Genomic DNA, 57500 nt, shown 5'->3' on the forward strand with positions numbered 1-57500 from the left:
TTTATGGTTGAGGTAACTGACACTGCACACTTATTTTATATTAATAGTACGGAAGAGTCGTCATCTCCTTCATCTGTTCCTACTTGGTGTCAGAACTGGACACTGAATTTAAACTGAAAATGATCTTCTGTGTTTTTCTGACTCAGAATTATAATTTTTTTCTCCCATTTAACTTAAGTGTAGTATTGAACAATTTAGCCAAACATAAGGATAAATATCGGTTTGATCAGATCCAGATTTAAATTGTATTAAATTATATTAAACTGATTATACCTAATTTGTCATTTCTCATGTATGTTCACATTCACATTGATTATTATAAAGATCCACAAAACACTGAACACTTTCACTCTCTCTAAACACATCAATGCACTTCACATGACTTTATTATCATATTAATGATTATAATATAATTAAGTCCAGTGAGTAATAGACATCAACACTGTGTTGAAGGTCACATGTGTAAATCCACTGTATTGTACATTCCCAGGTTATATGGGGTGAACTCTGCTGCTCTTAACTATTATAACACTATAACTGAAGGTGTGTAACATATAAACTCATGTGTAACACTGGGGACTGGGTGGGTCCTGATCAGTAAAGCAGTGTGTGGAACTAGCACCAGACACTTCCAGGTATATAGTGTGTTTTTGAGAAAGAGGAGGAGGAGGTGTTGGAATAAAGCAGGACGGTGTGTTAGGTAAGCTGCTGTCTCCTCACGGACTTACCTCTGGAACAGAAGCTTGATGATCCCCTGAAACACCTTCAGTCAGGTGACAATAATCAGGGGGGGGCAAGGCACGATGGTGTTAACTTTCTCACATGCTGACATTATTAAGGCTGTATGAGGTGAACTGCGACACCGAAATCTGGAACATGTATCACCTCAAACTCTGTAAAAATGCAGAGAGGCGGTTCCTGTTTGTCTGACTATTGTGGTGACAAGGATGATATGGAACAGGAAGCTCCACAAATATCCAACCTTACTCCCTTCCCTTTGGGGGCCATGGTTGATGGTTGAGATGAGAAGGGTGATGGTTGAGATGAGAAGGGGTGCTGGCTCAAATTTAGCCTATTACCCAAAAACACTTAAAATTCAACATAGAAGCCAATACTCACATCTACCTCTGAGCCCAGTTGGAGATTGAAAAAATACACCAGCCGTGAGTGAGAAGAAGCAAGGGTCCAGCTTTATTGTTCCGTTCCACCACACGAGATCCACACCGATGAGAATTCTCAGAAGTGATCTGATACCCTGAGCTTAAGCTCCAGTATTTATACTGTATTTACACAGTAAATATCATTATATCATTATATTACCCTTCTACTGTCCTACATATCTTACTATTCTGTATTTTATAAAGAGTTTTCTATTATTATAAGATATTACCCATATAATATCTCAATACTCCTTTTTATTATTCTTATAAAGTTATAATGTTATGTGTGTGTGTGTGTGTGTGTGTGTGTGTGTGTGTGTGTGTGTGTTTGTGTGTGTTATGTCTACATGCCCGCCCATGACTGTGCGAGAGTGTGTGTGTGTGTGTGTGGCACTCCTCGGCTCTTATACTTCTTTTTGACTCTTCGACTAATAAAGCATAGTGTATTACTCTTAAAGATCTTTAAAGTGTAAATCCAATTTGTCAATATTCGCCTACTACCGCTTCTGTGTGTCTTTTCTTCTTCTCCCCTTTACTGGATACTAGGTCTCCCTCATGTTTATTTTATGACATTTTTATCCACAACAGTTGAAATGAGAGGGTGATGGGTGATGGTTGAGATGAGAGGGTGATGGTTGATGGTTGAGATGAGAAGGGTGATGGTTGATGGTTGAGATGAGAAGGGTGATGGGTGATCATTGAGATGAGAGGATGATGGTTGAGATGAGAAGGGTGATGGTTGACGGTTGAGATGAGAGGGTGATGGGTGAGATGAGAGGGTGATGGGTGATGGTTGAGATGAAAAGGGTGATGGTTGATGGTTGAGATGAGAGGGTGATGGTTGAGATGAGAAGGGTGATGGGTGATGGTTGAGATGAAAAGGGTGATGGTTGATGGTTGAGATGAGAAGGGTGATGGGTGATCATTGAGATGAGAGGATGATGGTTGAGATGAGAAGGGTGATGGTTGACGGTTGAGATGAGAGGGTGATGGGTGAGATGAGAGGGTGATGGGTGATGGTTGAGATGAAAAGGGTGATGGTTGATGGTTGAGATGAGAGGGTGATGGTTGAGATGAGAAGGGTGATGGGTGATGGTTGAGATGAAAAGGGTGATGGTTGATGGTTGAGATGTGTTTAAGCAATGCACCTGACATTTATCTTTAAGTATCGTTACACAGCAGCAGTCACACCACAACAGGATCAGTCATGAGCTAGACATGCTGAAATGCAAGCAACTGGGTCTGGCCTGGTTCATGATAAGTCTGGGAAAAGAGAAGGTGAGGGAAACTCACACCAGAGGCAAAAGCGCCCCCTACTTCCCATCACACTCTTCTTTATATACACCAATGTTTATTATATGACCTACTAGTGGCTAAATGCATGCAGCAAGTTTCCCACAAAAAAATCCAACTCTTGACTGTTTGTCAAACGTTTCTGATGGCAATTAATTTACATTTCCAGCCTTTATGTAACTTTGTAATGCGAGAGCTTCTTCAGCTGCAGTTTCCATGGGCATAGCAGTCTCTTAAATGCCTGTTTAAGCATCAGATCTGTCCCAGTCAACTGTCTCTTCCTGTTTCCTTCGTGATGTATTCCACATGCCAGATAATTATGCAACGCGTCATTTAACACATCCCAAAACTGACAATGCTATGTTCTTTTTAATTCTTTAAACTTCTTTAATTCGGCCATATAAGTGAAAATGGTCTGCAAATAATTATGGTTTAGGTGACAAATGTTCTCGCATCACTTGTAGAAGATCTGCAAAAGTCTTTTTGGCAGGTCAGTGTGTGTCAGTCAAGCTATGCAGTTCCGCCCATGGCACTACAGAGAACAGCAACATGTTTACCTTCCCCTATATCATTCAGGAAGTACTGCTGCAGTCTTTCAATAGGATGTTCTGAATCTCCGTGGAGCTATTAGTGCACTGCAGTGCATCAACGTTCTCAGTTTATCCTCATCGTCACTGTGATGTCTGTGATATGATACTGTGTCCTTGATAATGTCCATGAATGCAACAAGAGATGAGGTGTGTGAACGCTCTTCAGCCCTTCTTGTACTGAACAGGGGCTCTCACTACAAACAGATATCGCCATTAGTCAACAGATTTAAACAATAGAACAAGGATGCCTGCTACAGAAATGTTTTCAGGTTATTCCTGTACCATCTTTTTGACTTAAAGTGTTCACTGTAATGGTTTATTGTGTAATCGTATGAATCGATACTTTCTGTAAGAATATGTTTGAATACTTTGAACATGCATACATACTCGAAATTGTGTATGTCCAATATGGAATATTTGTGTATTTTTCCTGGATCCTCTGCCCTGAAAAACATCTTCCGTATTTCCGCCATGATTTTTATGTGGAAAATCTGGAGAACAGAAAAAAATACAAAAGAAGATGCAGTAGAGAGAGGTTGAGTTTGTATGGTCCATAACACTAATTGGTTTTGACAGGTCTAGGTCAAAGGTCATCAGCAATTATAATTATCTTGGCAGGTCAAAGGTCATCACCAACTGTCATTTTCTTAACAGGTCAAAGGTCATCATCATCAATCATAATTATGTTGAGAGATGGATACCAAAGATAATATTACATATGGTCTACACTTATGTCATTATCTTAACAGATGAAGGTTAAAATGGATCATAGTTTATATAATAAAGGTTTGTAGCAATCTGTTGCACACTCTCACACACTCTCACACACTCTCACACACACACACACACACACACACACACTCTCACACACACTCTCACACACACTCTCACACACTCTCTCACACACACACACACACACACACACACACACACAATGATGAAATAAATAATGAATTTCCGTACACATCCAACCAAAAATATGCACACACCGGGCACACACCGGGCACACGCTCTTTCACATAGAATGTATTCATACATTGTATGGTCATGTGCAACACTCACACACTCACACACTCACACATTTAATTAAGTTGTGGTGATAGGTCCCTGAATTACTTTTTAGTCAAAAGCGTTAAAAAACTCGTTTTCATACAGCAACTCAGCAGCAACAATCTGTGAGAAAGTTCCAAGTTAAGGTTCACTGTCAGCGTTGTGATTTTCTTGAACCCTGTCAGGATACTGAATATTTTGCCCACCTTCAGCGTAGACGTATCAACGACCACCAAAATGTTCAGTGTCCATTTCAAGGCTGTAGTTTTCAAAGCAGTGTATTCCGCTTTCGGTGCACAATAAAGTAAGCAGCAGCACAATGAGAAAATGTTTAATCCAGAGTTAATAGTAAGAACAGAGTGTAATGAGAATGAAAATGATGACAGTGTTAATTACTCTCGGGAGTGTGCTCTTCACATTCTTCACATACCAGAGATCTCTGTTCAGGAAGTAATTCAACAGCTTTAGCAAATAGTTCAGTTGTCCCAGCCACTTTTGCCCAAGAATGTGAAGCATGTTCTTCAGGAACATTTGGACATATAGATGTGATAGATTTGGACAGATAGTTGTGAAAGAGCTGGTTGAGACTGTGGCAGAGAATGTCATATTGTCCAAATGTTGTGGGAAAAAATAGATGTCTTGTAACCAGTAAAAGGAGGGAATCAAACATGTACGTCATGCACAACTTTCCTCTGGTAATGTCCATAGAGTATGTAGCTGAGAAAAGAATGAAAACTGTAGCATATGTTCCCCTCTTACAGATGCCACAGAAATTCATGAACAAGAAAGATATTTTGGATAAGGGTTTGTCAAAACAAGAATATAAACCACATGAATATAGGTGTAGAGATGACTCAAGCTTTAGAGAGTATGCCCTTCTTAGTTGTGATGAATTCAGAACTGATCTGAGCCTGTACATTGACAATTTTTAAGTGGCTAACCCTTTAGGAGCATCTAAAAGAAAGCAGAAGATGTGTGCAGTTCACAGAGTTATTGCAAACTTGCCTGGAAAATACAGATCAGCACTAAACTCCATTCAGCTTGCTCTATTGTGTAACGCTGTAACAGTTAAAGAGTGCGGTTATGACAAAATATTGTACCCACTTCTTTGTGATTTAGCCTCCATCGAACAGCATGGGGTCTACATCGAGCATCTTGGTAAAAGTGTTAAAGGAACAGTGCTCTATGTGTCAGCAGATAACCTTGGTGCTCACTCTCACAGGAGTTTTATGAAAGCTTCATTGTGGATAAGTTTTGCAGATTTTGCATTGCATCCAGGACTGTCGCACAACTCCAAGAGATACAAAATGGTCCATTTCGACTCAGAGAGAGAAAGACACACAACAGGCAGGTGCAAGAATCTTTGCAGGATCCAGATTTGGGTAAAAAGTCAGGTGTGAGAGGACAATGCCCACTCATAGCAAATTTGGAGCATTTTCATGTCATTGGTGGTTATCCCCCTGACATATCGCATGATGTTTTAGAGAAATAAGTTCTGGTGGCAAAAAAAAAAGACTTGGTGGCCAAGAAATACATCACCCTAGATGTTTTCAATGAAGCTATCAATCATTTCCTGACATATTCTCTGACAAATCTCATCAGCCTCAGCCGATTTTAAAAGACTTCTCCACCAAGGGCACACTTGGGGCAAATGGCCTGGAGAACTGTCGTCTAATTAGCCTTCTACTTCTGCTCATTGGCCATTACATCCCAGTGGGTGAAAGCACATGAGAAACTCTCATGGACATTGTAGCATTAATTGTGGAAACTCAGTTTACTGCTGAGTCTTATACATCCTTGACTACAAGGTGGCAGAGCATAGGGACCTTTTGACGTCAACTTTCGCTGATTTTACACTAAGACCAAAACATCAGTACATTGAAAACTACCCTGAACAGATTAGGATACATGTTCCACTTGCTGAAGTCTGGACAATGCTTGTTGAAAGAAAACACAAGTTCTTCAAAAAGCTTGTACGCGATGCCCAGAACTTCCAAGAATGTTGCCATGACACTTGCAGTGAAACACCAGACGGCTCTTAGCCATCAGCTAGGCTACAATTCTTTTTTCAGGCTAGCTGTGGAAATGGCTATGGTTACATTAGTGTGAGTTACCCCCTTCCCAGAGAACACTCAGAGAGCACTTGGTCAGAAAATTCAGAAAAGAATCACACTGACTCCAAAGCCCTGCTCAGTTAAAGATTTGATTAGTCGTCTCAGAAATACTCTGGCACTAGAGTATAACTTTACTTTACAGTTTTGAGATCCAGAGTTTTATAATGAACTTTGTACAATGACAGATTTGTCAGAACTCCCTCACAAACCAACTGTGAAAATCATTCCTGTGATTGAATTGATGCTACTGTCATCAAGTGAAATGCAGATAATCACGCAGAGAAATACTGAGTGATACTCCAAGTACAGCAGATACATTACAGATCTCCAACTCAACCCAGGAAAAGAGAATGCCATGGACTGATGTCTTTTTGGTTCCAATATTCTCTGTCTATGTTGAATATGGGCTTCGTCAAGCAAATGTGATCCATTTGAGTGATGGAACACAACGAAAAGTGACAAAGGAAGTGAAGCATACCATTCTTCAAAAGCTGGCAGAGACCATATACTCCTTCAAAGCATAACCAACTGCTGATGATGTACGAGCCGTTGCTAAGGCATTGGTGGATGCCCAAGAACCAGGATCACCTTCTGATACTGTGGGTGGACAAACAGTCTGAAAGGCAAAATGGGCAATTACAGGTCAAAAATGAGGAACATTGGACACACAATGGTCATGGTTAATGCTGGGAAGAGATGGAGATATTCTACCAGCAGCGAGCCACCTCACAAGAACATTAAGAAACCAAGGAAAGGGGAGGTCAAATACCTCCCTGACCTTCCAGATGGACAGGACGCCTCCAGCCTTGAAATATCCAGAGAGCAACTGGAGGATGAAATGAAGAAAAAAATAATGCATTTTTTATCAACCAGGAGATGGACCTGATACTGTATTTAAGAAGAAAGGAAGTTTTGATTTGACAAGCCTCTTCTAAGTGAGATTTTTCAGTGTTTATAGAAAATCAGGTGAAGTGAAATGCCCATGTTCATATCTTCTGCAACAAAATGAGTATTGAAACATTTGACCGTTTTGACAATTTCCTGATGTAAACAAATGCTTTACACTAAGACTTCAGCCGGGTGTTTGGGAAGAACCTTCAACAAGCATTCTACGGCTCTCTTGATCTTCACTGTCCACACCTGATTTGAATCTTCAGGACAATGAGAGGTCTAAGAGGGCAGATTTTGCTGATCTTCTGCAACAAATCAAGGTTTGTAAATTTAGGATGATGCCAGTGTAAGCTTCATTTTGAAGCCAGCCTATTACCATTACTTCATGACTGTTAAGTAAGACAGACAAAATAATGATTGATGGAAATTTCCTTCCTTTGATGTTGACAAATGATATATTGTTGTCTCTGCCACCACTGCACCTCTGACCTCGCTGACATGAGATGTGTTGGCATGAGAGGGCTTACAGTAATTATTGATGATGACCCAACTGAGTTCTTCAAAACGTGCTTTGTAAGTATTGTTAATATGTTTTCCTGTCATAGATGATGTAAATTGAAGCGGTCATGACATAGTTGACCTCATGACAGCACGTGATTTTGGGGCTGCTCTTCTTGTGAGGCGTGAGGAGTTTGAGTTCTGAAACTTGAATGAACTACTGCATGTCCAAAGGTCAAGCAAAATTTCATTCCTGTCATGACAATTTAAAACTCAAATGCATTCCAGGGTGATCTCTTTCTTTAAGTTAGCATGTCATCTTGAATTTATTATTTAATTAGAACTAAATTAGTAGTTCATGTTATATGCAATTACTCATATTCAAAAACAGATACAAACATAATATTTACATTTTTTTAAACTCCTGCATGTATTTGTGTACATATTTCACAAATCATTATGTATGTACATAACTAACCAAAAACATGTTCAATAAAAGTTCATTGATATTTAAAAGAATATTAGACAGCTAAAATTTGTTTTAGTGATCTCCATATACATGTTCAGGCTTCTGATGATGAGGACTCATACCAACATGTGCCAGTTGGAATCCTCAGTGTAGAAGGTGAAGATGTGGCACAGCATCCCCTGTCCTTCCACCTCCATCCATCCTCTGTGGAAATCATCCTGGAGGGCAATGTTTTGATGGACAATTTAGAGAACCTGCCCCAGGCCATGTGTGTTGTTTATGGGTTCACTTATGCCCTGCATGTTGATTACACCAAGTGCATGAGCAACAAATTCAATTTCACTGAGCAGGTGATGTTATGTTTGGGTAAGAAGGAGTTTAAAAGCAATCTTCTAGCACTAACAAATCAGCTTGTCATGTAAGACAAGAAAACATACATTTGTCTCCAGGTTAGACAAAAACTCCATATGCCTTAATTATAAAAGTAAATTAATAAAAATTAATTCATGAATAAAAGTAAACTATACCCGTTTAGTGTTTGGAGAATGTTTATGTGGTATGTTGATATATTATAAGAATACATACTGTGCCTGTGCAATGTTTGGCAAAGATTTTAAAAACTGTTTAAAGATTTAAAACTGACGTTTGTCTTCGTTGTCATAATTTGGAAAGTGAATTGAAATAAATTGTGACTTCAAATAGATCCTTGTTAGATGTGTTCTTTATCCTTGTTTATAGTGCAGTGCAAAATAAACTTTTTAGAAATGAGTTTCCATAATTGTTTAAGTTCAATCAACTTGTATGGGTTTATAGTGTACATTTATAGAGAAATATTTGATTGTTGTGTTTTAATGAAATGTTAGTGTGATGTGGATGTGATTTTCAACGTGTTATGGCCTGAAACTGCAGATGTGATCTTAAACAAACACACGTGACATCATGTGAATAATATGTGATAAACTAAACATAATCTGATCATTTACATCTGGATTTCTGTTCATCTCCATTATTTATAACGATACTCTAGGTGTTATCGAAATCTGAATATGAATTTAAGCCATTTGAAATCATTTTTATTAACATAACAAACAGAAAAATCATTTCCACTAATTAGTATCTACAGCCCACAGCAGGCAGTGACCCAGCGGTGATGCAGGGACCCAGTATAGGATGAAAAACAATACAATCCTGAGAGTTAATGATCATGCAGCTGGAATAAAAGGACATTTTGATCACAGATAAAGAGGATTATTGTGTAATATTAGCTGCTGTGAGATCAGAGAGGTGTAGAACTTTCTCTTTTCTAAGCTTTGTGTTGCAACGTGAACATCAGTGACATTTTCAGGCGATACAGTTTTGCTCCTGTTAATGTGAAAATCTCTATAATCACTACCTCATTTTATTTACAGTGTGTCTGAGTCATAATATATGCACTTCACTCACTACTGCATCAAGCGTACAATCACATCCACTACTGTACTGAGAATGATTGAACATCTCCCAGATATGTGGACTCTGATTGGTTCACCCTCTGACCCCACAGAACTCCATCAAGTGACTGAATGTTTAGAGTTAACGTTCCACTGCGTGCTAGATAATGTAGCTCCATTCACAACTAAACTCTTTGTAGTTCAGCAGATAAACTAGGAATCACATACATGAAATGTCTCAGTCAGAATTTAGGCCTCATCACTGAGACAGCTCTGTTCTACACCCACTGCTTTTCCCTGTACATGCTACCTCTGGGTAAAATGATCCATTAACATGCTGTTAGCTTCCACTGCTAGGCTGATGATACACAGCTGTATGATTCAGCAAAGCCAGCTCAATAATATAAACTTACTGTAAATTCACCTTCATCAAATTTATCCTGCAGTGGACGTGTGAGTGTGTGTGTGTGTGTGTGTGTGTGTGTGTGTGTGTGTGTGTGTGTGTGTGTGTGTGTGTGTGTGTGTGTGTGATTGTGTGTGTGTGTGTGTGTGATTGTGCTGTATCACATCGTCCCCCTCAGCACCTGCAGTAGGTCCCAGCTGCAGCAGTCACACTCACACAGGTTTTTGTACGACGCTCTAACACTGTGTGAACACATTACCACTATGATAACTCTGACAGTAATAATCTCCAGCATCTTCAGTCTGGACTCCACTGATGGTCAGAGTGAAATCAGATCCAGATCCACTGCCACTGAAACGAGCTGGAATACCTGACTCTAACTTCTTCACATATCTTATCAGGAGTTTAGGAGCTTCTCCAGCTTTCTGCTGATACCAGAATATTCCTTCATCTCCATCACTCCAGCGGTAAACATCAGAGCTGGTTTTACAGCTGATGGTGAGTGTCTCTCCTGGAGAAACAGGTTTCACTGCAGGACTCTGAGTCACAGTCACCTGACCTCTGGATCCTGAAAAAAAGAAGAAGAAGAAATCCGTTCCCTACATTAATAATGATGTTGAGTGTGAAGTTCATCTAGTCGGCCTACTTCACATGGATTTGTCAGCTGAACAGGAGAAGATAAAACATTGTGTTACCTCGTGCGCAGAGGGCCAGTGTGCAGATGAAGACGCTGATCAAACTCATGGTTGCTGTGGGTGAAGTCGCTGAGCAGCAGCTCTCAGTCATGAAGTGTTAAAGTCACAGGGCTATAAACACTCGCAGAGCGCTGAAGCATGAGCTGCTAATGCAAAGTGGAACCTCTCTCTATGGAAACGTGTGAGTGTGTGTGTGTGTGTGTGTGTGTGTGTGTGTGTGTGTGTGTGTGTGTGTGTGTGTGTGTGTGCGCGTATGTGTGTGTGTGTGTGTGTGTGTGTGTGTGTGTGTGTGGTCACTGTAGTGTAACAGAGGGTTTTGTACCGTGACTGTATCACTGTAGAACCAAAGCCTGCTGTGCCCAATGCTCCGAGACTCAAAGGACAAAAGCAGTGTATTATTATCTAGAACAGATTCCATCTCTGCTGTGAATTGAGCTCCACTGAATTCTGACGTGAGTGGGCCAGTGGAATGAAAGTCCTCCACCAAGTTAATGACCTGCTTTTGATTTGTTAGTGGGGTCGTCCTGGTCCTCCACTCTTCACCTTCAGAGCAGATACTGGCAGGAACCTCTTGGACTGCTAACGTCTAACATGGCCGACTGTACATGTGCAATCTTCTCAGAGCCACGTGCTTCAGGAAGGATGCTGATGTTAGCAGAATCTTCTGGTGAGTCCTGAAAATAAACCAGAATTCAGTCAGAAAATAGGAACAAAACCTTTCAGAAATGAACAATCACAACAACAGCACAATATTCCTTACCTCCTCGCTGATGTCCGTATAATTGTCATGGATTACTGCACTTTTATATACAGATGATGCTGTCAGGTTTATAGATCTTATTGATTTCAGTCACACATGTACAAATGTACAAACACATGGAATGAGATTTTAGTGAAACCAGCTGTTTCATGTCTTCAATTAAAGACATTTTAAACGTGAAGAAAATAATTAACGAGCGCAAGTCAACACAAATCCGTAAATGAATATAAATATGACTCGTCACTCAATTAAGAAGAAACGGCAGTGTGTAAAAGAAGGACGCCCGGGTCTGTGCAAACATTCACACACAACTTTACTAAAGGATTGGTAAATGAGGCCCAGTGTGTGTGTCCTCGTCTTTTATTAAAGATTTAAACAATTCTGATTCATTTACCAGATCCAGATGTTCTACATTATTTCAGCATTTAACACACGGGACTATAAAGCAACTTCCGACAAATAAAACCTTTATGTTTCAAACCAGTAAAGTCATAGATTGTTTAGATAGAGACAGGAAGTTACCCACAGCCTTGTAGAACATCCAAGCACTTCTCCCATCAGCCCCTTTCCTACAGTCTGAACCTCCTGAAGATACAGACCTAGATCTCTAGTCTACAGGTTAGAACAGAACTCTTTTCCAGGTGATGAAGATTATGGAGCAGATCGGCTACTTTGCAGACTCTCTGCAGTGTACAGCTGGATTTATGGATCTGCAATGACGTAAGCTTTTCATTATTTTCTTCCTAAGTAGATTGATCTTTTATCAGCCAGGTGCTCTGACAGGAGCTGATCGTCTGCTCTTTTAGCTCAGAATATAATCAGGGGAAAGGAAGCAAGAGCTTTCTAGGCACAGATGTTTTAAACGACACCATAAATACAGTCATTACATCATCACGTAGACCTGCGTCAAACTGCCTTCACATTTATCTTCAGTCAAATGAAGCTTTATGTTCTATTGTGGTGATTTTTCCTTCAGCAGGAACTCGGGTCATGTGTGTTTCAGGTGTTCAATTCAATTCAGTTTTATTTCTATGGGGTAGAAAAGGAGACTGTTTGGTGGTTAAACTTTACAGATGATGAGAAAATGAATATTGAAATAGAGAATAATATAGAAATGAATGTTGAGTCTTATTGAAAGATCCTGCACTACATTGTGTGTTACAGTAGTGTGGAGTAGACACTGCTCCTCTTAGCAGAAGGTGGAAATCATCATATACCATTACACACATCAGCTAATTTTTATCACAGAAGGAACAGCTGATGAAGAGTTTTCTGCTTTTCAGGAATGATTATGTTTTAAACATCAACACGTTTGATGATGTTCAGTGGAGTGCAGCTTTAGCAGCTCTGCAGCTGTTCTCAGATCAGTGTGTGTTTCTGAGTCAGAGCACTTCCTCTACAGCTGAGGGAGGTTTTTGTACGGCGCTATAACACTGTGTGTACGGAAAGCTGCTATACTGCTGACAGTAATAATCTCCTGCATCTTCAGACCGAACTCCAGAGATTTTTAGACTAAACTGTGAACCAGATCCACTGCCACTGAAACGATCTGGAATCCCAGACTGACGAGAAGTTGCAGCATAGATCAGGAGTTTAGGAGCTTCTCCAGGTTTTTGCAGGTACCATGCGAGGTTACTCCCAACACTCTGACTGGATGTACAGGTGAGAGTAACAGATTGTCCTGGAGAAACAGACTGAGATCCTGGAGACTGAGTCAGGACGATTTCCCCAAAGGACTCTAAAGAAAAGGATGCAGAGTTAAAATAATGTATGTATATAAATAATGTAAACAAATGTAGTAATGAGAGTGAGAGTGATGTGATGATGTGTATGAATAATAAAAGTAAAGAGAGAGTCTCACGGTGAGCGAGGAGTCCCAGTGTCCCCAGCAGTAGAATCAGTACCATCATCATTGTGCTGCGTGTCAGTGGCTCTGAAAGGACTGAACACACTCTGATCAGCACTACAGCTCTTAAAGTGTGTGCAGCACTGACACAGCACACATATGCAAACACCACAACTGTGTGTGTGTGTGTGTGTGTGTGTGTGTGTGTGTGTGTGTGTGTGGTCACTGTAGTGTAACAGAGGTTTTTGTACGACGGTTTCATTAGAATGTATCACTGTGGTGATAAATTCATGGATTTATTTTTATTATTCATTTGATTATTGAACAAACTTTAGAAAAGTTGAAAATGAATCATTTTAAATGTTTGTTATGAAGGTTAGTGTGTAAAAAATCAGTATCTTAAATACATTTATTTGTTTGTGTTGATTGTAATGATTATATTTCATCGTTAAAAGTGAGAGAATAAATCCAGATGTTTGTGCTGTTTAAATTCACCTTGAGTTCAGCGTCTAGTGATTCATTTTCATTGAGTATCAACACCAGAATAAATCTGATCAAAGTTCTGCTCGGTCCACGATGTAAAGAGTAACTAGTAAATGTTCTCCTGCTGCTGGAACACGTTTGTGCTGCTGCAGAGTTTCCGGTTTTGTCTCTGTTGGAGTTCAGAACATTTACAGAATACACTCACTGAGTGTTTCAGTGTTGGAATACAGTGTGACTACTGGATGCAGTTACAGTACTGAATAGAACTGGGTGAACACTACATCAGATAGAAGATGGATTATGGTGTGGAGTTAAAGCTGATGGCTTCCACATGTTCTCTTTGTTTGTTAGTGGACGTTAAACCAAATGGACTGATGTTTCTCCAGACAAATTCCTCGTATGTGTGAGCACGCTCGGCAATAAAGCCGATTCTTATTCTGAAACTGCTCCCGAATTGAAGCCCCCCATGTGTCTCTGTTCGTTTAGAGTTAGGTTCTGTTTTTATGTCTATGGGTAGAGTTTATAGATGCTGCTGAAGGTCATCGAAGTGTTCAGATGTTTCTACTGAACTGCAGTAATGTGAATCAGCAGTGATGAGTAAATGTTGTGTAAGCGTGTGTAAATGTGTGTTTATTGTGTGTTTGTGGTCTCCAGCCGGTCCCACGGTGAAGCCCTCCGTGTCTCTGCTCCCTCCCTCCTCTCTGCAGCTGTCTGAGGGATCGGCCTCGCTGCTCTGCCTGCTGTCTGCCTACTCTCCACAGGGGGCGCTGGTGAGCTGGACTGTGGACGGCTCAGAGGTGAAGGACGGGGTTCTGACCAGCGCAGAAGAACCGAAGAAGGACGGGTACACACGCAGCAGCACCCTGACCCTCAGCAAAGCAGTCTGGGAAAAGGGGGAGGAGTTTGTCTGTAAGGTCTCCCATGACAACGTCGATCATCCGGTCACGTTCAGAAAGAGCCAGTGTGAAGTCTAACAGCTCCAAGATAGAATTGAACACTGAGCTGCTTACACATCCATCTACAATAGAGTTTCAATTCTACACAATGCTGACATTTCTGTCTTTACTCTCTTCACTGTCCTGTTGCTCTTCCTGTAGTTTTGCTCTGCTGAAATAAAGCTTCATTTTGGACATTGTGTGTTCTTTTATTAGAGTTAATAGTCATTATCAGTGTGATGAGAGAGTGTGTTTAGCTGTAGATTCAGTGCTGTGTGTTGTGCTTCAGTGAGTTTGGCTGAAGGAAGTTGAACATCTGGTGAAAGTGCTGCTCTATTCTGGGAGAAAGAGGATCACTCGGCCGTCTTCATGTAAATCTCTCTCTCACTTCACTGATCTCTCTCTGTTTGTCAGTTTTTTCTGGTTAAGACTGCTTTTATACAAGTTGGTGGGTTTGTAGGAGGAGGTTAAAGTCACACTTTGCTGCTATGAGCTATATTATTTGGCATGAACCTGTAATGATTCGTGATCATCTATCAATTAAACCATTTATTTAATATATAACTAATGTCTCCATCTTTACCTCTGTAATATTGCTATGATTAGGATCCCACCTGTGTTACTACTAGGTGCTGAATGTCTGACACATCCTTTTATCACATTCAGGACTGACTATTACAGTTTAGTTTTCACTGTCTTACCTGATAAACCTAAAAAAAAAAATAAACAAATAAAAATAAAAAATAAAAACATAACAAAATAGTGTAGCAGATCACTCAGATAAGGTCAATGTCCTGGACCCTTTCTGGAGCAAGAACCTCAGGTGTCTGAGTTTCTGGGAATTCAGGGTCTTGACCTAAACCCTTCTACATTTCCTATTTAATGCTATTAAGAATGAATGAACTGCTGGATTTGGTGGTCGTGTCATTCCAGTTCTTGACTCCTGTCCTTTGTAGCAGATCCTGCAGGAACACCAGGGACTGGCTGTAGCACACAGAGCTGTGGGAGTTTCAGCTCCTCTGTGTTGGCCTCTGTAATGCTCGTTCTACCTTTGAGACACAGATCGACAGGGTTGTTGTGATGAGGCGTGATGAAAAAATTGATAGCAAGGCCACAATAGCACTTTTTTGCATAGGTGTTTTATTGACAGCGCTTTTATTTACAGTCTATTTACAATACAACAAATGTGCACGAAAATATGTACACATGAAGGCGCAAAAAATAGACAAAATAGGGGAAACGGGGAAAATGGAGGAAAACTATACAAAAATATATACACTTCAGCACTTGGCTGGTAAATTCATCCATAGAACGATAAATACACACAGACCACTCACACTGCAACTCCAAACTATAACCCACCCTAAACAAACAGGGCCTGGAATTTTACCCGGAAACTCCACCCACATGGACTCCTCCATGTTCTCCCAGAGGTAAGTATTAAATCAATACCTTTTCGTAAACAACAATATATATAATTACATATAATTTTCAGTATCATAACATATATACCCAGTCACCACTATACATTATATAACATAATATATACAATATTCACTTTTATACAGGAATTAACTTGGATTTTGTATTCCCAACTCCCCAACAAACAAACAACAGTTAAGACAGTCCAATTAACGGCGTGATTGTGCAGGTGCAGTATGGGAATTCAGCAGTATCTGATTTTCTGGATCATTTCTGTGGTTGGCCTTTTGCTTCTGGTAACCTGGACTAAGACGCAACACACACAGACAACTGAAAACACAACACGACGTGCAGCTAAATACAATAAACATTTACTGGTGAATATACAATATCTCACAAAAGTGAGTACACCCCTCACATTTTTGTAAAAATTTGATTATATCTTTTAATGTGACAACACTGAAGAAATGACACTGTGCTACAATGTAAAGTAGTGAGTGTACAGCTTGTGTAACAGTGTAAATTTTCTGTCCCCTCAAAATAACTCAACACACAGACATTAATGTCTAAACCGCTGGCAACAAAAGTGAGTACACCCCTAAGTGAAAATGTATAAATTGGGCCCAAAGTGTCAATATTTTGTGTGGCCGCCATTATTTTCCAGCACTGCCTTAACCCTCTTGGGCATGGAGTTCACCAGAGCTTCACAGGTTCCACTGGAGTCGTCTTCCACTCCTCCATGACGACATCACGGAGCTGGTGGATGTTAGAGACCTTGTGCTCCTCCACCTTCCGTTTGAGGATGCCCCACAGATGCTCAATAGGGTTTAGGTCTGGAGACATGCTTGGCCAGTCCATCACCTTCACCCTCAGCTTCTTTAGCAAGGCAGTGGTCATCTTGGAGGTGTGTTTGGGGTCGTTATCATGCTGGAATACAGTATGCAGTATTCCATTATGCTCTGCTTCAGTATGTCACAGTACACGTTGGCATTCATGGTTCCCTCAATGAACTGTAGCTCCCCAGTGCCGGCAGCACTCATGCAGCCCCAGACCATGACACTCCCACCACCATGCTCGACTGTAGGCAAGACACACTTGTCTTTGTACTCCTCACCTGGTTGCCCCCACACACGCTTGACAACATCTGAACCAAATAAGTTGATCTTGGTCTCATCAGACCACAGGACATGGCTCCAGTAATCCATGTCCTTAGTCTGCTTGTCTTCAGCAAACTGTTTGCGGGCTTTCTTGTGCATCATCTTTGGAAGACGCTTCCTTCTGGGACGACAGCCATGCAGACCAATTTGATGCAGTGTGCGGCGTATGGTCTGAGCACTGACAGGCTGACCCCCACCCCTTCAACCTCTGCAGCAATGCTGGCAGCACTCATACGTCTATTTCCCAAAGACAACATCTGGATATGACGCTGAGCACGTGCACTCAGCTTCTTTGGTCCACCATGGCGAGGCCTGTTCTGAGTGGAACCTGTCCTGTTAAACCTTTGTATGGTCTTGGCCATCGTGCTGCAGCTGAGTGTCAGGGTCTTGGCAATCTTCTTATAGACTAGGCCGTCTTTATGTAGAGCAACAATTCTTTTTTTCTGATCCTCAGAGAGTTCTTTGCCATGAGGAGCCATGTTGAACTTCCAGTGACCAGTATGAGGGAGTGTGAGAGCGATGACACCAAATTTAACACACCTGATCCCCATTCACACCTGAAACCTTGTAACACTAACAAGTCACATGACACCGGGGAGGGAAAATGGCTAACAGGGTCCAATTTAGACATTTTCACTTAGGGGTGTACTCACTTTTGTTGTCAGCGGTTTAGACATTAATGTCTGTGTGTTGAGTTATTTTGAGGGGACAGAAAATTTACAATGTTACACAAGCTGTACACTCACTACTTTACATTGTAGCACAGTGTCATTTCTTCAGTGTTGTCACATGAAAAGATATCATCAAATATTTACACAAATCTGAGGGGTGTACTCACTTTTGTGAGATACTGTATCTGGTGTCTGTGTGTTTTTATTGTGGGATATGGGGGACGTATGCGGTACTCGAATGGATATCTGTGCGGTATATATGTAACTACCAAGTTAATCTGCCCTAGTGTGCACCAAGGGTATGGAAAACCGGAAAACGAGTGGATAGTGGATTATATGTGCATGTAAATGTAGTGCTGCCGAAATCCTGACAGAGCCTCAGTCACAGTTGTTTGGTGTTCCACGCAGTGAATGTCTACTTCATGGGTATGATTTTCTGACCAAATCCAGCTTCTTCAAGTCAGTGCTAGAGATTCTGCTAAGGGAACTGGGCAGAGGGTCAGTATTTTAAAATTGGACAGGTACCGGAGATCAGGTAGAGGAGACAGTAGGGGGATTGAGCTCTGATATACTGTGTGGACACAACAGACTGCAAAAATCTGGCAGCGGTGTTATGCAGTGGAGTGGAGGAGCCAGCAGGATTGAATGGCTCCTTAAACAGTAAAAAGGATATGGTTAAAATGATGTCCTCTGCATGTTCTTGAGGTGGTGCACCATCAGTCACAGGTGAGGAGAAGCAGCAGGTCATGGTTTTTAAGCTCCTTAATGAAGTAATGCTTAGGGTTACACCGTGGCTCTGTGTAGCTCCAGGGTCTGGTCACTTTGGGGTTATTTAAACACTAAGACACATTTCACTCAGGGTCTGGAGCCCAAACGTCCTTTTAGAAAAGCCCCAGTTGATATAATAACATCTGGAGGAGTTTTGCAGTTGAGAGCTTGAAGTGAGTGTAAAACCCCCGAAGAAAAAAAAGTGCTCTAAAGTAGAAATATCATGGGTGGGAAATTACAGGTTTATTAAAACAAGAGTGATGGTAGTGTCCAGGTGATGTTCTGTGGGGAAAAGGTCGCACTCAATGTTTTTCTCAGTTTCTGAGTGTCTGCTGCAGCTCTGAGCGCTCTGAGAGTCTGACTGGAGCCGATATGTTTAAGTCTGAGATGTCAGTCATGTTCATTACCATTTCAGTGACGGGCAGATGGTTACAAGGTTCCATCCCCGTTGAGTTAATTGTCCAGTCCTCAAAGACAAGCCGTAAAAACTTCAGCCGCTGTACTTCCATACAAACTTCTTTAATACAATAAAACTGGTTGGCAAATACTGTACAAGCACAACATACAAGAACATTTAAAGTGCTCTTAACAAATTAATCTTGAATAGCAAAATACACTCCCAATATGGAGATCCTGAAAAATCTGGAATACTTTTAAAGTGCTGTTAAAAAACAAATAAACACTGAATAGAAATGGAACAGAAATCTCCAAATATGGAGAAATACAGAACCCATTTACAGAACCAAAAGAAAAATCCCAGTACTGTATGTAGAACCTCAGAAATACTGTATGGATTAAATTAAAGTTCTCCTAAACAACAAATAGAATTTTCTTTCAATCTGCAAATGCAGAGATCCTCAGTAATATGGAAGATATTTAGGTGCTCTTAAACAACAAATAATCTTTGAAAAGAAAAACCCTGGCATGTTTACCTTGAATACAAAAAAAAAAAAAAATCTTTAAAGATCTAGATCATTATTAATCCATTTTCAGCATCCTCTTGTATGTTGTTTGTACTGTTTTTAGGGAGAAGTTCCCCCTCTGCCTTCATTCCTTCAATCCTTTCTTTCAGTTCCCCCTCATTTACAGACTGACAACGCTTTGTAAAGCTTAGCAAAGTCTCTTTTGGGGGTGCGTTATCAGATAAATCTGAGAAAACCTCTCCGATTGATGCGGTGGATACCACAGTATTTCTGTTGACCTTGTGCTTTTCAAAGGCTTTAGACATTACGCCAATCTTCTTGAAGGTCTTCAGGATGGAAGTGTAACATGGCACTGCATCTATTGCTGTACCAACTGCAAAAGAAAGAAGAAATGTGATCAGTTAGATGGATTGTGAAAGGTAGATTGAACAAATTTTAGTGACGTTAACTCTTCCACATTCTTTTGGAGGGAAAGCATCAGATTTTTATTGACTGTAAGGGTCATGCCAAAACCTTCAGCTTGCACCTCTTGAGGTAGTCCATTATGGATTTTGAGGTGTGCTTAGGATCATTATCCTGTTGTAGAAACCATCCTCTTTCCACCTTCAGACTTTTTTTTACAGACCGTGTGATGTTTGTTTCCAGAATTTGCTGGTATTTACTTGAATCCATTCTTCCTTCTAACAGTGAAATGTTCCCGTTGGCACTGGCTGCAACACAAGCGCAAGGCATGATCGATCTCCCCCGTGCTTAACTGTTGGGGAGGTGTTCTTTTCATGAAATTCTGCACCTTTTTTTCTCTAAACACACCTTTTCTCACTGTGGCCAAAAAGTTCTATTTTACCTTCATCAAGCCACAGGACTTGTTTTCAAAATGCATGAATGAATGAATGAATGAATGAATGCCTTTTATTGTCACTATACACATGTACAGTGAAATTAAGAGCCACTCCTTTTTGTTCCGTGCACACATGTACATTCAATAAACATGATAGAATAAATTAAAATAAAATAAAAAAATATAACTACACGAAATAAGTAAATAATAAATAAGTAAATAAATATACCGGGGGGGTTACTATGAAATGCACAGTTTTGAGACACTATATACCTATACTGTGAAATCAGTACATGTATGTGTTTAGAATGGTAATAGCGTTGGGGGGAAAAAACTATTCTTGAATCTATTAGTCCTTGTTTTGATGCACCTGTAACGTCTCCCTGAGGGCAACAGATTGAACAGATCAAAGCCAGGGTGAGAACTGTCCTTAATGATGGTTTTTCCTATGCTGAGGCAACGGGAAGTATAAATATCCATCAGGGAAGGGAGAGGGCAGCCAATGATCTTCTGTGCTGCTCTTACTACCCTCTGAAGCCTCTCCCTGTCTGCTGCGGTGCAGCTACCGTACCACACCGTCATAGAGTATGTCAGCAAGCTCTCGACGGACGAGCGGTAGAAGATCGGCAGCAGATTGGGGTCCAGATTGTACTTCCTGAGAACCCTCAGGAGGTGGAGCTGCTTTTGAGCCTTCTTGATAACTGCTTTGATGTTGTCTCTCCAGGAGATGTCTGCAGAGATAAGGATGCCAAGAAACCGGACGGTGTGGACCCTCTCCACACACTCACCATTGATGAAGAGGGGGGCCAGCTCCGTGTTGTGTTTTCTGAAGTCCACAATGATCTCCTTGGTTTTCTTGGTGTTTAGAGCCAGATTGTTCTTTGAACACCAGGCTGCCAAGTTTAGCACTTCCTCTCTGTAGGCTGCCTCCTCTCCTTTTGAGATAAATCCGACCACTGTGGTGTCGTCAGCAAACTTGACGATAAGATTATTATTGAGGACTGGACTACAGTCGTATGTGTAGAGACAGTACAGGAGGGGGCTCAGCACACAGCCCTGTGGAGAACCTGTGCTCAACGTGCGAGTGGAGGAGAGGTGGGGTCCGAGTCTCACTGTATGAGACCGGTTGGTGAGAAAGTCCTTTATCCAAGCACACGTGAGGCGGGGGAGGCCAAGGGTAACCAATTTGGTGATGAGAATGTCCGGAATTATTGTATTAAAAGCCGAACTGTAATCCACAAAAAGCATCCGGACGTAGCTCTGTTGCCGCTCTAGATGTCTCAACACGTAGTGGACAGCTACGGCGATAGCATCCTCTGTGGATCTGTTTGCGCGATATGCAAACTGATAAGGATCGAAGTCTGGCGGGAGGTAGTCCTTGATGTGCTGAAGAACCAATCTCTCAAAGCACTTCATGATAACTGGAGTGAGGGCCACAGGACGATAATCATTCAGGCTAGTGGTGGGCGACTTCTTTGGCACTAGGATGATTGTGGCTGATTTTAGGCAGGCTGGGATGACTGCTTGGGCCAGGGAGAGATTGAAGATTCTGGTAAAGATGTGGGCAAGCTGGTGGGCACACGATCTGAGCACCTTACCAGGTACTTCGTCTGGGCCAGCAGCTTTCCTGGGGTTCACTGCCAGAAACATCCATCTAACATCGTGTTCCCTCACAGTAAGTAGAGTGGTGCAGGAACCAGGACGGGATGGAGGCAGGGCTGGACTGGTGCAGGAGCCAGATAAGGGAGGAGGTGAGGCTGGAGCAGATGAGTGCTGTTGTTGTGATGTTTCAAAGCGAGCAAAGCAGCAATTTAGCTCTTCTGCCAGAGTCGCACTCAGGTCTCCTGTTGTCGCATTGCGGCCTCTGTAGTTCGTGATGTCTTGTATGCCCTGCCACACCTCCCGTTTATTTTTACTGGATTTATTTGAACATCAGGAGCTAGAAACACTAACAGGAACTGTACTGGACTATATCAAGTTCTGTATCGGAAATGTGACTGTGGACAAAAACATTCGGGTTTTCCCAAACCAGAAACCTTGGATGACCAAACAGGTCCGCACACTCCTCAGAGCCCGTGACGCTGCCTTCAGGTCTGGTAATAGAGCTCTGTATAGAGCCGCTCGTGCCAAGGAAGCTAAGGCGGACCATAAGAGGAATGCATGCAAAAAAATGCATGCTTGTTAGATGTTCATTTGCAAACTTCTGATGGTGAATTTTGTGATGAGGATGCAGGAAAGGTTTTCTTCTGATGACTCATCCATGAAGGTCGTATTTGTGCAGGTGTCACAGTTTATTACCACTCCAGAGTCTGCTAAATTTTCCTGAAGGTCTTCTACAATCCAAGGGGGGTTTTGATTTGCCTCCTAGCAATCCTATGAGCAGTTCTCTCTGAAAGTTTTCTTGGTCTTCCAACTCAACTTGATCTCCACCGTTCCTTTTAACTGCTATTTCTTAAATGCATTACGAACTGAGATAACAGCTACCTGAAAGCACTTTGCTGTCTTCTTTTAGCATTCTCCTGCTTTGTGGACATCAATCATTTAAATTTTCAGAGTGCTAGACAGCTGCTGACTGTTGGGAAAAGGTTTGAGTGTTTATAAAGCTTTGAAATGTGCATCACCTGGCCTTTCCTCATGATGATTGTGAACAAGCCATAGCTCTTACAAGCTAATTAAGGTCTGAGACTTTGGTCAAAGTTATTTGAGAGTTCAATTCTCTTGGGATGCCCAAACTTTTACATGATGTGCCTTTACTTATTATTATTATTATTATTATTATTATTATTATTATTATTATTATTGTTGTTGTTATTATTATTATAGAGTTGTACAAAAACAAAACAAATACACTAATCTTGCATCAAACGTTGAAAAAAATGTTTCCTCTTTAACTTTATGCCTTTTGGAGATCAGTTCATCTTTTGTTGTGTTTTTTTTTTTATTTTTGTCTTTGCTCTAGTTTGTCTAGGCTCTATTGCTGCTCATGTTTCCCTCACCCACTTCCCTCTTCAATATGATCCTCTGACCTTCTTGTTTTTTTATTACATGTATTATTGAATTAGTTAAAGGTTTAAAGGTCATTCACATTAACATCAGGAGTCTTGTTGCTAAAATTGATCTCCTTAGAGTTTGGGTTACTCATCACAAAACCTAACATCATAACATCTCGGAAACATGGCTACATAATGACATTTCTGATGTTGATATTGAAATTGACAATTATGTTTTGTATAGAGCTGATAGACCATCTAGAGGAGGTGGGGTGTCTACATATGTGGATGTAAATCTTGTCTCTGGATGTGCTGCTGCTACTGTTGACCCAGTTGATTTTGAGTCTTTTTTATCAAAGTTATCTTTCATTAGCCAGCTCAATAATATAAACTTACTGTAAATTCACCTTCATCAAATTTATCCTGCAGTGGACGTGTGAGTGTGTGTGTGTGTGTGTGTGTGTGTGTGTGTGTGTGTGTGTGTGTGTGTGTGTGTGTGTGATTGTGTGTGTGTGTGTGTGTGTGTGGTGTGTGATGGTTGTGTGTGTGTGTGTGATTGTGTGTGTGTGTGTGTGTGATTGTGTGTGTGTGTGTGTGGTGTGTGATTGTGTGTGTGTGTGTGTGTGTGTGTGTGTGTGTGTGTGTGTGATTGTGCTGTATCACATCGTCCCCCTCAGCACCTGCAGTAGGTTCCAGCTGCAGCAGTCACACTCACACAGGTTTTTGTACGACGCTCTAACACTGTGTGATCACATTGCTACCACTGATATCATGATAACTCTGACAGTAATAATCTCCAGCATCTTCAGTCTGGACTCCACTGATGGTCAGAGTGAAATCAGATCCAGATCCACTGCCACTGAAACGATCTGGAATACCTGATTCTCTAGTGCTAGCCCAATAGATCAGGAGTTTAGGAGCTTCTCCAGCTTTCTGCTGATACCAGGACAAATAATGATCTCCACTAAAGTCACTATAAACAGCAGGACTGGTTTTACAGCTGATGGTGAGTGTCTCTCCTGGAGAAACAGGTTTCACTGCAGGACTCTGAGTCACAGTCACCTGACCTCTGGATCCTGAAAAAAAGAAGAAGAAGAAAGACGTTCCCTACATTAATAATGATGTTGAGTGTGAAGTTCATCTAGTCGGCCTACTTCACATGGATTTGTCAGCTGAACAGTAGAAGATAAAACACTGTGTTACCTCGAGCGCAGAGGGCCAGTGTGCAGATGAAGACGCTGATCAAACTCATGGTTGCTGTGGGTGAAGTCGCTGAGCAGCAGCTCTCAGTCATGAAGTGTTAAAGTCACAGGGCTATAAACACTCGCAGAGCACTGAAGCATGAGCTGCTAATGCAAAGTGGAACCTCTCTCTATGGAAACGTGTGTGTGTGTGTGTGTGTGTGTGTGTGTGTGTGTGTGTGTGTGTGGTCACTGTAGTGTAACAGAGGTTTTTGTACGACGGTTTCATTAGAATGTATCACTGTGGTTGACTTTCGGTGGAGGAACCAAACTCATCGTCAGTAAGTCTCTCTTCTTTATTTAAAATTCTATATTTTTATATTCATTGTTAATCAGAATATTGAATAAAGTTTAGACAAACAGAAAATTATTTATTTCATTTGTTTATTTTATATGTTGAACCCTAGTAAGTAATAATTTAGGCATTATAACGAATCACTTATTTATTTATTTATTTATTTATTTATTATAATTTGTACTTAATGATAATGAAAGTTTTTTTAACTCTGACAGTAAAATAAAAATACGCTAAGAGGAAGAATAAATGAGGAGTGAGCTGTTAGCTGAATAAGTACGCAGTGTGTTCCTCAGTAAACGGAGCACTGTTACATTCACAGCTTCTTAAGTTCATATTGTGTGCTGTGAAGGACATGGTATAAAACTTAATCCTGTGTCCGAACAAAGATAAACAGTGTGTAGAAAGGTGGATGTGGTGTGATGTGGTTATTTCCATCACTGGACTGATTTCTCAGACTTTTTGCCAGATATGTGATTTCTAATCGAGTAAATCTTGTTATCAGGAAACTCAAAGGGAAGGTGTGATGTTGTATTTTCCAGCCCTGATTCTGTGGAATATCCGTGTATTTACATCATCAGTGTCTTTATTTTACTGAAGGACTACATGTAAAAGTAGCAGAACAACTTAGGAGGACTGGAATACACTCCCAGAATAAATCTGATCAAAGTCCGAGTCGCTCCACAATATAACGAGTGACTAGTAAATGTTCTCCTGCTGAGTAGTTCTACTGAACTGCAGTAATGTGAATCAGCAGTGATGAGTAAATGTTGTGTAAGCGTGTGTAAATGTGTGTTTATTGTGTGTTTGTGGTCTCCAGCCGGTCCCACGGTGAAGCCCTCCGTGTCTCTGCTCCCTCCCTCCTCTCTGCAGCTGTCTGAGGGATCGGCCTCGCTGCTCTGCCTGCTGTCTGCCTACTCTCCACAGGGGGCGCTGGTGAGCTGGACAGTGGACGGCTCAGAGGTGAAGGACGGGGTTCTGACCAGCGCAGAAGAACAGAAGAAGGACGGGTACACACGCAGCAGCACCCTGACCCTCAGCAAAGCGCTCTGGGAAAAGGGGGAGGAGTTTGTCTGTAAGGTCTCCCATGACAACGTCGATCATCCGGTCACGTTCAGAAAGAGCCAGTGTGAAGTCTAACAGCTCCAAGATAGAATTGAACACTGAGCTGCTTACACATCCATCTACAATAGAGTTTCAATTCTACACAATGCTGACATTTCTGTCTTTACTCTCTTCACTGTCCTGTTGCTCTTCCTGTAGTTTTGCTCTGCTGAAATAAAGCTTCATTTTGGACATTGTGTGTTCTTTTATTAGAGTTAATAGTCATTATCAGTGTGATGAGAGAGTGTGTTTAGCTGTAGATTCAGTGCTGTGTGTTGTGCTTCAGTGAGTTTGGCTGAAGGAAGTTGAACATCTGCTGAAAGTGCTGCTCTATTCTGGGAGAAAGAGGATCACTCGGCCGTCTTCATGTAAATCTCTCTCTCACTTCACTGATCTCTCAGTTTTACTGGTTAAAACTGTCTCTGTGTGTTTAGCTGGGTGTGGAGCAGGAAGCTGCTTTCATGTCTTCCTTTACTGCAGGATTTATGGTTGAGGTAACTGACACTGCACACTTATTTTATATTAATAGTACGGAAGAGTCGTCATCTCCTTCATCTGTTCCTACTTGGTGTCAGAACTGGACACTGAATTTAAACTGAAAATGATCTTCTGTGTTTTTCTGACTCAGAATTATAATTTTTTTCTCCCATTTAACTTAAGTGTAGTATTTAACAATTTAGCCAAACATAAGGATAAATATCGGTTTGATCAGATCCAGATTTAAATTGTATTAAATTATATTAAACTGATTATACCTAATTTTTCATTTCTCATGTATGTTTACATTCACATTGATTATTATAAAGATCCACAAAACACTGAACACTTTCACTCTCTCTAAACACATCAATGCAATCAACATGACTTTATTATCATATTAATGATTATAATATAATTAAATCCAGTGAGTAATAGACATCAACACTGTGTTTAAGGTCACATGTGTAAATCCACTGTATTGTACATTCCCAGGTTATATGGGGTGAACTCTGCTGCTCTTAACTATTATAACACTATAACTGAAGGTGTGTAACATATAAACTCATGTGTAACACTGGGGACTGGGTGGGTCCTGATCAGTAAAGCAGTGTGTGGAACTAGCACCAGACACTTCCAGGTATATAGTGTGTTTTTGAGAAAGAGGAGGAGGTGTTGGAATAAAGCAGGACGGTGTGTTATGTAAGATGCTGTCTCCTCACAGACTTACCTCTGGAACAGAAGCTTGATGATCCCCTGAAACACCTTCAATCAGGTGACAATAATCAATGGGGGAAAGTGCAAGGCACGATGGTGTTAACTTTCTCACATGCTGACATTATTAAGGCTGTATGAGGTGAGCTGCGACACCGAAACATGGTACAATGTAACCTGGAACATGTATCTCCTCAAACTCTGTAAAAATGCAGAGAGGCGGTTCCTGTTTGTCTGGCTATTGTGGTGACAAGGATGATATGGAACAGGAAGCTCCAAAAATATCCAACCTTACTCCCTTCCCTTTGGGGGCCATGGGTGATGGTTGAGATGAGAAGGGTGATGGTTGAGATGAGAGGGTGATGGGTGATGGTTGAGATGAGAAGGGTGATGGGTGATGGTTGAGATGAGAAGGGTGATGGGTGATGGTTGAGATGAGAGGGTGATGGGTGATGGTTGAGATGAGAGGGTGATGGGTGATGGTTGAGATGAGAGGGTGATGGGTGATGGTTGAGATGAGAGGGTGATGGTTGATGGTTGAGATGAGAAGGGTGATGGTTGAGGAGATGAGAAGGGTGATGGTTGAGGAGATGAGAGGGTGATGGTTGAGATGAGAGGGTGATGGTTAAGATGAAAGGGTGATGGTTGAGATGAAAGGGTGATGGTTGAGATGAGAAGGGTGATGGTTGAGATGAGAAGGGTGATGGTTGAGATGAGAGGGTGATGGTTGAGATGAGAAGGGTGATGGTTGAGATGAGAAGGGTGATGGGTGATGGTTGATGGTTGAGATGAGAGGGTGATGGGTGATGGTTGAGATGAGAGGGTGATGGGTGATGGTTGATGGTTGAGATGAGAAGGGTGATGGTTGATGGTTGAGATGAGAAGGGTGATGGGTGATGGTTGAGATGAGAGGGTGATGGTTGAGATGAGAGGGTGATGGTTGAGATGAGAGGGTGATGGTTGAGATGAGAGAGTGATGGGTGATGGTTGATGGTTGAGATGAGAAGGGTGATGGTTGATGGTTGAGATTAGAAGGGTGATGGGTGATGGTTGAGATGAGAAGGGTGATGGTTGAGATGAGAGGGTGATGGTTGAGATGAGAGGGTGATGGGTGATGGTTGAGATGAGAAGGGTGATGGGTGATGGTTGATGGTTGAGATGAGAAGGGTGATGGGTGATGGTTGAGATGAAAAGGGTGATGGGTGATGGTTGAGATGTGTTTAAGCAATGCACCTGACATTTATCTTTAAGTATCGTTACACAGCAGCAGTCACACCACAACAGGATCAGTCATGAGCTAGACATGCTGAAATGCAAGCAACTGGGTCTGGCCTGGTTCATGATAAGTCTGGGAAAAGAGAAGGTGAGGGAAACTCACACCAGAGGTAAAAGCTCCCCCTACTTCCCATCACACTCTTCTTTATATACACCAATGTTTATTATATGACCTACTAGTGGCTAAATGCATGCAGCAAGTTTCCCACAAAAAATTCCAACTCTTGACTGTTTGTCAAAAGTTTCTGATGGCAATTAATTTACATTTCCAGCCTTTATGTAACTTTGTAATGCAAGAGCTTCTTCAGCTGCAGTTTCCATGGGCATAGCAGTCTCTTAAATGCCTGTTTAAGCATCAGATCTGTCCCAGTCAACTGTCTCTTCCTGTTTCCTTCGTGATGTATTCCACATGCCAGATAATTATGCAACGCATCATTTAACACATCCCCAAACTGATAATGCTATGTTCTTTTTAATTCTTTAAACTTCTTTAATTCGGCCATATAAGTGAAAATGGTCTGCAAATAATAATGGTTTGGGTGACAAATGTTCTCGCATCACTTGTAGAAGATCTGCAAAAGTCTTTTTGGCAGGTCAGCGTGTGTCAGTCAAGCTATGCAGTTCCGCCCATGGCACTAAAGAGAACAGCAACATGTTTACCTTCCCCTATATCATTCAGGAAGTACTGCTGCAGTCTTTCAATAGGATGTTCTGAATCTCCGTGGAGATATTAGTGCACTGCAGTGCATCAACGTTCTCAGTTTATCCTCATCGTCACTGTGATGTCTGTGATATGATACTGTGTCCTTGATAATGTCCATGAATGCAACAAGAGATGAGGTGTGTGAACGCTCTTCAGCCCTTCTTGTACTGAACAGGGGCTCTCACTACAAACAGATATCACCATTAGTCAACAGATTTAAATAATAGAACAAGGATGCCTGCTACAGAAATGTTTTCAGGTTATTCCTGTACCATCTTTTTGACTTAAAGTGTTCACTGTAATGGTTTATTGTGTAATCGTATGAATCGATACTTTCTGTAAGAATATGTTTGAATTCTTTGAACATGCATACATACTCGAAATTGTGTATGTCCAATATGGAATATTTGTGTATTTTTCCTGGATCCTCTGCCCTGAAAATCATCTTCCGTATTTCTGCCATGATTTTTATGTGGAAAATCTGGAGAACAGAAAAAAACACAAAAGAAGATGCAGTAGAGAGAGGTTGAGTTTGTATGGTCCATAACACTAATTGGTTTTGACAGGTCTAGGTCAAAGGTCATCAGCAATTATAATTATCTTGGCAGGTCAAAGGTCATCACCAACTGTCATTTTCTTAACAGGTCAAAGGTCATCATCATCAATCATAATTATGTTGAGACATGGATACCAAAGATAATATTACATATGGTCTACACTTATGTCATTATCTTAACAGATGAAGGTTAAAAATGGATCATAGTTTATATAATAAAGGTTTGTAGCAATCTGTTGTGTTCACACACACACACACACACACACACACACGCACACACACACGCACACACACACGCACACGCACATAATGCTGAAATAATAAATAATGAATTTCCGTACACATCCAACCAAAAATATGCACACACCATGCACACACCATGCACACACCAGACACACACCAGACACACACCAGACACACACCAGACACACACTCTTTCACATAGAATGTATTCATACATAGTATGGTCATGTGCATCACACACAAACACACACAAACACACACACACACACACACACACACACACACACACACACACACACACACACACACACACACTAAAAACAAAAGTTTAGGCTCAAAAACATGACAACTTTTAATAAAATTAGTTTCAACCAACAAACTGCATTGAGTTAGAGAAATGATCTTTTCCTCTAAAATCAAATGTACTTTCAATTAACACTAAATTAATAATCTGTAAAATAAACACAAGTTTTTAAGTTGCTTACTCATAAAAACTAAAATCCTGTCACGTACTGTAGGTGGGGGCGGAGGCAGTCGCGGGTGACAGGAATCAAGGCAGAAATATCCAAAGGGGACAGAGAAAGTTTGTGGTCGATAAACAGGTGAGGATCAGGCGATCGGTCAAACAAACAAAGGAGGCAAGACAGAGCTCGAAGTCAGGGGCGGAAAAACTGGTCATAACCTAGCTTAGTCAATGTACGAGACACAACTTAGGAAATGACAGAGAAACGAGTCAACTGAACATTACTTCGCAAACTCTCCTATCTTCCACAGTCTCTCTAATACTGTGGTGTGATTGTCCTTGTAATGGCTTGCAGGTGTGTGCTTAGAACTCTGGGGAGGGTGAGCACATGCGTGAGTGGGAGGTGTCATTTGCAGCAGCCATGTTGGGAGTGAGTGTTGCCTCCTGGGAAATTGAGTCTTGGCAGGGCTGAGATATGACAGAACCTCCCCCCAAAAGGCTCACTCCGGGAGCCTAGGATCTCCTGGGCCTCCCCCGGGGTCGTGGACCCGGAAGATTAGGGTGAGTTGCATGAGAATCATTGATGAGCAGCGGATCTAGTATGTCCTGTCTCAGGACCCCGCACTGCTCCTCCGGTCCATAGCCTACCCACTGAACCAAGTATTCAAGTATTCAAAGTAGGCCGGTTGGCCCTCAATTTCCATGGGAACCGGAGGGCTTTCGGAGGGCACCTCTGTAGCTAGAGGTCCGGTGACTACCGGCTTGAGACAGGACACGTGAAATGATGGGGCTACGCAACTTTGTCGGGGTAACTCTAGACGATAGGTAATGTCGTTGATCTGTTTTCTGATCCTAAAGGGCCCAGTGTATTGTGGCGTGAGTTTTCTGCAACCATGAGGCTGCTTTAAGTCTTTGGTTGATAACCAGACCCTATCGCCGGGTTGGTAGCGGGGATGCTCACTGCGGCGGCGGTCAGCAAGGTGTTTGCATGTGGCTGCTGTTTGACTCAGGCGTTGGTGTGTGTCAGACCAGACCTGTTCACTTCTCCTGAACCACTGGTCTACAGCTGGAGATTCCGTGGGAGACGCGTTCCACGGAAACAAAGGGGGCTGGTACCCAAGTACGCACTGAAAAGGTGTGAGTAAGCGTCGCGGAGTGTCGGAGAGAGTTCTGAGCATACTCAGCCCACGGAAGAAATCTGCTCCAATCCTCGGGGTTGGAGACGCAGAACGTTCTGAGAAATCGGCCCGACTCCTGGTTGATCCGTTCTACCTGGCCGTTGGCTTGGGGGTGGTAGCCTGACGTGAGATTCACTGTGATCCCCATCTTCTCCATAAAACAGGACCATACTCTAGAGATGAATTGAGGTCCACGATCGCACACTATCTCCTCCGGAATGCCGAAGTACACATATTGAAATAACATCTCCGCAGTCATAAATGCAGTTGGTAGATTATGTAGGGGAATGAATCTCACCGACTTCGAGAATCGATCCACTGTGACCAGAATGGTTGTATTTCCCTGGGACCTGGGTAGGTCGGTTACAAAGTCGGTTGATATGTGTGACCAGGGGCTTTTTGGTGTGGGTAGTGGCTTGAGTTTTCCACCTAGAAGTCTCCGTGGTACCTTACTTCGTGCACATGAAGAACATGAGGCCACCACATGGTGTATGTACCTCTCCATATTGGGCCACCAGTACTTCTCCCGTAGCAACTGATACGTGCGTTGGGCCCCTGGGTGCCCTGTACGTACTACTGTGTGGACCCAGATAACGAGTTCTTGTTGGTGACATTCAGGAACGAAGAGTCTTCCCCGAGGGCAGTTCTCAGGCACTTGAGACACGGGAACCTTGCCCAGAACTTGATCCAGCTCCCACTCTAGAGCTCCTATGATACATGAGGGGGGAATAATGTATTCCTCGTGGCTGTTCAATACTTCCTTGTGGTCTAGACGAGACAGGGCGTCAGCCTTGGTGTTGAACCGAGACAGTACGACAGGGAGAACTGGAACCTGGTGAAGAACAGCGCCCATCGGGCTTGTCGAGATGATAACCTTTTAGCCTTACGTAGGTATTCGAGGTTCTTGTGGTCCGTGAAGATGACAAAGGGGTGTGTGGTTCCCTCCAACCAGTGCCAGCATTCCTCGAGTGCTAGCTTGATGGCCAAGAGTTCTCGATTCCCCACGTCATAGTTTCTTTCAGCAGAGGATAATTTGCATGAGAAAAAGGCCACCGGGTGGAGCTTGGGCCTTTCTCCAAAATGTTGTGATAGAACGGCTCCTACACCTGTTTCGGAGGCGTCCACCTCCACAATGAACGGTTTGGATGGGTCTGGGTGTTTAATGATGGGAACAGTTGTGAAGGCCTTCTTGAGTTGATCGAATGCAGCCTGGGTAGCGTGGTTCTAGGACAGGCGTTTGGGTTTTCCCTTTAACAAAGACGTCAGTGGATTTACAATGGAACTAAAATTCCGAATAAATCTTCTATAAAAGTTAGCAAAGCCCAGAAATATCTGGAGCTCCTTCACCGTCACGGGTCTGGGCCATTCTACCACTGCTCGGACTTTGCTGTGATCCATGGTAATACCCCCAGGGCTGATGATATAACCCAAAAAGGAGATAGTGTCTCTGTGGAATTCACACTTCTCTGCTTTGATGTATAATTGGTGGTGGAGTAGTCGTTGCAAGACTTGGCACACGTGAGGAATGTGTTCCTCCTTGGGATTGGGATAAATCAGGATATCATCAATATACGTGATAACGTAATGCCCCAGCATTTCTCGTAGGACGTCATTGATCAGACACTGGAAAATGGAGGGAGCATTAGAAAGTCCGTACGGCACAACCAGGTAGTGCTGAACCCCGTCTTCCATTCATCCCCTTCTCGACTCCGGACCAAGTTGTAAGCACTGCGCAGATCTAGCTTAGTAAAAATGGTGGCAGTACGTAGCTGTTCTAAAGCGACGGGGACTAGTGGTAGAGGATAGCGATACCTGCTGCAACATTGGTTTAGGCCTCTATAATCTATGCACGGTCTCAAGCCCCCACCCTTTTTTCCACAAAAAAGAATCCGGCAGATGCTAGCAACGTGGAGGGTCGTATGTAACCCTGGAGTAGGGCTTCCTGAATGTAATCCTCCATCACACGCTGCTCCTTCTGTGTTAGGGGGTAGACCCTTCCTCGGGGTGGCATAGCTCCCGGTAGCAAATCAATAGTGCAGTCATAGGGCCGATGAGGGGGTAAGCCACTCGCCTTTTTCTTACTAAACAGCTCGCTGAGGTACTGGTACTCCATGGGAATGTGGATGGTTGTGGTACAGTTCGGACTTTCTATGGACGTGGTAGCTAACATGAGTACAGGTGCCCGAATGCAATTCTTAATGCAATGAGGGGACCAGTGCGTGATCTCCTTCTGAGTCCAGGAAATGACTGGATTATGGTGCTCTAGCCAGGGAAGGCCCAGGACCACTGGGTGTCGGGTGGAAATCGTGACATAAAAAAACGATACTCTCCTGATGAAGTGCACTGGTTTGGAGGGTGATTGGTTCGGTGCAGTGGGTGATGAGCCCCCTCCCGATGGGAGCCCCATCGATGGCTTGGATCCGGCGTGGAGTATGTAGCGGTCGAACGGATATATTTTATTGCTGGACGGTGGACTGGTCAATGAAATTCCCCGCTGCTCCTGAGTCGATTAGCGCCTCTAGAGTACAAGACAGGTTTGAGTATTCTAATACCACAGTCATGAAAAATGCAGATTGAGATGAGGTCCGGGTTTCTGAACCCACACTCACCTCTGGCTGATGCTGCTTGGCTGCAGTGTTTTCTCTTGTGGCTCCGCGTGGTTTGAGAGGGCATTGTGGGATGAAATGCCCCTCCACGCCACAGAAGAAACATCGAAATTCTCGACGTCTTCGTTCTCTCTCCTCTTTACTAACCCTCGATCGACCTAGCTGCATAGGTTCAGCCCAAGGAGCTTGTACCGCCAGATTCCCCTCACTGTATGTTGGACGGCGACTTTGTAGCAGTCAGTCAAGACGGATGGCTAGGCTGATGAGCAAATCGAGGGTTAGTTGATCATCGCGACAGGCAAGTTCAGTCACGACATCAGGATTTAATCCTCTGCGAAACATGGTTTTTAAAGCGGGTTGGTTCCATCCACTTCTAGCTGCGACAGTGCGAAATTCCAGCGCATAGTCCGCCACGCAGCGTGTCCCTTGTTGCAGAGTTAACAGTTCCTCCCCAGTCTCCCTGTTGTCGGGAGAATGATCGAATGCAATCCGGAATCGCTCAGTCAGCTGATCATATGTAGCGATGGAACCATCTGCCTGCTCCCACTCGGCTGTGGCCCAGAGTAGTGCTCTTCCGGTTAACAACTCCATAAAATGGATGATCTTGTGATTTTCTGTCATATCGGGGTATGTAGAAAAAAACAAGGAGCACTGAAGGAGGAAGCCTCGGCAACGGGTCGGATCTCGATCATATTTTTCCGGTACCGGGGTAGAAGGAAAACGCGGAGATGCTGTAGTAGCGGCTGGTGCGACCTAGTTTAGCTTAGCTACCTGTTCGTTCAGGTTGGCTATTTGTTGCATATGGCCGCTTAGAACCCGGCTGTGGCTTTCAGTGGCTTGTTGCACATGCGGATCATCCGCTGCTTCCATTGTAAACAGCGAAGTAATCTGTCACGTACCGTAGGTGGGGGCGGAGGCAGTCGCGGGTGACAGGAATCAAGGCAGAAATATCCAAAGGGGACAGAGAAAGTTCATGGTCGATAAACAGGCGAGGATCAGGCAATCGGTCAAACAAACAAAGGAGGCAAGGCAGAGCTCGAAGTCAGGGGCGGAAAAACTGGTCAAAAGGTAGCTTAGTCAATGTACGAGAAACGGCTTAGGAAATGACAGAGAAACGAGTCAACTGAACATTACTTCGCAAACTCTCCTCTCTTCCACAGTCTCTCTAATATTGTCCTTGTAATGGCTTGCAGGTGTGTGCTTAGAACTCTGGGGAGGGTGAGCGCATGCGTGAGCGGGAGGTGTTGTTTGCAGCAGCCATGTTGGGAGTGAGTGTTGCCTCCTGGGAAATTGAGTCTTGGCAGGGCTGAGATATGACAAATCCGGTGTAGTTTACAATACACATCTCATACCTAACATCTCTGCACGTTTTATAGACATAAAAGCACTGAATGAAATTATTAATATAGACAAAAAGAAACACTCTGCGTCTACTACTTTTATCTCTCATAGAACTATCCACAGTCCAAAGGCTGCTAATTCTGCTCAAAGAGCAAACTGACTACAATGGAGCTAGAAGGCTATATGTGTGAATGACTAAAGATTAAAAAAATTAAAAATCAATATCAATAAATGAAATTAGATTACACGATGTAGTTTACACGAATAAGCAGAAATGTAATCATGCTTTTCTTTCCTATAGCACAAATGAAAAGCCCTCTCTAGATGAGCAGATTTGTCAAATGAAACTTTTTCATTCTTACCCACTGCTACGGTAAACTAAAGAGTAGATTTCAAATTACACTGCTAAATATGACTAGCATTAGCTACGTGTAGTAGTGCAAAATGGTCCATCAGCTGTATTAGCAGGTGTAGCCTATACACGAGTCCACTGTTGGTCATATCACAATTGAGAATATTCCCAAATTCATTGCTTTAGTAGAATTTATTTGTAAGTGAAATAATACTCACATTGTAATGTCCTTTGTATAGTATGTGTTCAGTCTACAGGTCCTCTAGCACAGTCTTAACTGTCTGAATTTGTCCAGACATGTTAAATTAGTACGGACTTGACATTAATGACTTGAAGTTATCAAGCCTTAATTTCGTTAAGTTTCTACTTTCTTCTAGAACTCAATTAATAGATCTTGTATGGTAGCACTACTTGTACTGTTCTCTACTTGATAGATCGCTTTGCTTGTATTCTCTCATTTGTAAGTCTTTGGATAAAAGCGTCTGTTAAATGAATAAATGTAAATGTAAATGTACTACAACTTAAATTTTGTTTTAAATCAATTAAGGCAGAAATTTCAGTTGAAATTACACACAATATTAAGGTGATGTAATTATCAACATTATTATGTCAACACAACTCATCAAAACAATGTTTACAACTTTAAATATTTAATTAAATAAATAAATTAGAATTTTTATCTTGCATCCACACATTTAATTAAGTTGTGGTGATAGGTCCCTGAATTACTTTTTAGTCAAAAACGTTAAAAAACTCGTTTTCATACAGCAACTCAGCAGCAACAATCTGTGAGAAAGTTCCAAGTTAAGGTTCACTGTCAGCGTTGTGATTTTCTTGAACCCTGTCAGGATACTGAATATTTTGCCCACCTTCAGCGTAGATGTATCAACGACCACCAAAATGTTCAGTGTCCATTTCAAGGCTGTAGTTTTCAAAGCAGTGTATTCCACTTCCGGTGCACAATAAAGTAAGCAGCAGCGAGATCACAATGAGAAAATGTTTAATCCAGAGTTAATAGTAAGAACAGAGTGTAATGAGAATGAAAATGATGACAGTGTTAATTACTCTCGGGAGTGTGCTCTTCACATTCTTCACATACCAGAGATCTCTGTTCAGAAAGTAATTCAACAGCTTTAGCAAATAGTTCAGTTGTCCCAGCCACTTTTGCCCAAGAATGTGAAGGATGTTCTTCAGGAACATTTGGACATATAGATGTGATAGATTTGGACAGATAGTTGTGAAAGAGCTGGTTGAGACTGTGGCAGAGAATGTCATATTGTCCAAATGTTGTGGGAAAAAATAGATGTCCTGTAACCAGTAAAAGTAGGGAATCAAACATGTACATCATGCACAACTTTCCTCTGGTAATGTCCATAGAGTATGTAGAAAAGAATGAAAACAGTAGCATATGTTCCCCTCTTACAGATGCCACAGAAATTCATGAACAAGAAAGATATTTTGGATAAGGGTTTATCAAAACAAGAATATAAACCACATGAATATAGGTGTAGAGATGACTCAAGCTTTAGAGAGTATGCCCTTCTTAGTTGTGATGAATTCAGAACTGATCTGAGCCTGTACATTGACAATTTTTAAGTGGCTAACCCTTTAGGAGCATCTAAAAGAAAGCAGAAGATGTGTGCAGTTCACAGAGTTATTGCAAACTTGCCTGGAAAATACAGATCAGCACTAAACTCCATTCAGCTTGCTCTCTTGTGTAACGCTGCAACAGTTAAAGAGTGCGGTTATGACAAAATATTGCACCCACTTCTTTGTGATTTAGCCTCTATCGAACAGCATGGGGTCTACATCGAGCATCTTGGTAAAAGTGTTAAAGGAACAGTGCTCTATGTGTCAGCAGATAACCGTGGTGCTCACTCTCACAGGAGTTTTATGAAAGCTTCATTGTGGATAAGTTTTGCAGATTTTGCATGGCATCCAGGACTGACGCACAACTCCAAGAGATACAAAATGGTCCATTTCGACTCAGAGAGAGAAAGACACACAACAGGCAGGTGCAAGAATCTTTGCAGGATCCAGATTTGGGTAAAAAGTCAGGTGTGAGAGGACAATGCCCACTCATAGCAAATTTGGAGCATTTTCATGTCATTGGTGGTTATCCCCCTGACATATCGCATGATGTTTTAGAGAAATAAGTTCTGGTGGCAAAAAAAAGACTTGGTGGCCAAGAAATACATCACCCTAGATGTTTTCAATGAAGCTATCAATCATTTCCTGACATATTCTCTGACAAATCTCATCAGCCTCAGCCGATTTTAAAAGACTTCTCCACCAAGGGCACACTTGGGGCAAATGGCCTGGAGAACTGACGTCTAATTAGCCTTCTAAGTTCTTCAAAAAGCTTGTACACGAACTTCTAAAAATGTTGCCATGACTCTTGCAGTGAAACACCAGACGGCTCTTAGCCATCAGCTGGCTACAATTCTTTTTTCAGGCTAGCTGTGGAAATGGCTATGGTTACATTAGTGTTAGTTACCCCCTTCCCAGAGAACACTCAGAGAGCACTTGGTCAGAAAATTCAGAAAAGAATCACACTGACTCCAAAGCCCTGCTCAGTTAAAGATTTGATTAGTCGTCTCAGAAATACTCTGGCACTAGAGTATAACTTTACTTTACAGTTTTGAGATGCAGAGTTTGATAATGAACTTTGTAAAATGACAGATTTGTCAGAACTCCCTCACAAACCAACTGTGAAAATCATTCCTGTGATTGAATTGATGCTACTGTCATCAAGTGAAATGCAGATAATCACGCAGAGAAATACTGAGTGATACTCCAAGTACAGCAGATACATTACAGATCTCCAACTCAACCCAGGAAAAGAGAATGCCATGGACTGATGTCTTTTTGGTTCCAATATTCTCTGTCTATGTTGAATATGGGCTTCGTCAAGCAAATGTGATCCATTTGAGTGATGGAACACAACGAAAAGTGACAAAGGAAGTGAAGCATACCATTCTTCAAAAGCTGGCAGAGACCATATACTCCTTCAAAGCATAACCAACTGCTGATGATGTACGAGCCGTTGCTAAGGCATTTGTGGATGCCCAAGAACCAGGATCACCTTCTGATACTGTGGGTGGACAAACAGTCTGAAAGGCAAAATGAGCAATTACAGGTCAAAAATGAGGAACACTGGACACACAATGGTCATGGTTAATGCTGGGAAGTGATGGAGATATTCTACCAGCAGCGAGCCACCTCACAAGAACATTAAGAAACCAAGGAAAGGGGAGGTCAAATACCTCCATGACCTTCCAGATGGACAGGACGCCTCCAGCCTTGAAATATCCAGAGAGCAACTGGAGGATGAAATGAAGAAAAAATAATGCATTTTTTATCAACCAGGAGATGGACCTGATACTGTATTTAAGAAGAAAGGAAGTTTTGATTTGACAAGCCTCTTCTAAGTGAGATTTTTCAGTGTTTATAGAAAATCAGGTGAAGTGAAATGCCCATGTTCATATCTTCTGCAACAAAATGAGTATTGATACATTTGACAGTTTTGACAATTTCCTGATGTAAACAAATGCTTTACACTAAGACTTCAGCCGGGTGTTTGGGAAGAACCTTCAACAAGCATTCTACGGCTCTCTTGATCTTCACTGTCCACACCTGATTTGAATCTTGAGGTCAAAGAGAGGTCTAAGAGGGCAGATTTTGCTGATCTTCTGCAACAAATCAAGGTTTGTAAATTTAGGATGATGCCAGTGTAAGCTTCATTTTGAAGCCAGCCTATTACCATTACTTCATGACTGTTAAGTAAGACAGACAAAATAATGATTGATGGAAATTTCCTTCCTTTGATGTTGACAAATGATATATTGTTGTCTCTGCCACCACTGCACCTCTGACCTCGCTGACATGAGATGTGTTGGCATGAGAGGGCTTACAGTAATTATTGATGATGACCCAACTGAGTTCTTCAAAACGTGCTTTGTAAGTATTGTTAATATGTTTTCCTGTCATAGATGATGTAAATTGAAGCGGTCATGACATAGTTGACGTCATGACAGCACGTGATTTTGGGGCTGCTCTTCTTGTGAGGCGTGAGGAGTTTGAGTTCTGAAACTTGAATGAACTACTGCATGTCCAAAGGTCAAGCAAAATTTCATTCCTGTCATGACAATTTAAAACTCAAATGCATTCCAGGGTGATCTCTTTCTTTAAGTTAGCATGTCATCTTGAATTTATTATTTAATTAGAACTAAATTAGTAGTTCATGTTATATGCAATTACTCATATTCAAAAACAGATACAAACATAATATTTACAGTTTTTTAAACTCCTGCATGTATTTGTGTACATAATTCACAAATCATTATGTATGTACATAACTAACCAAAAACATGTTCAATAAAAGTTCATTGATATTTAAAAGAATATTAGACAGCTAAAATTTGTTTTAGTGATCTCCATATACATGTTCAGGCTTCTGATGATGAGGACTCATACCAACATGTGCCAGTTGGAATCCTCAGTGTAGAAGGTGAAGATGTGGCACAGCATCCCCTGTCCTTCCACCTCCATCCATCCTCTGTGGAAATCATCCTGGAGGGCAATGTTTTGATGGACAATTTAGAGAACCTGCCCCAGGCCATGTGTGTTGTTTATGGGTTCACTTATGCCCTGCATGTTGATTACACCAAGTGCATGAGCAACAAATTCAATTTCACTGAGCAGGTGATGTTATGTTTGGGTAAGAAGGAGTTTAAAAGCAATCTTCTAGCACTAACAAATCAGCTTGTCATGTAAGACAAGAAAACATACATTTGTCTCCAGGTTAGACAAAAACTCCATATGCCTTAATTATAAAAGTAAATTAATAAAAATTAATTCATGAATAAAAGTAAACTATACCCGTTTAGTGTTTGGAGAATGTTTATGTGGTATGTTAATATATTATAAGAATACATACTGTGCCTGTGCAATGTTTGGCAAAGATTTTAAAAACTGTTTAAAGATTTAAAACTGATGTTTGTCTTCGTTGTCATAATTTGGAAAGTGAATTGAAATAAATTGTGACTTCAAATAGATCCTTGTTAGATGTGATCTTTATCCTTGTTTATAGTGCAGTGCAAAATAAACTTTTTAGAAATGAGTTTCCATAATTGTTTAAGTTCAATCAACTTGTATGGGTTTACAGTGTACATTTATAGAGAAATATTTGACTGTTGTGTTTTAATGAAATGTTAGTGTGATGTGGATGTGATTTTCAACGTGTTATGGCCTGAAACTGCAGATGTGATCTTAAACAAACACACGTGACATCATGTTAATAATATGTGATAAACTAAACATAATCTGATCATTTACATCTGGATTTCTGTTCATCTCCATTATTTATAACGATACTCTAGGTGTTATCAAATAAAAACAATACAATCCTGAGAGTTAATGATCATGCAGCTGGAATAAAAGGACATTTTGATCACAGATAAAGAGGATTATTGTGTAATATTAGCTGCTGTGAGATCAGAGAGGTGTAGAACTTTCTCTTTTCTAAGCTTTGTGTTGCAACGTGAACATCAGTGACATTTTCAGGCGATACAGTTTTGCTCCTGTTAATGTGAAAATCTCTATAATCACTACCTCATTTTATTTACAGTGTGTCTGAGTCATAATATATGCACTTCACTCACTACTGCATCAAGCGTACAATCACATCCACTACTGTACTGAGAATGATTGAACATCTCCCAGATATGTGGACTCTGATTGGTTCACCCTCTGACCCCACAGAACTCCATCAAGTGACTGAATGTTTAGAGTTAACGTTCCACTGCGTGCTAGATAATGTAGCTCCATTCACAACTAAACTCTTTGTAGTTCAGCAGATAAACTAGGAATCACATACATGAAATGTCTCAGTCAGTATTTAGGCCTCATCACAGTACGAGACAGCTCTGTTCTACACCCACTGCTTTTCCCTGTACATGCTACCTCTGGGTAAAATGATCCATTAACATGCTGTTAGCTTCCACTGCTAGGCTGATGATACACAGCTGTATGATTCAGCAAAGCCAGCTCAATAATATAAACTTACTGTAAATTCACCTTCATCAAATTTATCCTGCAGTGGACGTGTGAGTGTGTGTGTGTGTGTGTGTGTGTGTGTGTGTGTGTGTGTGTGTGTGTGTGTGTGTGTGTGTGTCTGTGTGTGATTGTGTGTGTGTGTGTTTGTGATTGTGTGTGTGGTGTGTGTGTGTGTGTGTCTGTGTGTGTGTGTGATTGTGTGTGTGGTGTGTGTGTGTGTGTGTGTGTGTGTGTGTGTGTGATTGTGTGATTGTGTGTGTGTGTGTGTGATTGTGTGTGTGTGTGTGTGTGTGTGTGTGTGTGTGTGTGTGTGTGTGTGTGTGTGTGTGTGTGTGATTGTGTGTGTGTGTGTGTGTGTGTGGTGTGTGTGTGTGTGTGTGTGTGTGTGTGAGTGTGTGATTGTGTGTGTGTGTGTGTGTGTGTGTGTGTGTGTGATTGTGTGTGTGTGTGTGTGTGTGTGTGATTGTGTGTGTGTGTGTGTGTGTGTGTGTGTGTGTGTGTGTGTGTGTGTGTGTGTGTGTGTGTGTGTGATTGTGCTGTATCACATCGTCCCCCTCAGCACCTGCAGTAGGTTCCAGCTGCAGCAGTCACACTCACACAGGTTTTTGTACGATGCTCTAACACTGTGTGAACACCCCGCTACCACTGATATCATGTACACTCTGACAGTAATAATCTCCAGCATCTTCAGTCTGGACTCCACTGATGGTCAGAGTGAAATCAGATCCAGATCCACTGCCACTGAAACGAGCTGGAATACCTGATTCTCTTTCATCAGCATAATAGATCAGGAGTTTAGGAGCTTCTCCAGCTTTCTGCTGATACCAGGACAAATAATAATAAGTGCCACTATAAACAGCAGGACTGGTTTTACAGCTGATGGTGAGTGTCTCTCCTGGAGAAACAGGTTTCACTGCAGGACTCTGAGTCACAGTCACCTGACCTCTGGATCCTGAAAAAAAGAAGAAGAAGAAATCCGTTCCATACATTAATAATGATGTTGAGTGTGAAGTTCATCTAGTCGGCCTACTTCACATGGATTTGTCAACTGAACAGGAGAAGATAAAACACTGTGTTACCTCGAGCGCAGAGAGCCAGTGTGCAGATGAAGACGCTGATCAAACTCATGGTTGCTGTGGGTGAAGTCGCTGAGCAGCAGCTCTCAGTCATGAAGTGTTAAAGTCACAGGGCTATAAACACTCGCAGAGCGCTGAAGCATGAGCTGCTAATGCAAAGTGGAACCTCTCTCTATGGAAACGTGTGTGTGTGTGTGTGTGTGTGTGTGTGTGTGTGTGTGTGTGTGTGTGTGTGTGTGTGTGTGTGTGTGTGGTCACTGTAGTGTAACAGAGGGTTTTGTACCGTGACTGTATCACTGTAGAACCAAAGCCTGCTGTGCCCAATGCTCCGAGACTCAAAGGACAAAAGCAGTGTATTATTATCTAGAACAGATTCCATCTCTGCTGTGAATTGAGCTCCACTGAATTCTGAGGTGAGTGGGCCAGTGGAATGAAAGTCCTCCACCAAGTTAATGACCTGCTTTTGATTTGTTAGTGGGGTCGTCCTGGTTCTCCACTCTTCACCTTCAGAGCAGATACTGGCAGGAACCTCTTGGACTGCTAACATCTAACATGGCCAACATCTAACATGGTACATGTGCAATCTTCTCAGAGCCACGTGCTTCAGGAAGGATGCTGATGTTATAATCAGAATATAATCAGGGGAAAGGAAGCAAGAGCTTTCTAGGCACAGATGTTTTAAACGACACCATAAATACAGTCATTACATCATCACGTAGACCTGCATCAAACTGCCTTCACATTTATCTTCAGTCAAATGAAGCTTTATGTTCTACTGTGGTGATTTTTCCTTCAGCAGGAACTCAGGTCATGTGTGTTTCAGGTGTTCAATTCAATTCAGTTTCATTTCTATGGGGTAGAAAAGGAGACTGTTTGGTGGTTAAACTTTACAGATGATGAGAAAATGAATATTGAAATAGAGAATAATATAGAAATGAATGTTGAGTCTTATTGAAAGATCCTGCACTACATTGTGTGTTACAGTAGTGTGGAGTAGACACTGCTCCTCTTAGCAGAAGGTGGAAATCATCATATACCATTACACACATCAGCTGATTTTTCATCACAGAAGGAACAGCTGATGAAGAGTTTTCTGCTTTTCAGGAATGATTATGTTTTAAACATCAGCACGTTTGATGATGTTCAGTGGAGTGCAGCTTTAGCAGCTCTGCAGCTGTTCTCAGATCAGTGTGTGTTTCTGAGTCACAGCACTTCCTCTACAGCTGAGGGAGGTTTTTGTACGGCGCTATAACACTGTGTGTACGGAGTTGTCTCACTCTGCTGACAGTAATAATCTCCTGCATCTTCAGCCTGAACTCCAGAGATTTCTAGACTAAATTGCAAACCAGATCTACTGCCACTGAAACGATCTGGAACCCCAGTGTACCGTGTAACATCATTATAGATCAGGAGTTTAGGAGCTTCTCCAGGTTTCTGCAGGTACCAGTGGAGGTCATTGCTAACAGTCTGACTGGCTCTACAGGTGAGAGTAACAGATTGTCCTGGAGAAACAGACTGAGATCCTGGAGACTGAGTCAGGACGATTTCCCCAAAGGACTCTAAAGAAAAGGATGCAGAGTTAAAATAATGTAAACAAATGTAGTAATGAGTGTGAGAGTGATGTGATGATGTGTATGAATAATAAAAGTAAAGAGAGAGTCTCACGGTGAGCGAGGAGTCCCAGTGTCCCCAGCAGTAGAATCAGTACCATCATCATTGTGCTGCGTGTCAGTGGCTCTGAAAGGACTGAACACACTCTGATCAGCACTACAGCTCTTAAAGTGTGCAGCACTGACACAGCACACATATGCAAACACCACAACTGTGTGTGTTTGTGTGTGTGTGTGTGTGTGTGTGTGTGTGTGTGTGTGTGTGTGTGTGTGTGTGTGTGTGTGTGTGTGTGGTCACTGTAGTGTAACAGGGGTTTTAGTACGACGGCTTCATTAGAATGTATCACTGTGGTGGACTTTCGGTGGAGGAACCAAACTCATCGTGAAAAGTAAGTCTCTCTTCTTTATTTAAAATGGAATAAATTCATGAATTTATTTTTATTATTCATTTGATTATTGAACAAACTTTAGAAAAGTTGGAAATGAATCATTTTAAATGTTTGTTATGAAGGTTAGTGTGTAAAAAATCAGTATCTTAAATACATTTATTTGTTTGTGTTGATTGTAATGATTATATTTCATCGTTAAAAGTGAGAGAATAAATCCAGATGTTTGTGCTGTTTAAATTCACCTTGAGTTCAGCGTCTAGTGATTCATTTTCATTGAGTATCAACACCAGAATAAATCTGATCAAAGTTCTGCTCGGTCCACAATGTATAGAGTAACTAGTAAATGTTCTCCTGCTGCTGGAACACGTTTGTGCTGCTGCAGAGTTTCCGGTTTTGTCTCTGTTGGAGTTCAGAACATTTACAGAATACACTCACTGAGTGTTTCAGTGTTGGAATACAGTGTGACTACTGGATGCAGTTACAGTACTGAATAGAACTGGGTGAACACTACATCAGAAAGAAGATGGATTATGGTGTGGAGTTAAAGCTGATGGCTTCCACATGTTCTCTTTGTTTGTTAGTGGACTTTAAACCAAATGGACTGATGTTTCTCCAGACAAATTCCTCGTATGTGTGAGCACGCTCGGCAATAAAGCCGATTCTGATTCTGAAACTGCTCCCGAATTGAAGCCCCCCATGTGTCTCTGTTCATGTAGAGTTAGGTTCTGTTTTTATGTCTATGGGTAGAGTTTATAGATGCTGCTGAAGGTCATAGAAGTTTCCAGATGTTTCTACTGAACTGCAGTAATGTGAATCAGCAGTGATGAGTAAATGTTGTGTAAGCGTGTGTAAATGTGTGTTTATTGTGTGTTTGTGGTCTCCAGCCGGTCCCACGGTGAAGCCCTCCGTGTCTCTGCTCCCTCCCTCCTCTCTGCAGCTGTCTGAGGGATCGGCCTCGCTGCTCTGCCTGCTGTCTGCCTACTCTCCACAGGGGGCGCTGGTGAGCTGAACAGTGGACGGCTCAGAGGTGAAGGACGGGGTTCTGACCAGCGCCGAAGAACAGAAGAAGGACGGGTACACACGCAGCAGCACCCTGACCCTCAGCAAAGCACTCTGGGAAAAGGGGGAGGAGTTTGTCTGTAAGGTCTCCCATGACAACGTCGATCATCCGGTCACGTTCAGAAAGAGCCAGTGTGAAGTCTAACAGCTCCAAGATAGAATTGAACACTGAGCTGCTTACACATCCATCTACAATAGAGTTTCAATTCTACACAATGCTGACATTTCTGTCTTTACTCTCTTCACTGTCCTGTTGCTCTTCCTGTAGTTTTGCTCTGCTGAAATAAAGCTTCATTTTGGACATTGTGTGTTCTTTTATTAGAGTTAATAGTCATTATCAGTGTGATGAGAGAGTGTGTTTAGCTGTAGATTCAGTGCTATGTGTTGTGCTTCAGTGAGTTTGGCTGAAGGAAGTTGAACATCTGCTGAAAGTGCTGCTCTATTCTGGGAGAAAGAGGATCACTCGGCCGTCTTCATGTAAATCTCTCTCTCACTTCACTGATCTCTCAGTTTTACTGGTTAAAACTGTCTCTGTGTGTTTAGCTGGGTGTGGAGCAGGAAGCTGCTTTCATGTCTTTCTTTACTGCAGGATTTATGGTTGAGGTAACTGACACTGCACACTTATTTTATATTAATAGTACGGAAGAGTCGTCATCTCCTTCATCTGTTCCTACTTGGTGTCAGAACTGAAAACTAATGACCTTCTGACATCTGCCTTAGAATAATTTCAAATATGTTCGCTTTAGACTTTAGCAATTTAGCTAAATATGAGGATAATTGTTAGGTATAGTAGATCCATATTTAAATTACATAAAACTGACTATACCTAATGCTCATTAGTTTTCTGATCATTTTATTGTCCAGAGGTTAGCACAACGCTATGGGAAGTGCCCTCGTGCGCGACCGGCATCTGAAGCTTGTGTAACATCATGCCTTTTGATAGGCCTGTCGTGATCAGGTGACGTGGCAAGTAAGCACGTCATGTTATATATATACGGCACCTGTGAACCTGTACCGTCAGCCTTATTCTCTTCAGCGAGACTGCATGTTGGTCATTTGTGTAATGCTCGCAAAAAGACGCTTCATTTCCTCTCTATCTTTTCAAAAAAAATCTCTTGACTTTTCTATCCCTTTAAAAAAAGTGAAGAAAAAAAAAGAATGAGGGAGGGAGAATTCAGGAAGTGTGTTACGCCTTTCATCACGGGGGGAGACGGACACACTTTCTGTGTGAAGTGTTTAGGGGTGCAGCATGCCACAACAGCCCTCAAGGGGTCTGAATGTGTGCATTGTGAACGATTTAAAATTAGTCTGGCTAATTCTGGATCTGGCTCTCCACCTGACTTTGGAGCTCACATCGCGACTCCTCCTTTCACTATGGAAAGCCAAAATACCCTCTCTGACTCCGAGGAGCCAGTAGGGGGTGATATTGCACCAAAAACCGAGAGCAGCTCTCAAGCATTTAAAGAGCTGCTTGAGGTGATTACTAGGGCAGTTGAAAAGCTAAATATGGACTGGCCCAGGGAAGAGGAAGTGGCTCGTAGCAGGCTGGATGAGCGCTTCAGTGAAAATAAATCTCCCTCACACCGCAGAAAACTCCCCTTTTTTCCAGAAGTGCATGATGAAATATCACGCTTCTGGGGAACCATACACTATCTGTATTTATAACCCCGCGATGTCTGATTACTCGGCCATCATGAGACATCGGACAGAAACATAGTCAAGACCATGAGTAAACAAAAATCACATTGAACTGATCTTAAATGATTGAATCATAATCATGGAAAATAAGAGAAATATTTCACACTGGTTTGGGTGGCTACCCAGGTAAGTTTGAGTTTAGTTTGAGCAAACTCTGATTTTTCAGTCTCAACAAGGTGGATTGGTTTCTATTCAATTCAATTCAATTCAATGTTATTTGTATAGCGCTTTTTACATAGACATTGTCTCAAAGCAGCTTTACAGAAATATCAACACGGTATACAGATATTAAAGGTGTGAATTTATCCCAACTGAGCAAGCCACTGAGTGGCGACGGTGGCAAGGAAAAACTCCCTAAGATGTTTTAAGAGGAAGAAACCTTGAGAGGAACCCGACTCAGAAGGGAACCCGTCCTCATCTGGGTAACAACAGATATTGTGAAAAAGTTCATTATGGATTTATATGAAGTCTGTATGGTGTTAGGAGCAGCCGTAGTCCCAGCATTCTGGAATTAGAGAAGATTTGAGCTCCATCCAGAGGCAGAAAGGATCTGGATCTCTAGTATCTCCATAAATTCATGTGGGGCTCGGCAAAAGGAGAGAGGGAGAAAGTAGAACAGAATCTAGTCAGGGTAGGCTTGAGTAAACAAATACGTTTTAAGCTTAGACTTAAACACTGAGACTGTGTCTGAGTCCCGAACACTAATAGGAAGACTGTTCCATAACTGTGGGGCTCTATAATAGAAAGCTCTTCCCCCTGCTGTAGCCTTCACTATTCGAGGTACCGTCAGATAGCCTGCATCTTTTGATCTAAGTAGGCGTGGCGGATCATATAAAACCAAAAGGTCGCTTAGATATTGTGGCGCGAGACCATTTAGTGCTTTATAGGTTAATAAGAGTATTTTATAATTAATGCGAGATTTTACTGGGAGCCAATGCAGTATTGATAATATCGGTGTGATGTGGTCGTATCTTCTGGTTCTAGTTAGGACTCTAGCAGCTGCATTCTGGACTAACTGGAGCTTATTTATATTCCTACTGGAACATCCAGACAGTATGGCATTACAGTAATCTAATCTAGAGGTGACGAATGCATGAACTAGTATTTCTGCATCATGTAGTGACAATATGTTTCTTATTTTAGAAATATTTCTGAGATGAAAGAAGGCTATCCTAGTAATATTATCTACATGAGCACCAAATGATAGGCTGGAGTCAATAATCACTCCAAGGTCTTTAACTGCTGCACATCAGAAACAGAAAGACTATCCAGAGTAACCATGTGATCAGAAAGATTACTTCTAGCTACACGTGGGCCTAATAAAAGTATTTCTGTTTTATCAGAATTAAGCAGAAGGAAGTTAATTAACATCCAATGTCTAATGTCCTTTACACAATCCTCAACTTTACTAAGCTTATGTCTGTCCTCTGGCTTCGCTGAAACATACAGCCGTGTATCATCAGCATAACAGTGGAAGCTAATTCCATGTTTACGAATAATTTGACCTAGGGGTAGCATATATAAAGTAAAGAGCAGTGGGCCTAAAACAGAACCCTGTGGAACTCCAAAAGTAACCTCAGTACGCATGGAGAAATCACCATTTACATCTACGAACTGATAACGATCGGTGAGATAAGACCTGAGCCAGGAGAGGACTGTTCCCTTAATACCAACAACATTTTCTAATCTATCAAGGAGAATAGTGTGATCTATAGTATCAAAAGCTGCACTAAGGTCGAGTAACACAAGCAGCGAGACACAACCCTGATCGTAAGTCAGTAGAAGGTCATTTACTACTTTAACTGACGCTGTCTCTGTGCTATGATGAGGTCTAAATCCTGACTGATATATTTCATGAATGTTGTTCCTATCTAAGTACGAGCATAACTGCTTTGCTATAACCTTTTCTAAAATTTTAGAGATGAAGGGGAGATTTGATATTGGTCTATAGTTGGACAATTGAGATGGGTCAAGATCAGGTTTTTTAATCAAGGGTTTAATAACTGCTAATTTAAGTGATTTAGGTACATAGCCACTGCTTAGGGAAGAATTGATTATATTTAGAAGTGGCTCAATTACTACTGGACCAATCTGTTTAAACAAACATGTAGGTACGGGATCTAGTATGCAAGTTGATGAATTGGCTGAAGAGATTAATGTAGCTAGTTCGGTCTTTCTAAGCGGAGCAAAACACTCTAAACATTGATCTGATATTGCTACATTGTCATGTAATGGGTTTGTTACAGTACTGTCCAGTTTTAATTTAATGGCCTGTATTTCACGTCTAATATTTTCAACCTTATCATGAAAAATTTCATGAAATCTTCACTGCTATGTAATGATTGAGTGTTTCTCTCTGTAGTGGTTTTATTCCTAGTTAATTTTGCTACTGTGTTGAAAAGGAATCTAGAATTGTTTTTGTTGTCTCCTATTAAGGTGGAGAAATAGATTTTTCTAGCATCGCCAAGAGATTTCCTATATTTCAGTAGGCTCTCCTTCCATGCTGTTTGGAATATCACCAGTTTGGTTTGACGCCGTTTACGTTCTAATTGTCGAGTTGTCTGTTTTAAGGTTCGCGTTTGATCGTTATACCAGGGTGATCATTTTTTCTCTCTAATTATTTTCCTATTGAGTGGAGCCGCTCTATCTAGCGTGTAGCGGAGTGTTGACTCCAAGCTTTCAGTCGCCTGATCGAGTTCTATGTGATCTGACGGTGATCCAAATCTAATTGATGTTTCTGCGAGGTTATTTATGAAGCTCGGTGCAGTAGCTGATGTGTAGGTACGTTTTACGCGGTAGCGAGACGAGGTGGAAATATTATGATCAATACGTATTATGAACGAGATAAGATAATGGTCTGAGACAACTTCAGACTGCGGAAAAATGATAATATTTTCTATACTTAGTCCGTATGTTAGTATGAGGTCAAGAGTGTGACCACCATTATGAGTAGGCCCGATTACGTTCTGATTAATCCCTACTGAATCTAAGATGGACACAACCGCTATTCTTAGAGGGTCTTCCAGGTTATCAAAATGAATATTAAAGTCTCCGACGATTAATGCTTTGTCTACAGACACAACCAGGTTTGAGACAAAGTCTGCAAATTCACTAAGAAATTCAGTATATGGCCCTGGGGGTCTGTAAATAATAATTAGAGGAATTGACTTATTTTTTTGTGGCTACATAACTTATACTGTTATAAAGAATTTCAAAAGAATTAAATTTATGCTTAGGTTTTTGTGTGACGACTAGATTTTGACTATGGATGAGTCCAACACCTCCTCCTCTACCAGTTGAATGAGGCTGATGTACATAACTGTATCCAGGAGGACTGGCTTCATTTAATGCTATGTACTCGTTTGGTTTAATCCAAGTTTCCGTTAAACACATTAAATTACATTCCTGATCAGTAATGATGTCGTTAACAATAAGATCCTTAGACGCAAGAGATCTAATGTTTAATAGTCCTAGCCTCAGATCAAAAGTGCTGGCTGTGCATTCAATATGATTTAATTTTATGTTAATTAGGTTATGAAGATAGACTTTCCGAGATTTTCTATATATTTGTATAGCTCGGGGAACAGACACAGTCTCTATAGTATGTATTACCTTTGCCGGATTTTTAGTTGAACATTGATTATACTGAATGTTGTTATTATTGGAAGACGTACTTACGGTAGGCAGTCACTTGGAGTGTAGCGCCTTGGAAATGTTGTCTGAAAGCAGTTTCACTCCAAGGCTGCTGGGGTGCAGGCCATCAGGAAGAAACAACCTAGGACGCTCTCAGAACAGATTCCAGTTATTGACAAACACCAGATTCTGCTCATTACACCAAGAGACTAGCCAATCATTTAGTGCTAGAAGTCTACTGAACTTTTCTGCTCCACGTCTGTATGTGGGAAGAGGTCCAGAGACGATGATCTTCGCGGTGGGTGATCTGCCTCGTACCGTCTCGATTAGGCTGGAGAAGTCCCTCTTCAGAACCTCCGTCTGCCGCAGCCTGGTGTCGTTCGTCCCCGCGTGCAGCACAACCGCTCCAATGCGCTCGTCCTTCTTCAGGATCCCGGATACCTGCGCAGCGACATCAAGGACACAAGCACCAGAAAAACAGTGTGTGCACACCTTACCTTTAGATGAGGCTACACGGACGTTCCGCACAATGGAGTCCCCGACGATCACAGTGTTGGGTCTGGTCTGGCGGAGACGGGCGAAGCGGTTCCTGGTTGGAATCTCGAACACCGGAGGTGGAGAAGGTCCAGCCCGCGCCTTTCGCCGCTGGTTCACCCAAGGCCTGAGGTGTGTTGGCGCTGGCGTGACGGAGACCACAGCTGGGAAAGTCCTAGGTGCACGGTCCCTGCACAGAGAAACACACGGCGTAGAGGGGCTGGGAGTGGAAATACCACGCTGTGTGCATACCTTGGATATGTGAGCAGAGGCACAAGATGTTTCCAGCGCAGTTTGCCGCTCCAGCAGCTGGGCCTGCTTGTCGAGTAGGCCGCGGATCTGCTTCTCCACATCCTCCAGTTCCAGCCGCACCATGTGGAGCTCAAGCGAGTCCTCATCTGCACTCAAAACCGGAGAGACAGCAGACATATTTGTTTGTTTGTTTGTTTGTTTTTTTAAAAACAGAACAGCGGTAAGTGAGAAATGTGAAACGTAAACAAGGCTAGCGGTAGGTGATGCTAGCGGGCTACAGGCTACAAGCTAGTCGCGGATGTTTTGTAAAAAACAAAACAGAATACAGATCAAATTTGTGACAGCGCAACGTTACGATTGTTTTATTTAAAGTGGTGTCAGTTCTAGTGGGTTTCATCGCCATGGTAACTTACACTACACGGCTCACCTGCTCCAGAGTGAGTTTTATTCTAGGTAAGAAAACTTAAACTCAAATTGGACCAATCAGCTGTGAGAAAAGTAATGTAAATCTGACAAATCAAAGTTAACCCTTTAGTGTTTATGTTGGCTTTTTCCGATGAACCTCTTTGGCAGATGGTATCATTTAACTCTGCTGGCTTCTTGATCCGCTTATGGAGTTCTAAGTTTTCAATCCGTTTATTCTTACCGTGGTCCTACAAAAGTAAACTTATGCATTGCCACTATCAGTAATGTTCCTGAGCTTTGACAGCCGCAACGGCATCGAGTTTTGCGGTTAGTGTAGGTTTAAATTCCTCATATTTCCGCATAATATTTTCTTGCACAAGTGGAAGTATGCACACCTGCTCTTTTCCATGTTGAACGCTATTGGGTGTTTGCAAAGGTTTGGACTTTTCTGCATGGCGTACAGTGGAGTGGTGGAGATGTCAGAAAATGTGCAGTGTGCAACATTTGTGGATGTCGCAGGTGAGGGAGACTTTGAGAGGAAGAAAGGGACAAGATATTAGTGTTAAAACAAAAGTTCCATGACTACTGTGAATCAAGAAAAAACTTCCCATATGTCAGACATTTGTTCTTCACTGTCCTCACTGTCTGTGAAGACAGTATTTGGACAGTTGCATGATTAAGTTAGAGCCAGACTAGTGAGAGAAGCAGAGCTCATTTTGGAAAGGTATAGGTGTGTGCTGTGCCAGTGAAATTACATCCAGTCAGGTCAAAGCACATAATGAAGACATGGATGTGCACAAACTAGGAGCAGACATAGCTAATAAAAAAAGTTGTGATAGTACCTGTTCACTGCCCAACATTGTTCATGAAGCACACTCTATTCCTCTTAAAGCCACACAGGCTGCTGAACTGGTTGTTCTGACTCACTTTTGTCATCTGTTTCGAGGCCAGAACGTCACCATTTACAAAGACTCTCATTATGCTTTGGTGTCATGCATGATTTTGGTAAGATATGGCATGCCAGGGGTTTTAAAGCGGCTGATGGTAAACCTATCTCACATGAGACTCTTGTTTCAGATCTATTGGAAGCATCCCTCATCCCTTATCCCTATCGACGCTTAGCTGCAATGGAGGTCAAGGGTCACCATTCTGCTGATTCTGAACAGGCCAGAGGGAATTCTCTTGCTGATGAAGTGGCTAAATGGGCTGCCAAAGAGGGCTCATCATCGCCATATGTTGATCATAACACTGTTTTTTCCCTGTTCACGTATGTGTGGTCACTTCATGATTTTGACATTGCGATTTTACAGACCTCACCTAACGAGCTCTCCTTCTGGTGCGCTGAACATTGTACACCTGGCTATTATTCACTGCCACAATGGATGCGTTGCGTTGCTCAGTTCAGTGTTACCATTTATTGTGTGCCATTTTCATTGTGTTTCAATGTCGATCAAAAAGGCGCGATAAATATTATCAATAACCAATTCTGTGTTCCCATGGTCACCAAAATCACAAAAATATTGTTTCACACACATGCCAGTGTTAAGGAACATTAAGTATCTGCTGGTCATTATTGACAAATTCTCCAAATGGGTAGAAGCTTTCCCATGCTCTAAGGAGAATGCCAGTACAGTGGTAAAGATCCATGCTAAGGAAATAATACCTCAGTATGGCGTACCACAGTCAATTGACATCGATAATGGTACTCCGTTTGTATCAAAGCTAATGCTGAAACGTTGTAAATACCTTAATATTGGCTGGAATTTCCACATACCATATCCTCAAAGCTCAGGCATAGTGGAACGGAAAACATCACACTATTAAAGACAGACTGACCAAGGCTGTGCTTGAAATTGGGTAGATCTGCTCCCAGAAGTTCTCAGTGAAATCAGAATGACATCACATCCAAAATCAGAACGGTCTCCTTTCGAGCTCTTAATGGACCATTTCCAACCCCTTGGACTAAAGATAACCCTGGCATTTCTTTTGCAGGAGACCTGCACATGATTGTCAAAGATTACACTCAAGCCTTAATTGAATAATTGAACAGTGTGAAAGGTAATGTCTCTGCTTCTATCCCTTTACCTGCAGAAAAGCCTACTGTCCCTTTCCTCCCAGGTGACTCGGTACTGGTAAAAACTCTGAACCCTCAGAAACTGGGCAAAGCTGCATTTGGTCCTCCACCGAAGGTGATAGCAGTCATACGAACTGCCGTGCTCACATTAGATCAGATATTAAATGAAAACCTGACTTCCTCTGCCGAAATCTTCAAATGGGCCGTGGTTGAATCTTCCAGCAGGACAATGATCCAAAACATACTTCAAAATCAACACAAAAATGCTTTACTGACCACAAAATCAAGGTCCTGCCATAACCATCCCAGTCCCCTGACCTGAACCCCATAGAACACCTGTGGGGTGAACTGAAGAGGAGAGTCCACCAGCGTGGACCTCAAAATTTGAAGGATCTGGAGAGATTCTGTATGGAGGAACGCTCTCAGATCCCTCACCATGTATTCTCCAACCTCATCAGGCATTATAGGAGAAGACTCAGAGCTGTAATCTTGGCAGATGGAGGTAGATCAAAGTATTGATTAAAAGGGTGCCAATAATTGTTGCACGCCTATATTTAACATATATATATATATATATATATATATATATATATATATATATATATATATATATATATATATATATATATATATATATATATATATATATATATATATATATATATATATATATATATATATATATATATACATAAACCTGTGTTGTGTTTGCGATTGTTTGATATCCATGAGAGCAGAGTATTTTTGTGAATATTTTATCAAAAGATTAAACAATAAAGACAAATTTTCAGAGTTCTTTGCTCATATTTCCCAAGGGTGCCGATATTAGTGGAGGGCACTGTATATGGACTTTATTCTTCTACTACATCATATTGAATTATATTAGTTCATACTGGCATTTATTGTCACACTTTAATGGGTAAATGAATTTATCAGAGGGAGAAACTCAACACACACACACACACACACACACACACACACACACACACACACACACACACACGTGTTAGACTGATGTGTGCACATAACACTGAAACTATCTATGGAGTGTGTGGTTTCAGCTTCACCGTACGTAGCTTCTTCCACAGGCTTTTGGCTGCTATATTTTTACTAACCACCAGATGGCGCTGTTTTCGACACTCCTGAATCTTTTCATCTTTTCCGAGAACAGTCAGGGGAAAGTCTTAGCGCTTTATAAGGCTTCATTTCCCCATCCCCTGGGTGCCCGTGGCTTTTAGGGGCCCGAGGTGACTGCCTTTACCTAGTGCGATGTCCGCCCCTGTACAAGATTATTAAATAATCGCTGGAAATATTGTTGCTTTTTCACCCTTATATATTATTTTGATTACATTTTAAGTAAGGATTTTTTTTTTTAAACGAATAAAGATGCCATGAACAGTACTCTTCTGTCTCTGTACTACAGGTGCCATGCTTCTCTTCAGAGTGATGAAACTTTTCCACTCATTAGGGGAAAGATGGGTTCTGATAGGTTGCCCAGGAGTCTCTAACAACCAATCAGTGGACTCTGCCTTAATGTAGGCATTTTAAATGAGAGAAAAACATCTTTGAATAATGTGCTGTTCCTTACAGTGGGCGCATGGGTTAAATTCTTAATATATCCCTTGTTTAACAGTCGAGAGTGTGGTTATAGATTTGTTTTGACAGAAGCAGTCCGCCATTACAGTGTGAGTCAGCTGACCGTGATCACGTGACCGCGCTGAACTGCCCTAGCAGCAGCCTCGGCGTTTCACTTCCGCGTGAGCAGGGTGCTGTGTTTACAACCCCATGGCGGCGATTAAACATTATTACTTTATTTATTTCACATTATCTCAAGTAGTGTGTTGTGTGAATGGATTCATGTGGAATGGGGACACTTTCAGACGGAAGGTAAAGATGTTTACAGTTAGTTATGTCTGGGAAATGTTTAAAACGACGCAGTTTGTCTGAAACTGTGCGGTTTTCAGTGTTTTATTCCCTTATTAAACTTTTATTTCTTTAAGTTTATTTATCTCTGTGTGTTTTTACTTGTTTAGTTTCACTTCCTGGTTTCAGTCTTATTGTGTGCTAATAACTTTACACTGCAGAATGCTGTAGTACTCTGTTTTCTTTTTTTCATTCTGTCATGTGATTATTTATTATATGAATCTGTTATGTAGAATATACTGTAAAGGTAAGTCCTGTATTTCCTCCTTATTTACCAGGTAGATGTGTTTCTATATTACAATTTATATTTATAATTAATATCTATATGAGTCAGATCATAAATATGCCTTTATTTCCATACAACAGCTTTTTATTTATTTATTTATTTATTTATTTATTTATTATTTAATTAAATGTGGGTTAATATAATTGCTTAAGAAACTTTATACTAACATATGCTGTTTGCATAGTTAAGTGTGTGATATTGTTTATATTGTATCCCAGTAAACAAGTCACGGTATTTAGGATTGCTAACAAACTGCCAGTAATGTGGCATTTAAAATCTAACCTGGTGTTTGGTTTCACGTCTTCTCTGCGGTCTGCAGAAATATATCCAATACAGAAAAGCATGAATGAATAAATATTTAAAAATCCAGTTCTGGTCCTGTCATATGGGGTTGGTCGTGTAACATGACGTAGTATATTATGACCTGGATGTTATATCGTCATTCTGTCCACCTGTAGTTTTATAGATTAAATACACTCTTTAAGATATTAAGGGGGGAAACAATATCAGTGTCAGTCCTCTGACCCAGCGTAAAAAATATAAACATAACATCAATAAACCGAATATCAA

General features: G+C 41.5%; 2 protein-coding genes, 4 long non-coding RNA genes and 4 gene segments (V, D, J or C); 4 read left to right on the forward strand and 6 right to left on the reverse strand.

The window, feature by feature from the left end:
- Nucleotides 1-889: 889 nt before the first annotated feature.
- Nucleotides 890-7746, reverse strand: LOC108274894 (uncharacterized). Its single transcript, XR_008397912.1, has 3 exons — nt 6686-7746; nt 3431-3534; nt 890-3237 (listed from the first exon to the last, which is right to left on the reverse strand). It is a non-coding gene; the product is annotated as an uncharacterized LOC108274894 (long non-coding RNA).
- Nucleotides 7747-9764: 2018 nt separating this feature from the next.
- Nucleotides 9765-12571, reverse strand: LOC128634987 (probable non-functional immunoglobulin kappa variable 6D-41). The segment is given in 2 exon segments: nt 9765-10466; nt 10594-12571. Coding segments are annotated over 2 exon segments (423 nt in total).
- A 75-nt stretch (nt 12572-12646) lies between these two features.
- Nucleotides 12647-13370, reverse strand: LOC108274867 (immunoglobulin kappa variable 3-15-like). The segment is given in 2 exon segments: nt 12647-13091; nt 13215-13370. Coding segments are annotated over 2 exon segments (408 nt in total).
- An 821-nt stretch (nt 13371-14191) lies between these two features.
- LOC108262107 (Ig kappa chain C region, B allele-like) lies at nt 14192-14656 on the forward strand. The segment is given in 2 exon segments: nt 14192-14195; nt 14337-14656. Coding segments are annotated over 2 exon segments (324 nt in total).
- A 9352-nt stretch (nt 14657-24008) lies between these two features.
- On the reverse strand, nt 24009-24781 carry LOC108274854 (immunoglobulin kappa variable 4-1). Its single transcript, XM_017485290.3, has 2 exons — nt 24590-24781; nt 24009-24462 (listed from the first exon to the last, which is right to left on the reverse strand). Exons 1-2 carry the CDS (start codon nt 24678-24680, stop codon nt 24122-24124), a joined length of 432 nt encoding a protein of 143 aa, XP_017340779.2. The 5' UTR covers nt 24681-24781; the 3' UTR covers nt 24009-24121.
- An 89-nt stretch (nt 24782-24870) lies between these two features.
- Nucleotides 24871-26218, forward strand: LOC124628885 (uncharacterized). Its single transcript, XR_006983654.2, has 2 exons — nt 24871-24908; nt 25743-26218. It is a non-coding gene; the product is annotated as an uncharacterized LOC124628885 (long non-coding RNA).
- A 2142-nt stretch (nt 26219-28360) lies between these two features.
- Nucleotides 28361-31092, reverse strand: LOC128635000 (uncharacterized). Its single transcript, XR_008397913.1, has 3 exons — nt 30508-31092; nt 29573-29676; nt 28361-29379 (listed from the first exon to the last, which is right to left on the reverse strand). It is a non-coding gene; the product is annotated as an uncharacterized LOC128635000 (long non-coding RNA).
- Nucleotides 31093-43914: 12822 nt separating this feature from the next.
- On the reverse strand, nt 43915-44803 carry LOC108274870 (immunoglobulin kappa variable 3-15-like). The segment is given in 2 exon segments: nt 43915-44626; nt 44733-44803. Coding segments are annotated over 2 exon segments (408 nt in total).
- Nucleotides 44608-46426, forward strand: LOC128634996 (uncharacterized). Its single transcript, XR_008397903.1, has 2 exons — nt 44608-45066; nt 45951-46426. It is a non-coding gene; the product is annotated as an uncharacterized LOC128634996 (long non-coding RNA).
- Nucleotides 46427-56448: 10022 nt separating this feature from the next.
- Nucleotides 56449-57500, forward strand: part of glmp (glycosylated lysosomal membrane protein) — a 7708-nt gene continuing 6656 nt past the window's right edge. For both annotated transcript variants that reach the window (XM_053686035.1, XM_017485220.3), the window contains exon 1: nt 56449-56608. In XM_053686035.1, coding sequence (XP_053542010.1) covers nt 56507-56608 — 102 coding nt within the window. In that variant the 5' untranslated portion in view covers nt 56449-56506. The remainder of the gene's footprint in view (nt 56609-57500) is intronic.

This window comes from Ictalurus punctatus, chromosome 14 (assembly GCF_001660625.3).
Source record: "Ictalurus punctatus breed USDA103 chromosome 14, Coco_2.0, whole genome shotgun sequence".
NCBI lineage: Eukaryota > Metazoa > Chordata > Actinopteri > Siluriformes > Ictaluridae > Ictalurus > Ictalurus punctatus.

Coding starts and splice junctions, on each gene's coding strand:
- LOC108274854 (XM_017485290.3), bottom strand. CDS start 24,680: ATGACTGAGAGCTGCTGCTCAGCGACTTCACCCACAGCAACCATGAGT. Junction 24,463..24,589: donor ACTGGCCCTCTGCGCTCGAG/GTAACACAGTGT, acceptor TCTTTTTTTCAG/GATCCAGAGGTCAGGTGACT.